This window comes from Tiliqua scincoides, chromosome 4 (genome assembly GCF_035046505.1).
Source record: "Tiliqua scincoides isolate rTilSci1 chromosome 4, rTilSci1.hap2, whole genome shotgun sequence".
Lineage (NCBI taxonomy): Eukaryota > Metazoa > Chordata > Lepidosauria > Squamata > Scincidae > Tiliqua > Tiliqua scincoides.
The window spans coordinates 215727828-215788653 of NC_089824.1; the positions used below are offsets into that span (position 1 = coordinate 215727828).

At 44.3% G+C, this 60826-nt stretch overlaps 1 protein-coding gene across 1 annotated transcript; it reads right to left on the reverse strand.

The window, feature by feature from the left end:
• Positions 1–3201: 3201 nt before the first annotated feature.
• On the reverse strand, positions 3202–57667 carry CABLES2 (Cdk5 and Abl enzyme substrate 2). The gene is made up of 9 exons (XM_066623850.1): positions 57047–57667; positions 24805–24897; positions 23137–23214; positions 17735–17843; positions 15093–15258; positions 11783–11886; positions 9716–9822; positions 8281–8485; positions 3202–6665 (listed from the first exon to the last, which is right to left on the reverse strand). Exons 1-9 carry the CDS (start codon positions 57619–57621, stop codon positions 6525–6527), a joined length of 1578 nt encoding a protein of 525 aa, XP_066479947.1. The 5' UTR covers positions 57622–57667; the 3' UTR covers positions 3202–6524.
• Positions 57668–60826: the final 3159 nt, after the last annotated feature.

Genomic DNA, 60826 nt, shown 5'->3' on the forward strand with positions numbered 1-60826 from the left:
ACGGAACTGTTCATTAAAAAACTAATTCAAATTCAAGGAGCATGGCCCAAAACACAACTAGAGGGAGAGAGCTTGGTAAATTAACCCATTTTTTAAAATAAATTAACACCAGTCCAGCCCATAAATTAACACCAGCCCAGAGGTGTACACATTTGGTCCCTGTTGCATATATGCAATGTTGGGCAGAAATGGCTTAACAAGGTCTACATTCCATGTCAGAAAGACAACAGGGGGGAGTCAGTTCTAGTAGGAGGGTGTTCCAGAATCCTTGTGCTGTGATGGAGGACCTTCCCTTGTTACTGCCAACCTTGCTCCCAATAGAGCAGCACATGCAAGAAGGTCCCACCAGATAACTTCAGGCCAATTCATGTAAGAGAAGGTGGTCCTTCAGGTACCCTGGACCCAAACTGTAAAGGGGTTGAAAGGTCATCACCAGCATCTCAAATTGTGCCTGAAATGAACTGGCAGCAAGTGCAACTGTAGAAGTAACAATTTGACTGACAGCCCAATCCTAATCTGTGCTGGACCAGGCAGGCCACCTGAAGAGGTGGTGCAGATCTGAGCAGCCCAGCACTAGGCTGAGCCTCAAGGGGGTATAGGATCCAGCCTAAGTTCCAGATCCTGGCACCCCCTACCCCATGCTGACCTGAGTTGGCCAGCACAAACTCACTGGGCCCAGGGCTTGCTCTGGCACAGGGAGACCAGCGCACGTCCTTGAGCTGGCCTCCCGACTCATCAGACATGCTTTATGGCATATTTGTGGCACTCCTTGACCAGCACAAGTGACTTATGCCAGTTGATACAGCTCTTGGGATAGTGCTCTGAGTCAAACCCCCAAGCCACGCAGGCTGCTGTATTCTGCACCAATTGCAGTTTCTGGACAGTTTTCAAAAGGGCAGCCCTGTGTAGCCATAATCCAGGCTGGATGTCACTAACATAAGGACTACTGTGGTCAGGTCTACCTCATTAAGGTAAGGCCAAAGTTGGTGCACCAGCTTAAGTTCAGCAAACGTCCCCGTTCACCACTGCTACTACTTGACTATCTGATGAGTCCAGTAGGATAAACAGAGTGTATAACTTTTCCTGCAGAGGGAGTGCAACCCTGTTGAGAACAGGCCAATAGTTCAATGCCTGCATTGCAGTTTTCCAGACCAAGAGGGCATCTGTCTTATTTGGATTTAATCAGTTTGCCAACTCTCCATCCAGTCCTCAACCACCTCTAGGCAGTGCTCTAGGATGTCAATCACCTACCTGGGACAGGATGACAAAAAGACAGAGATGGGCATTGTGAGTACACTGTTAACACCAACTCCAGAATCCCAAATGATCTCTCCCAGCAGTTTCATGTAGATGTTAAAAGCATGGGGGACAAGATAGAACCCAGCAGCACCCCACATGACAAAGGCCAGAGTGCTGAACGGTAGACTCCAGGACCACCTTCTGGAATTGGTTGGTAAGGGACGACCAATATCTGCTTGCACTGCAGATTGAAACTATGCAGCAAATACTATTCATTTTGGATGAGTTGATCAGCTTTTGACCAACACACACACACACACACACACACACACACACACACAATCTTGCACCTTGAAAGAAAAAAAGTGAACCTTCAAGTACCATTTGTGCAGAGCAGAGTTTCTTTAAGTGGGTCATCTAACTGGGGAGCTCTTTGAGATCTGTTTTGGCTGAGACAAATTCAGGAAGCAGAAGTCAGTTGCACATCCTGTTTCCCACTCTTTTGTTGCATCTCTTGAAACAGCTTCTGGAATAAAAAGGAGGCTGAAAAAAGACTTCAGGAAATGCTGATTTAATGCAGTAATATTTCCCAAAAAATACTGTTAACTCAACCTTAACCTTTACCATGTAAAGCTGCCCCCCCCAACAAGCTCAAATGGCAGAACTGTGCTTGGTGAATGAATACAGGGTGCAACTTCTAGATAGTTCTTAGTCTAGAAGATTACACTAAAGCTGGTTGATTCTGCAACCTTATTTTGATTGTGATATTTAACTCCCAACACTTTGATACCTAAAAATATCTCTGATCAACTGGTATTAAAAGAAAAACAAAAAAGGCAGGCAGCGAAACAGATGTCCTGTTTGTACTTATAATTGGAACATTCGTAAGGGGCTATTTGTGGATTTTTTTCTATTTGTGCAACAGATGAGAAGGGTCAACTTGCCACCAGCTCAATCTCCAAGGGTGGCAATGTGCAATTTAGTCAGATGATTTGTGCAAGTGGTAAATAGCTGCTTATTTTCTCCCAGTCTGTCAAAACTGCTAGGCACTTTATGGAGTTGGTTTTAAACAGCATGCTCAGCTGTTTAAACCTAATGCTCAGCATTTTAGGTTTTCAGATTTACTTTTATATAATGCTGCAAAAATAAATTCAGAATAGGCTTCAGTGACAATTTTGTCTCAAAGTGATCTGACTTAAAACAGAAGTAGTAGAACAGTGTTAAAATTGTCCTTAAGTGACATTTGCAAGAAAAAAGTCATACTAACGCACAGTCCTTGGCAAAGAGCAGGGCCATATGCAGTGTCTCACCAGCACAATGTCACAGAGCACAAGACTCTGGTACCTTAGATCAAGTACACCAGCACAAGTGTTAAAGACTGGGTGCCAACTTCCAACATTCCTGAAATGCATATGATAAAATGGCATTTGTCTTCCAATTCTTTGTAGAGCGTCATGCACTCAATGGTATAATACAGTACTAGTAATAAATATAATTTTGTAAGCTAATTCTTTATAATGAAAAGTAGGCTATAAATATGTAACCTCTCTTTAAAAACAAACAAAAAAACCACCAAAACAAATGTAACCTCTCTTTACAAAATATTATTTTAAGCCATATTTAGATGGGATTTTCAAATTTGTAAGTAACAGTATTTTGAACATAATACTGTACTAACTAATGAAAATTATATGTATTTCATCTTTGTGAGAATAATAAAAATAATAATAGTAACTTTATTTATACCCCGCCCTTCTCCCCAAAGGGACCCAGGGCGGCTCCAGATCTCCAGATCTGGGTGTTTTGAATTGCAGTCATCCTCTATCCCTAACCTCTTGTCCCCCCCCCCCCCAAAATGCCTCATATCCAATAATTTTTATAGTCAAGTGTTTCAGTGATGGGCAGGGAAAAGAAAGAAAAAAACCAACAATTTTTTTTAAAGGAATATTTATGACACAAATCTGAAATATTTTCAGATGTGCTTGGTTATAAAATATGTATCAAAACATTCAATTACACAGCACCTTATTAACAAATTCATTCATTTCATTGGAAGAACGGAATTGGACAATTTACAAAGCAGGGGCTTAAGTTTACGACTACACATACACACACAATACTATTTACACAATTGTACAGACTCCTACCTGGAGTGTTTCTTGGACTGAAGGTGAACAAGCACCATTATTTACATAGGTTAATTACACAATTTAAACCAGGGACAATTTAGAACAGGACCTCTCTCTTTAAGAAAGCCATCTGGGATGTTACAATGGGTCTAGTTTTGGCTGTAATAATAATTTTTACCACACAGTGGCAGCTTTTGCATGAACAAGTAACTAAAATGAGGCTTAGCCAAGACAGAAACCAAAAATTAAGGTAAGAGAATGCAAGCAAGCTCACACACTCCTTAATCACTACATATTTCAACAGTTGAACTGTTAATATGTACCATGTTAAGTCACAGAAATGAGATCAACATGTAACTCAAAGAAAAAAAAAGACAATTTGAAACTCAATTCCTTATCTTCAGTTCTTGTGTAACAATATTTCCCTGGGTTAGGCTATGCAGGATTAATCATTGAACACTTTTAATAATGTTAATACAACACACACTGAAAATGAATAGGACTTCAAAAAGTCCTCTGTCTGTATATGGAGCACCTCAGATCTGCGAGTATGTTTGTACAGAAATGAAACAAGAGCATCAAAACTCTGGTTTAGAGGCTTAGATTCTTCATCCTCAGACTGATTTTTACCCCACTAGGAAAACTTATAAATCCAGTTTAATCACTGAAGAGGATGAACCCATGTTACTGTCATTATGCATTCAAAATAATGCAGATGTTTTGACTAAAGAACAGGCCTTGGAAGTAATACAAAAGAATGAGCATTTTATACTTTTCCCAAAGATAAAATTTGTAAGATTTTGTACTATTGTAACTGGTACAACTACAATAGCTATTGTAATTCTTATAGCTTTCACCAGCTCAAATGCTCCCAAGCGGAGGTTTCTGCTTAAACAATGTCACTGCTTCTAGCGGGAAAAGGCGAAACTGGCAACTCTTTTTCATTTTGGCAGATGGAAAATTTTACAGCATCCTGCAGTTCATGTGAAAAATGAAATAGTTTATTGTTCCATGAAACTGTTCCTAGTCTTAGAAAAAGTTAGACTGCCATCCTGAAAGTTTGCTCAGAAACATATTCTGACAAGCAATCATTGTTAAACTGCATAATATCCCTGTACTACAATGATATAAAAAGGTGCTATAAGTATGACTTGATAGTTATTACTACAGGTGGATGCATTAACATTAGATGCTAGGTTAAAAAGGCATTCTTAACTACATTTGCTGCAATTTCAATGAAGTCAAATGGGCCTTACCTCAAATGGTCTATCCAAATAGTTTTATAGCCATGCATAGATGCCAGAGATCTATGGAGGAACCAAAGGCTGAAACTTCCTTACTTTAAAAAATCCCACCGGAGTAATGCACTAACGTGTTGCATGCTCCATTTCAAATGTTTCTAGAACTTATTTGTGATCCTTCCCTCATTTTTTTATGGCTATTGAATACTTAACTAGTTAGGATTCATGGCACTCTAGAGTTAGAAGGCATAAAACCCTCTATTCTAACAAGAAGCTTGGTTTCTATGAGCTAAACTACTGGTTAAAATAGAATGAGGCAGTAAAGTTCACAGCCGTGCCACTTCAGCTGGACCAGTGACCAGAGTAGTTTTGGATGCCCCCCTATGTGAAAAATTCCCCAGCATGTAGTGAACTAGCACAACAGGGGGAAAAAAGGCTTAGTTGAGCCTACTCCTGAATTGTTGATTATCCCCCCTTTTTAAAAATAAGGCCCCATATCTGCAGTGGCACAATCTAGAACCCTAGCACCTCATTCTGCACATATACACAGAACTGGCCAAAGTCACAGTAAAAAATGAATATGAACGTCTCAATCACAACACCCAAATAGCAGTTTTGTTCCCTGGAAAATATCATACACACACACATACCAAATACTTGAATCACAATATTGCTTAGAAAAGAAACCCGACAACCACCAACTCTTCTGCTACAGGTTCAAGAAGTTGTACAGTTCATCTTTAACAACTGGATGTTTAAGCCAAAAATGTCTGGCTAACAGTGGAAGGAGCTGTTATCTGTATAAACATCACTGTGCATTAACCTCTACAAGGAGTGGTGGTTTGATGTGCAACAAAGATCAGGTTCATGAGAGTCATCACAGTGGCAAAAAGCTTGGAAGAACCAAGTTTCAAAAAGAAAGGAGCATTTCTGAAGTCAGACCTGCTTGTTTCATTGGCTTAATTTAGATAATGACAGCTGTACTGACTGAAACATGTGTGCGTCAAGAGCACACAGGAAAGACAATACATGAAATACACTGTTATAAATAAAACAGTTCTTTGCTTCAAGCTACAGTAAGCAGCGACAAAAGATACCAACCCCAGGAGCTACAAAGACCAAATTACCACTGTATATCAGCAGCCTTTAGTCACTCACTGAAGGACAAGTTAAAATGGGAATTGTTTTGCTATAGCTGCCTTGTTCAACAAGTGCAACATTTGAGAAACATGTTTCAATTAAAAAAAGAAAAAACTCTCATTTGTGAACTATGACAAACAAATCTTATTCTAAAATATACGTCCCTTCTGGAATTGATAGTGCAGACACAATGAAACTGTTTTGCTTATAGCTCAAGGTAAACAGAGACAGAAGAATAAATTGCTATTTAAGTTTCAGAATTTGATACTAACAAACATAAAAAAAAAGACTGGTAGCAGCCCAGCCCAGTCTTAGGCACATCTTATTCTTTTCCCCCCTCAAGTAGTAGTACATGTTTTCATGGTTTAAAATGTAAGAATTCTCAGTAATACTAGTTGTATGATTTTTGGAATGGAAGCAGTGCTCTTGTTTAGATTAAAGGAAGAGGAAAAAAGAAAGAAAGGTTTTCAAGAAAAACAGCAACACCTGGAGGGAAGAACGGGTCGTTTCCAAGTTAAAAATGCAAACAGGCAAATATCAGTTCTGGTGGCAACTGGCTGTGAATCGTTTGTGCTTGAAAGTTCAAAGCCCAACATTTATTCTGCCACTTTCCACATGTGGAATCTGGACTGTCCACCTGTAACTTGGTAGCTCCATAAAATTCCACTGAAGTCTTCATGTTAGGTCTAGTTCATGATGTGGTTCAATATGGTGGCACGGAATCAACCTACACCAAAATTCAACATGCAAGTACTGGCACTTTGCTAGAATGGAGCTAGGATTGCTGTGTGAGACGCCGGAAATGAGGTAACACTTGGTTGTCAGGAAGGTAAAGGGCGAGTTCCAATGCCACAAGGACAGTAAGTTCAAATCCAATGAGATCTCGTCTGTTGAATCTGAATCTCTCTTCTAACTTCTGTAATGGAATAAAATGAGAAAAAATTGAGTAGGATGCCATGTCATCTACCTTGAGAAGGACTAGCAGATTGCTAATGGCTTTACATATAGTGTCAATGTTATTTAGCATTCCCTTAAAATAGCTTAAAAGAACAGTGTTATCCTAGATCTACATCAGCAGCAAGATCTACAAGCAGCAAGAGTTCTGAGTCTCCGATAAAGAACTCAAAGGTCACTTGACTGATTAGTATCAAAAAGGACCTACTCCTCATTGACTTAGCAGAGCTGTAGCAATTCACACTGCAAGAGGGATTTCATATGCTTGGAATGTTCCTCCAGTAGAAAAGAATGCTGGTACATAACTAGCATCTCAGGGAGAAGAGTTCTAGCCTAGCTGCCTTCCTGATGCACGAAGCCTCTACATGCAGGGGACTTTTTTGCATAGAGGTGCATTCCATCAAACATGTGCCCACTTGCTGTATATAGTGTACATGATACAGCTGCACCACTGTATGCAAAGTTCACCATCTCAGTGAGAACAAGGGCCAGAGTGTCACATCTTGAGATGGAAGATCCCACATCTTTAAATTTTGGAGAAGAGCAAACATATTTTTGTGGAAATTAGTTGTAATGCATTGCTTTGATGATGTGTTGCATATAAGCAGTGGCATTGCGAGAGGGGGTGCAAAGCACTAAGTTTTGCAGGGAGCCTCACCACAGTGTACAAGCAGCCCCTCCCCTTCAGAACCATTCCAGGCAAAGGGAGCAAAACGGAAGCATTCACCTCCTCTTTGCACCCCCCTACCTGGAATGGCTCCAAAGAGGAGAGGAAGGCGCTGCTTGCACATTGTGGTGAGGCTCCCTGCAAAACCTAGTGCTTTGCACCCTCTCTCGCTACACCACTGCAGATAAGACTGGAATGTAGTTCATTAGCCAAGCAGATTTGTATGCCAACTTTCTGCTAGGCTTGCTTAGATTGTTATATTTGGTCAGTGGTGAAAGGATTCATGTAAGACATGCGGAACGAAGAAAATAAATTGAAAGGTGGTAAGCAATTCTGAAGGGGCCATTTTATGTACACTTATTTCTAAGTCTCACAGACAGTAGGGGAACTTGTTTCCAAGTTTACATGGATAGGGTGTGCTATGCGAGGCCACTCCAAAGCAAAGCTTTTCAGAGGAAAGAGAACGGGGAAAACCTGTTATCAGGAGAGAAGCTGACAACAGCATGTGAAAGCTAAAAATAAGAAGAGGAAAAGGAGTCCTTCTGAAGATCTGCCCAGAGATCTTAAATTGTTTTAGAGATGATGAAGAAGTGCTGGTCCCAATGCAGTTGGAATGACAAGTCTATTTCCAACTAATTGTAATTGTAATACTAATTGTAAGCAGACAGGATTTGCCCCAAAGAACTGCAGAGATGGCACAATTCTGTCTATCTACATCGATTAATGGAATCATTCCACGGAGAGAGGGATCATCCCATCCAAATGGTAGCTTTCAAGTTGGTAGTGGGGATTAGGCTGCATGTCTCAGCTTTATAGTGACCACTGAGCTAAGAGTACTCTAATCAAAATAACTCCAACCAGCATTCGCAGTGGTCTGGGGATTCTATAAAGTTGCACTGGTTGTACTTACATCAATAAGATGTTTGACTTCGTGTTTCCTGAGATCACTGCTAATCTTCGCCGCGAGCAGCACACAAGCACCAGCGCACAGTTTTCGGTTCTGTTTGTTGAGTTTGCCTTGGAGAACAAGCTTCTCGAAATAAACATAAGCCAGGGACACAGTCACCGGTTCTAGGTTGCATTCCATACTCAGGTTCCGCATCTCCCTCTTTAAACTGTAGGATGGGGGGGAGAAGGGGGAAGAGAGAGACAGAACAAATCTTTTTAAAATCAATCCAGTTGTCATGCACTTAAGCTCCCAGAAATCTAGCTTTTGCTTACTTTTTCATGGTCTCCATCATTCCCCTTAGTAAGGAGAAAGGTGTGCTTTAGAAGGACACCTTTTTACTCCTCCACTGTGACAGGGATCTGACTCAAGTCACAGTGCAATATGGGCTGGGATGCTAGTGGAACATAAATATGAGATGAACCAATAGATAATTCATGTGCATAGCCCCTGGACTGGATTAGTTGTCTGCATGTGAAAGAGAACTCTTCTGGGTTCAGGATGAAGCAGGATAGGTCACAGCTAGATTTCTACAGGTGTGAGAGGCTTGGAACGTCTGGCAGCACTTTTTTGTGTAGAGGTAACAGTGTCTGTTCTTGTAAAGATGACCCATCATCTCGGGCTTTCAAAGAGGAAGGGGGTATAAGAGCACAGTCAGCTCTATCAGCAGAGAGGGAGGAATCTGACAGGAGGGGCTTAGACATGTTTCAAAGGCTGGCACAAGTGGGAAGCGTAGAAAATGAATAATTTTGTGATTGGAAAAGCAGAAGGCAAACCCCCATATATGCTGAACAATAACTTTATTAAAATACTCCATTAAAGAAACTTGATGGGGATGATAACATATGACAAGGGAGAGAGGACACAGGAATTAGCTGGGTAGGGGACAGGAAATACATCAACCTGAGTAAGAGCCTAGGAAAGGAGAGAGGCTCTCTCCATTACTATGTTGCCTCCAGTGAAAAACGGAAAGAATCTGAGGCCTACAATAATTACAGAAAGCAAAGCCTGCATCCTTAAGTGACTGCTTGGACGCATGAATGGCTTTTGCTGAGGGAAGCCTTTAACACCTCAAATCCCAGCATCTCACTGTTGCTTTCAAATGGAGACACTTAACACATTCAGCTGCAAGCCACCTGGCAGAGTTCTTGTACATATGAACTGGACCCAAGTTCATAAGTGAGGTCAAGGTTGCAATTTTATGTAGACTTCCTTGGGAGAAAGTCCTATTTTGCTTATTGGGATACACTTTTGCATGAACATGCATAAGACTGGGCTGTTTATTCTTATACTGTTTGGTCCAGATTTAGAAGGAAGACAGCTTGTTCAAAGCTAGCTAAGAAACAGTGATGCTCACTACTCACTTTTTCCCCCTTTATCATCTCTTCACCTTTCTTACCTTCTGATTTTGCTCAGCGTCAGCTTGATGTGAGGAAATTTCTCTTTAAATGTTTCATTCATGTCCTTTTTAAGGTCAGAGGGTTTCACGTACTCTATTACTGTGGTCTGAAATAAAAAGAAAGGGGGGTTTATTCACAGATCTATTGACCACTCTTACTGAGATAAAGTAATTGCAGCAATCCAAAATGCACAAATGAGAAACTCATCTTTCTGAAGGATCTAACTAGGCGCAAGACACATGTGGTGGACAAGGGAAGCTTCCCTGCCCCTCCTCAATAACCATGTGTAAGAGACGGCTTGCGGCATGACATCACTGTATTGTTACCCTGCCCCCTACAAGAGGCAGCCAACGAGGCGGAGCAGGGCTGGAGAAATTGGGCATGACAACACTTTGTCTTTTGACTAGACATGACTGGAGAGGAGAAGCAAGACCCCTGCTTTTAGCAGTAAACAGAGGTTCCTTGTATCATCTAGTCAGGCCCTATGTGGATTTAAATCTGCAGCAAGCTGTGCTGCCTTTTTATATTCTCTCCCCTCAGGTTTCTACTTCTATCTACCATCAGTTTCCCAGGTTCTTTTACTGGGTTCCATACATTTTTATCAGCTCTCAAGAGCTAATCTGATACCACTCCCAGCACAAACACTCTGCTTCTTGGGAGCACAGGGTAGTGAACTTTGTGGTATTCTGAGATAGGTGTCAAATCCAGCCTCCCAAATCCAATGTAGGGAGGCCATCCTAACCAGCATTATGGTGATGTTCTGTTCAAGATTTGTCATGCCATGCCAAGTTTCTGCTACCAACCACCATTTGCCCTTGTACAGGATTACAGTCAAGTCTTTCTGTATCTAGGCCATCACTGTAGATCCTAGATGAGAAAAAGTTTAATCTCTTTGAGGACAGAAGGTTTTTCAAAGCTCTTTGATAATCTCATAAGCTTGTAATACTTGGCACTTCCAAGTACAGTCCAGAACTGTGAATTTGCATCAGTTCCATTTCTGACAGTGTACCCCAGGGAATGCCAGCAAATACCTTGGGGTATTCTGCACATAGATGGTGGAATGCTAGGGGTCAGTGAACGAAGGAGGTAACACTGCTCCAGCTGTGGGACTTGATGCTTCAAGCAAGTGCCACAGAGTAACTACATTGTAAAAACTTGAGTCTGAGTTTATTAAGGTTCCCTTGCTGGATCAGCCCAAAGGCCTGCCTAGTCCAGTACTCAGTCTCCAGCAGTGGCCAGTCAGATGCTCTTGGAAAGCTCTTAAGTAACCACCCACCTATTTGGTTCCCAGGAAGTGCAAACACCACCTACGACACAAATGCTCAAGTGCCTTACATATGTTGCCACAGAAATCTTTACATTATATAAGTTAGGTAGGAGTTATCCCTATATTTTGGGGTGCCCATATGAAGCTGAGAAATGGCATCCAGGGCACTTAGTGAATTCATGGTCAAGGCGACATCTAAATCAGAGACGTCTCAATTCACAGTTCAGTCACTATGCTAGCTTTAAGCAGCATACTCTTGCATTGGGAGGCGAAATCCTTAGGCCATGTGTGGAGGTACATAGCTTGAGCAGTGAGTCTGATATGAATCCACATCTGCTACTTTTGGGAGACATTTTGTCACTTTTATGTCTGTAGCTAACAGCAACTTGGGGGGGGCAGAGAGGGGATTTTATGATAGGGAGATGGTGCAGTGAATGTGCATGGGGGGAGAATTAATGCCTCCCATCATCAGTGCCACAATCCCTTGCCCCAACTTCTCCTTATGCAGATAAAAGAATCCCCATGTTTTTAATTAAAATGGATACTGACAGATTTTTATTAGTTTATTCCTTGGGGTCAAACTATATGTCACATGGGCGACCTATAATTTATTGATTTTTTTAAAAAATAAATCACAAGTCTCGCATGTTACATACAGTTTGACCCCAAGGCATAAACTAATAAAAATCTGAGAGTATTCATTTTAATAAAAAACATGGAGATTCTTTTACCAGCATAAGGAGTAGTTCTTCCTCTAATGCATTATTTGCTGATGAACTGCACTATATCACCGTCTTACCATGTATGATGCAAAGATGAGGACACGCTTGTGCTTCCCACAGGGCCACTGAGGGTCATCAAGGAGATTGGGGTTGTACTCTGCTAACTCCCCAATTTCATTTCCTAGGAATAATAAAAGCAGCATTGGAAGCTCATATGAGCATCACATTTTAACAGGACATCAGGAAATCTTTATGTTTAGAACTAATTTAAGCAAGAAAAAAAACGAACACCTTCTTGAATATTTCTAACATTTATACCATGCCCTGTCCTGGTCCTGCAGGGACAACCAGAGCTGCTTATAACACTGTTAATTCAGGTGAAATTGCACCATGCACACAAAAGGAGCACAATATTCATCAGGCTTTGAATGTTACTGCCAAAGGCAGAAGCAAGAAATACTTACATTTGTGCCCATCCATCCTATCTGCTTTGCTCATCTCTTCCTTTGCTCCTTCTGTTGCCTCCTTTACTGTTGGAATTTAGATTGCTAGCTCCTCAGGGTGGAGACCCTACCTTTCCATTTTACCTTTATAAAATATCATGTGCATTGATACTATGCTAGCAGGACTGAACACATCTCAAAAGCAGAAAGCATTTGGTAGGAATCCAGATGCTCTTGCCTAAAACTACCAAAATGTGTAGCAGTTCTGCTACATTTTGGACAGGCTCAAGAACTTGTAACTCTCTTGGGGTAGGAACCCATTCCATTTTGTAAAGTACCATGCACACTGATGGTACTGTGTGAACACCACAGAATTATTTTGAGTAACAGTAATAAGCTGTCAACTGCAATGAAGCTCAAGTCCACAAGACAGCTGATGTATATATTGCTTCTTTACTACCATTGCCTCTCTCATGCCTGCTTCCCTGCTGTTCTCCCACACACTGCAAATGTCTCTGGCGACAGCTGGAGATGAAAGGAGGGCAACTGGCTCTGCCCATATGGTTGATTCATATTCTTTCCCACTCATGTACCAGTAACATGGGATTGTACCACACGGAAGTGGGTACCACACTGCTGCAGATTCATGTGACTGGCTTAGTGCTCTTAAGCTAGCACAGTAGATCCTACTGGGCTAGATGGCCTAACTCCCAGCAATACAACTTACAGTCATGACTCTGAAAGTCAAATTGGTGCTTTATGACTTCTGCACTATGAGGAACAATAAACCTTCTATATTTAGAAGCTCTGATGCATGAACAAAAAAACAAATGAATCTTTACATGGCAGTGTTATTGCTGATTCTACAGAACACAGGAAAATAGTTATTGGTTTTGTAATGGGAGCCCTGAGCTAACAGGTCTGCAAAGTACCCTGGCATTTTTACATAACTGTGTCAACACAGCAACTCTTGTCAGCCAGCCAGTCTGACTGGCTAGAAGGTTATTTGGAGCATTTTATCTATGGTGTATACATGTGAAACTGTTGCACTTTGTGAAATTTAGGGAGGGCATAGAAAAGGCAGATACATACATTTAACGGGGCTGGATTGGTTTTATTATACTATTGGAATAGAAGCTTGCTACAGAATGCATCTCAGGCAATGGTGATATTATGAGAAACAATTAGATTAACCAAGTTTTAAACATGAAGGGGAACCTAGTTGATATATAAAACAATTTATTTATTCCATATAAAAATACATCAAGCAAGTTCCCAAGACACATCAGAGGAAATAGATGTCCTGGTCTCAAATTCAGACTGGGGGGTATTGAGAAATTAGGGTTATTGAAACTGGGGTATTCAGAAATTAGACAGTGTTTGCGAAAGCCAATGCTAGTTAGACAGAATATTCATTCAGCATCAGCAATAAATGATGTATTTATTATTTTAAAGCTGATTGTCCTTTGCTCAAATTTTCATAAAGAAGTTCTTTAGGCTTCTGCGTTCACAGACATCACTTTGATTTTCAAAGAATGCCTTGACTGTGTCTCTTTTGCCTAGCCAGGATTACAAGACCCAAAGGCAGAATTTATCCCTATAACAACCAATTTCAGTGTCTCAATGCACAATGATTCAATGCTGAATCTAAGCATTGCATAGGTTAAATTCTCCCACTCAGCTGCAGGAGAATCTGATTAAATTGGTAGCAATTAAGAAAGGGCTGTGTGTAATTCTGGAGGCTTACAATTTTGCTGCAAGAGTATGGAAGCTAGTGCCTGGGACAATGTTCTGCCTTCTGAAAACCTCACCTTTTAAATTATAAGAAACTATCAGTAAGTTTCTAGCACTATTTGCTGGGTAGGAAAAGATTTCTGGTAAGAGTCTGAGAAGCAGAGGGGTATGGGAAGAGGGAAGGTTTCAATACACTGCAAAACTCCCTGTCTTTTCTATGACTCTCTTTCCCTGGCTCACTATAACCAATTATTATTAAGACTTTCTTTCTACATTTTCCTCCTTCTATTGCTAACAGCCCATATTCAAAAGCTGAAAAGCTAGGACATGGAGTGCTACAAAGCAGATAGACATAATCATGCTTCATGTAGAGCAGGGGTGCCCAAACCCCCACATGTGGCCCTCGAGGCCTCCCAATGTGACCCTCAGGGAGACCACAGTCTCCAATGAGCCTCTGGCCCTCTGGAGATTTGTTGGAGCCCACACTGGCCCAACGCAACTGCTCTCAGCGGGAGGGCGACTGTTTGAGCTGTGGGATGAGGTCTCTGTCCACTGCTTGCTGTTTCACATCTATAATACAGTAGCAGCAGCAAAGGAAAGGCCAGCCTTGCTTTATGCAAGGCCTTTTATAGGCCCTGAGCTATTGCAAGACCTTCATTCATATAAGTTCATCTTTAATATATTCATTTATGTAAACTTATGTAAACGTATTCAAATTTTAAATGTAAATTAATTCTTTTCCCCCCCCGGCCCCCAACACAGTGTCAGACAGATGATGTGGCCCTCCCGCCAAAAACTCTGGACACCCCTGATGTAGAGATATCAATCAGCTACAGAGGAATTTAGGCTTCTGTAGCCAAGAGTCCAAAAGAAGGCATTCTCCGCCTGATTTGGAGAAAAACCACCATTGGCTGACCTTCCTTATAGCAACACAACACCTGCTGAAAATGTGGACAAACCTGGCAGGGAGAAGAACAGGGAGCCTGAACAGTGCTTGGCCATGTATGCAAAATGCATCATATAATTGGGAGAGCCTGTTCTGCTGGATTAGAGTTAGCCTACAAACTCTTTGAAGCAGGGCCTCTTCTGTGCTCAAACTGTCCCCTTCTTGAGATTTCTCACTTCAAAAAACATTTGCTTGTGCCTACTTGAAAGTAAGACAATCTAGGAGGACAAGTTGGAGAGCAGGCAGCAGTTGTACAGTACTTACCGATGTCTGTCGCAGCAGATATTGTTTTGGCTGTTGCAGTTTTGTATCTTGATCCACCAGCACTCCGGGGAACACTGGCTCGACACACAGGGATAGCACTGTGAATTTCAGTTTTGCGGCCAACGAGCGCATTGGTTGGATACAAGAACTTTGCATAGGATACAACCTGGAAGATAGCAGAGTAGCACCCTATGACCATTCTTCCCCAGGCATTTCCGATGTGGATTTTCTAGAACAGCTGTCGCCAAACTGTGGTGGCCCAGATTCCACCAACATAATCATCTGGGGTGCAGTGCAGCAAAACCTTATCATTCTGCTCCTTATTGTTCTGCCAGCTTTCGTTGTGCTGGTCTGTCGTAGAGTCTCATGCCGGGGAGCTGCTTCTGCTGCATACCAAGCCCAGAAGGTTCTGCACACCATTTCTTGGGGAAGCAGCTCTCCGGCATGCGGCACTGCAACAAGCCAAAGTGAAAAGGTGACTGTGGAGCGGAACGATAAGGCTTTTCCATTGCTGCGTCAAGAATGCTTAAGCCGGCACACTGGATCCAGCACATGGGAGTTTGGAGGCCCTATAGTGCATACCATATAAATACTGTATCTGAAAAGTTTCTCAATTGTCAAAGTATCTGAACAGAAAAATTTGATTAGGAAAAAAAATAAAGCACTCTCAGAGTGCAGTGGTAAGCGTGCCTGTTAAGACACAAACCCCACTGTGTTCCATGGAGCTTACTTTCTAATGAACTGCCCAATCCTATCCCCCATCTGCACCAGAACATGTGTTCTGGCAGTGCAGCATGGTTTGCGGAGTAGCAAAATGTGACACACTGTCACATGCCACTGGGCCACTGCTGTAAATGGTAAGCAGTGTCAGTCATACAATACTGCAGCCATTTTCAACCCATAAATTTGTGCCACAAATGATCTGCAGGTGTGCCGCAGGAGTTTGGGGGAGGCTCATTTATTAGTAGGCCCATTGGGGGACGTGAGCCCCCGCCAGCAGAACGGTGTGCCTTGCCAATTGTCAAAAAGCTGATGGTGTGCCTTGGCAATTTTAGTACCTTGTCAGTATGCCTTGAGACAAAAAAAACTGCAATAGTGAAAATCACTTAAAATCACTGCAATAGTGGCTTGTCTGGTTCCCCTGGTGCCAGTAATCTGGCTTGGGGGGGATAGGCCATGCATTTTCATCCAGGGTGGGTATCAGCCTCCCGTCGCACAATACTCCCTTGCCACATGACACTCCCCCTTACTCATCATGCCAAACAATGGGTGCTGCTGGCTGTTGGCAGGCCTGGGTTCGCTGGTGCCTGGTAGGCAGGCGTGCCACCCAGAAGTAGTTTGGTGGTGATGGGATGATGTTGGCACATCGTCATGCCGCCACCAATCGCTTCCGGAGGGGGATGATTTGTGGTCAACTGGACACAAGGGCAGGTGAGGGCCTTCCGCCACCAAACGTGGCATGGAGCTCTGCTTGGTGGGGGCTCAGGCAGCACTCCTGTCACCCCCTGCCCCATCTCCAGATACCAGCTTTATCCCAACTCCCTTTGATTTTCCACCATTTCTCCCCAACGCTGCATATATGCAACAGGGACCAAATGTATACACCTGTGGGCCGAGCTTAAGCATCTGATTTACTCTGGTTTGTAAAAACTAAAGTTTGCTAGAGGAGCACTTTGTGGCTCTAGTTCAGAATTAAACATAAACAAGAAAGGGGAGGTGAAGCAAAATTCAATTAATTTAGCCTTTCTGGTGCTCCCTGGCAAGTTTATTTCTGAATATTAAATTCAGATCAAGTTAACACTTTTTACACTACTCAAAATCTTGCCTTTGAAAAGGCAAGAAATATGTCATTGCACTGAACAAACATTATAGGAACAGGAAAAAACCAATTTGGCCATTTATTTATTTAGCTATGCAGACCACTTTGTGTCAACAAGCGGTACATAAATATTCTTAATAATGTCATAATTGCATACTGTTCATGTGAGATTATTTTCTATTTTGGCTTTTGTTTAGTTAACAGCCAAAGATGCTTCCTCAATGGGATCAGAGGGCAACAAGATACTTGATTAGATTGTCATTGATGGGTGCCATTGATTAAACACATCACACTGGCACAGACGAGGGCTAGGGAAAAATTGTCTGGCAGTTTGAAGGTAGCCAACAAGAGAGTTTAAATATTTACAATTAACTGGAAAGGAGCTACCTTATTGTGTTCCAAGTATGTGCTGTTTGGTTTGGAAGGGGATTGATGCTGCTTGAGAGATTAGCATTGGGATCTTGTCCCCCATGCTCAAGTTATATATTTTGTCACAAGGGAATTGCTACTATAAAAGACTTTCCATGCAACTTCCTACCATGCAGAGAAGTAGAGGACAGGAAACACTATCAGCCTTATCAAACAGAAGCAGCATAACTCTAAACAGCATCAAAGCTCCAAGTAGGATTAGACTAAAGGTGACTATCAAAAAACATGAGGGGTCGATGTGATTCGCCTGTGAGTGGCATACACACATTTAAATAACCAGGTTACCTCCCATTCTGTACCAAAACTGATCGCACCCCAACACTTCCCAGAATAAGCACAGAACTGGAATTAAAGCAGGGATTCCCCAACACCCATGCAGGTCGGGTCTCCTTACCTTGCCGTCAGCTCCCAGCTCGACTCCTTCCAGCCCCAGCACCATCTCCGAAGAGACTGAAACTCCACCCGAAGGATGTCTCTGTTTCTGCCCTTCTATTTTCAGCTCACTGTTAAGGACACAATTGGCAAGACAAGAATTAAATGCTGCTTCTTCTCATGCTAGCCTGAACCGTCTCCACTGCGAGAAAACCAAACCCACACAGTTGGAGATTAGAAGGGCAGTTCCCATGTCTTCCTTGCTCCCATAAACATTTCTTTTAATGACTTGAGATATAAAAACAAATCACTGAAGTAGGAAAGAGGATGCAAGCAATGGCCAGAGTTTCTCCTATTTTTAAAATCATTTCACTCAGGGATAATTCATACATTAGCTGTGGGCACACACAACTCCCACAAGCAATTCCCATGATTAGATACAATTGCCAACTACATTTCTGCTTGTGTGTGATGTGATCCTTGAACTGCAGCCTGAGGATCGTGGGATTCCCAGGGAGTAAATAGTGGAGACTAAGCCACTGCAGAACACACACACACACAAGCATGCAGATTTAGCTGTGGCAATCTACTCACAAGAAACACTATTTCTGCAAACAGCATCTGGGAAATCTCTTTGCAGTGGTGTAGCTAGAGGGGGTGCAAAGTGCTAACTTTGCAGGGGCCTCACTGTGAATGCCTCCATTTTGCTCCCACCACCCAGAATGGCTCCAAAGGGGAGAGGGAGAGGCCGCTTGCATGCTGCAGTGAGGCCCCTGCAAAGTTAGCGCTTTGCACCCTCTAGCTAAGCCACTGTCTCGTTAGTCTTTTCTGCTTTAAATCTGGACAAAAATAAATTTCTGTACTTAGTAGCGTGTCTAGGAATGTTAAATCCAGTATGGGATGTACACGTTGACCAAAACCAGGGGTGCCCAAAGTTTTTGGCAGGAGGGCTACATCATCTCTCTGACACTGTGTCGGGAGCCGGGGGGGGGGGAATTAATTTACATTTAAAATTTGAATAAATTTACATAAATGAATACATTAAAGATGAACTTATATGAATGAATGAAGGTCTTGCAATAGCTCAAGGCCTATAAAAGGTCTTGCATAAAGCAAGGCTGGCCTTTCCTTTGCTGCCGCTACTGCATCACAGACATGAAACAAGAAGCAGTGGAGGGAGCCTTCATCCCACAACTCACATGAGAGGTCAAACAGTCACACTCATGCTGAGAGCAGTTGCATTGGGTCAGTGTGGGCTCCAACAAATCTCCAGAGGGCCAGAGGCTCATTGGAGACTGTGGGCTCCCTGAGGGCCGCATTGAGAGGCCTCGAGGGCTGCAAGTGGCCCCAGGGCCGGGGTTTGGGCGCCCCTGACCAAAACTGTAAATGTTCACAATTAAATAGTGCCACCAGGGGCTTTCAGTTGAAACGTCCAGCCAATATCATCCCATGATTCTAAAAGATGCCAAAACATGACAGCCTTTGATGTCAGCACAGAACTGTCAACCAGTGCAGCAGCTTGCCTGTTAACAGGTGTGGGCTGAGGTTCATATATCTTACCTGAAAGTTGTGATGTATCTGCACTGGCTGCCAGTCGTGTGTCCCGTCCCCCCGAGCCCAAATGAAAGAGCTGCTTTTTACTTTTAAATCCTAAGGCACAGCTTAGGTCCCGTTTGTCTCAGGAAACTTATCCTGTAAGAGCCTGACCGTCATCATTTGAAGGTCTTCTGATGAGGCCCTGCTTGGAATTCCAGCTTGTGAACAAACCAGGCTTGCCTCTCTTAGGAATAGGCTCTTCCCTGTTGCAGCCCCAATGTCGTGGAACTCCACCGCAAGAGTTCCTGCAAACTGCAAACTACAGCCTGCTTCCTGCAAACTTTTTCAAAACTTGGCAAAGATCTTTCTTGGTTGGCCTTTGAAAATTAACTGCTTTTCGCCCTTGCCCTTATGGATGTCAGTTGCTGTGCCGTTTCTTCAAGATCTATAATGTTGTTTGGTTTATTTAAATTATATCATTTTATTATCAGCTAAGTTCATGAAACACATCTGATATGTGCAAGAAAGGGGAATATATCAAGCCCCCAAGATATGTACCAGCTCTGTTTTGGAAGTCAAATATAAAAGAAACAACTGGCTCTTGCCAGCCTAGTGCTTTTGTGCCTGTGCAAAAGCATCATGACAGACTGCACTTTCACAAAGGCACCAGTGTGGCTGTTTATAACTCTGATACCCGTAATTTGGCAACCCAGTAAATAGATGTTTTAAAATAACTATAAGCAAATACCACCTTAACACACAGAACCAAGCACCTTGGCTGTATGGACTATGTCTTTGATATATGGAATACCTAAACATTTAAATACATTTCCTGCCAAACTCCCAAAGTTGTTCATCAGTAGGTGCTCCAAGTGATTTGGACATCCATCTGGGATTTCCAGCAGAGGTCATCGTTCACTTCTGCACCATGCAATGCCGCCACCACCCCCACTCCAGAACAGCCCCCTCCCCTTTAAATCAGTAATTTAGTTTTCAGCAAAGCCATGCTCTTTTGGGTGACCTTGCAGCTTTCCCATCGAGCAAGAAAGCTGTTTCCCATAGTCTATTTATAGAGGGCACATCTGTACGTGGATTTTTGGCAAGAAAATATCCATTTCCTTCTTCACTATGCTGGGCAAAGAAGCTTGAGCAAGAATATACATTATTTTTGTCAAAACAGATTGATATATATATTTTTTACACACACACAGTATTTTCATACAGGCCTAAGCAGGAAATGTTATAAGGGACTAGTAAGTGAATCTCTCCTTTCCCTTGTTCCCAGTTTTGTATCTTACTAAATACAATTGTAACTAACTGTAAGATTAACATTCTTGTGCATGTTTTGCATGCAAAAGGCCCCAAGATCTATACTTTGGATCTCCAGCTAGGGTTGGGAAGACCCTTCTCTGTATAAAACCCTGGACAGCCACTGCAGGACAGCACAGGCAATACTGAACAGGATGGACCAGGGGTCTGACTTGGTAAATGCAGCTTCTTATTTATATTTTAAAATCTCTGTATAAAATTATACAGATTTTTCTGTTTTGTTGGGCAATTCCCCAGTTCCCAGTCAAATTATCATAATGAATTTTATTCTGCATGCACATTTTAGAGAGGCAAACCTCTAGAAAATAGCTTATACATAAAATGGTGGATCATTTTAAAGAATAATTCTAATGTCAGAAAGTTATCCATTGATTCAGAATGGGAATGAGAAGAAAACACCATTTCCCAAGTCCATGTACTACTGTATATGACCCTTGACACTTAGTAGTGCCCACAGTCCAAATGCAGTGCTTTGTTTCTCAAGAGCTCTGGGACAAGACTACCAAACTGACTCAGAAGCATGCCCCAGCAGCACAAATCCCAGACCACAGTAGTGTAGTTCGGGGGGTAAAGAAGGTAAGTACTGTGTATGTAGGTGTTGCAACGCACCATAAAAGCAGCCCCCCCCAACTCGCCATTGCAGACATTCTGGGTAGCGACAGCACTGCACAGGCATGTGTGCCTTTAAAGTACCTTTAGAAGGCATTCTGAGGGCTGGGGAGGTCATGTGTGGAGGCTTCTGTGGGGGCCGTGTGTGGAGCCCAGCTCCGGTTGTGTCCAGAGGGCAACAGGTCCAGCCGATCCATGGGTTCAGAAACCCATGGTTAGATAAAATTGTGGGTCCAGAATCAGCTGATAATCTGAACCTGTACTTACTGTTTTGCCTCCCTCTAGCTACGCTACTGCCAGACCAAACCAGTTCTCCATTGTTGGAACTTCATGTTATGGACTATATGGGGAATGCAAGGTGGGATGTTCTCCTTTTCTTAATGGCACCCTCGGATATCTGATCTTCCATTACGAACTTATTTCCCCACTATGAAATAACTGGTTTCCCTTAGTCAAGTACACATCTACCCAGGAAAGCATTTTACAAGAAGAAACCTAAACCAGGAAGTTTTATTGATCAGTTTGGGAAAAGCTCTAAACACCTTCATTTAAGGAGTAGCTTTTTGGAGGCGTGTTTTATTTCCCTTCCAGTGTGCACTGTTAAGTTAGCCTTGCACTTAGAGAGGATCATAACTATGTGAATTAAAACTGCATTTGCTTGTGGATTGGAAAAAACAGTAAGTTGGATCTGCAAGTTTGTACCCCAAACAAGTCTAAATTCAGACTCATGGAAAACTAATGCCAATACCACTTATGCAGATTAGTGAACTTGCACATTTCTACAACTTAAATCATAAGAACATAAGAAGAGCCCTGCTGGATCAGGCCAAAGGCCCATCTAGTCCAGCTTCCTGTATGTTACAGTGGCCCACCAAATGCCCCAGGGAGCATACAAGACAATAGGCACAACCTGCATCCTGGTGCCCTCCCCTGCATTTGGAAATCAGAGGCAGCTGCCTCTAAAACCAAGAGCTTGCACATACCTACTATGACTTGTAACCCGTAATGAATTTCTCCTCATAAGAACATAAGATCAGCCCCACTGGATCAGGCCATAGGCCCATCTAGTCCAGCTTCCTGTATCTCACAGCAGCCCACCAAATGCCCCAGGGAGCACAACAGATAACAAGAGACCTCATCCTGGTGCCCTCCCTTGCATCTGGCCTTCTGACATAGCCATTTCAAAAATCAGGAGGTTGCGCATACACATCATGGCATGTACCCCGTAATGGATTTTTCCTCCAGAAACTTGTCTAATCCCCTTTTAAAAGCGTCCAGGCCAGTCGCCATCACCACATCCTGTGGCAAGGAGTTCCACAGACCAACCACACGCTGAGTAAAGAAATATTTTCTTTTGTCTGTTCTAACTCTCCCAACACTCAATTTTAGTGGATGTCCCCTGGTTCTGGTGTTATGTGAGAGTGTAAAGAGCATCTCCCTATCCACTCTGTCCATCCCCTGCATAATTTTGTATGTCTCAATCATGTCCCCCCTCAGGCGTCTCTTTTCTAGGCTGAAGAGGCCCAAACGCCGTAGCTTTCCTCATAAGGAAGGTGCCCCAGCCCTGTAATCATCTTAGTCGCTCTGTTTTGCACCTTTTCCATTTCCACTATATCTTTTTTGAGATGCGACGACCAGAACTGGACACAATACTCCAGGTGTGGCCTTACCATCGATTTGTACAACAGCATTATAATATTAGCTGTTTTGTTCTCAATACCTTTCCTAATGATCCCAAGCATAGAATTGGCCTTACTGCCGCCGCACATTGGCCGCACATTTCCTCCAGAAATTTGTCCAATCCCCTCTTAAAGGCATCCAGGCAAGATGCCATAATCCTACTGCAATTTGGTTCATTTAGAAACGCGTGCCGTTTTGCATCTGCAGCTACAGAAGTAAGTACAGACTTGCAAGTTTTCAGTGAAGCCAAACAGAGATGAATCTACTCACCTGATCCGTAAGCTCTCTCCATATGGCAGGATAGAAAAAGCCACACACAATGTCCGTTTAGCACAGATTAATACTATCCTAAAGGAAGATACAGAAATCAGTTAATACGCATAAGAATTCAGGTACTTTTGAGTTGCTGAAGTGCTTCACATACAGCATCATGCAGGGTTACAACCACCACCACTATGTAAGGTAAGTCAGTATTATTACGCCAGTTGGCACCAAATATGCCAGTTGCAGGAGAGAGGTGTAGACTGATGGCCTTAGGCAAACGGTTCATAACAGAGGTACTATTTGAACTGGGGACTTCTTCACCCATAGCTCAATCTTAAGCACTTCACCAATGTTTTTTATTCCTATCTAAACTCCATGTTTGCTTTTAAAGCTTATATATGCCTCACTACATATTATTCTCCCTCCAAACTGGATGGTGTGCTCCTGCCAGTCACTTGTGCTGCACCGACTCCTATGGGGAGGCTTTACCTACAGGAGGCCACAAATTCCGCCTTCCCCCATATGATTCTGCCTGTCCCCTGTGGTTATCAGAGGGGTCCCATCTCAGAATATTACTGCCATCTGAAGCCAGAGGGATTGCAACAAGATGCAGGGTCTTCTCAGTTGTGGCACCACACTACTGGAACCAGCTGCCAGAAGACCAGAGGACACCCTCCTTGTTATATGGGGTACCCCTTGTTATATGGGGTACTTGATATATTGAATACCCATTCGTTTTGCCTGGCCTTTGCGAAGGGACCCTTAGGGACCCCTTCTTAACTGCTACGGCTACTTTTACAGCTATGTTACATGCTAATCTGCTCTCTTATTGCTGTCATTAAAAAAAAATTTTTTTTACTTTAACGTTCTATTCTGATGTTTTTCTCCTTTGTATGCTTATTTCTTGTTGGATGCCGCTTTGGGTTTTAGAAAATCAGTGTAGAAATCTTTTAATTAAGTGAATAAATAATAAATAAACATTCAGCCCCCAAATTGTCTGTCTTTCAAGTAGTAGGCCAGCAAGAAAAGACTTTTAGATCAGGAAGATTCAGAAACAGAATCAACATTCTGACTTGATACCAGAGTGCCCCACATTTGCAAAAACTACTGCAGGCGTTTCTCCTCTGCACAGAGATTTTCCCATGTAGGAATGAAGACATTATGAAACTACCCTGAAAGTTTAAGTTTGTTTTTCCCCCCTTTGAAGCTATTGCCAGGCATGTTTTAATCCAATTTTCTCATTAGTCATGATAACTAATGTATTCTGAAGTTCCAAATGCAATTGCTGCAGTGGGGTTAAAGGAAGCTTTGCACATTGTGGGGGAGTGGGAAATGAGAGGGTCCCTCTTTCAGATGCATTCCCCCCCCCACTATTCAGAGCAAGGCCTATAAGGGGCTTTGCTTACCCTCAGTGACACTGCATTACTATGCAATATTTGACATCAACATGTTGGATACAGGATGCCTGACAGACGACATCACACAATTTGCATGCAGCTGTGGCAGCCACTGAAAACAACTGTCTGTTTACGTCCAAACATGGACACACCACAAAAGGTGAACAAAGGATTCCCCCTGCCAACCCTCAAAGTAACTTCTCTGCATGCAAAACTTTCATTTTGCCAGAATTAACTGCAAGGCTTCCAGGGAATCCTTCAGTTGACGAGAGGTTACCTGCTGTTCCTAGTATCATACTGTCTCATGTTCTTGATGAAGTGTATCTTCTTCAGTCCTTTGTGTCTTGGTGATCCAGACATGTGCTTGGTTCTACAAATTAAGGGGAAAAAAACAAAGCAACTCAGAGCAGAAACCTCCCCAATGACGGATAATAAAAAAGGATGCAGAAGTTACAATTGGAATGCAGCCTGCATGCAGGACCTCAGGTATTCAGCTTGGAGGAGGGTGCAGGGAAAAAGGACTTGCAAAACATGCAACGAGAAAAGGTTAATGCTGCTTTTTGAACAAGTACCTTCGTACACTGGCACATTCCACTATGTCTTCTAAAAACTCTAGAGAGCAGCGTTGGGAGATAAAACGCCTTCTGCAAAAATGCACAACACCACGAAGAGCGAACAGTATTAGTTCATGGCCTCCGAGATCAGCAAGCTGTCAGCTTAATTTTCCCCTCAAGCCTATCAGGACAGTAGTTCGCAAACGTTCTGAGAACCCGTTGTACAATGGCTTGTTTCTTCTGAAGAGCCTAACAAGATTGGTTGTGAAAGCCCTGCACGTTGCAAGAGATTCTGGGACAGGTTCTCTGAAGCATGCGTTTCACCCAGGGATGCTAGCGTTCACCATCACCCCAGTGGAATTGAGGGCACCCTAAAGCAGTCGCTCACTTTCTTGCAGCTAGACATCAACGGAAGATTGGCGACAGTAGTCAAGCTGCCTTTCAGGAATGGTTTCCCAGCATCACCCACCTTCTCACTGAGGAGCCCCCGATAAATTTTCAAGTGGCCCTTGAGTTCCTCAGAACACAGTCTGAAAACCAGTAGTCCAGAGCCATCTGTTCAGTATCAGGATTACTACATGTCTACTAATCATGTGCAGCTTGCTTTCTCTGACAATTTACTGAGCTTTCCATTCTGGCTGCAGGAGTTCTAATAGAGAAGACTGCATGTTTGTTTTTAAACCAGAAACTGGTTGAACATAAATCATCATCAACTAACATTTAGTACATCACCTCCATGTGTGTGCAAAATAATTTGCACAAATACTAATAAGAGTTTGACCTGCAAATCTTGATGCCTGCAAATGACATACAAGAACACTCTGTGCTTGATAAAAAGGAGTGGGGGACGGGGGCGGGAAAGGAAATTATTCTCCCAGGAAGCAAAGTCTACTGCAAGAAAAGCTAAATTTCACAATCTGTGTAGCATAAATTGAACCGTTTTGCATAATATAGTCTGGTTTTGCTTGTCAGAAGGAGGGACAAGGAGCAACATTCAACATCAGAGCCCTGTCCCCAACCAACCAAACAGCTCTATGGCATTCAGGATTTCAGCAGGTATTGTCAACACTTTCAAGCCTAACTTCTCAGCGACAGAAGCCAGGAACCTGTGGCTTTTAAGAAGAAAATGAGGAGGTTCTGAGGAAGTTGAGTTCTGTGCCCAGTACCACATTCTGCATTCCTGTGGGATCACAACACACACACAAGCCACTGTGAATAATCCCATGGCTGTGCCTTCCTGGACTTCTGAGCAAACAAATAAGGCAGCAGAGTTTGGGTTCCCAATCCGTAGATGTGATATAAATAACATCACATTCAGGAAGTGGAGAATACTGAATTCTTGTTTAGAGACCGCAGATAGAAAAGAGAAGGAGTGTGGGTGTGAACATAACTAGGAGCTCTTTCTCCACACAGATTAACAGTCCTTGTACTCAAGGGACAGTAGGGGAACATTACTGGCAATGATCTCTTCTATGGAGAACTAGTGCAAGGAAAGCGCCCTACAGGTAGACCACAGCTGCGATACAAGGACATCTGCAAGAGGGATCTGAAGGCCTTAGGAGTGGATCTCAACAGGTTGGAAACCCTGGCCTCTGAGCGGCCCGCTTGGAGGCAGGCTGTGCAGCATGGCCTTTCCCAGTTTGAAGAGACACTTGGCCAACAGGCTGAGGCAAAGAGGCAAAGAAGGAAGGCCCACAGCCAGGGAGACAGACCAGGGACAGACTGCACTTGCTCCCTGTGTGGATGGGATTGTCACTCCCGAATTGGCCTTTTCAGCCACACTAGACGCTGTTCCAGAACCACCATTCAGAGCGCGATACCAGAGTCTTTCGAGACTGAAGATTGCCAACTACCTATTGTGACATTTCTGCTTGGAGAACTATGTGACACGGGTATTCTCAGCTTCCAACAAGACTAAATCTTTTTAAGATAACTTTTATGGTACTTTTGCTTTCTTCATTGCCAGAACTGCTAGCAGCACTGCTGCACTGAGAGTTGAGAATTTTCTTCAGACACAGCGCAAGAAAGATTTGTTAAGAGAACCACAGTGCTGGTGAAGTGCTCAGTAGAACATGGAAATTTGCTTGTTTCTTCACATCTTCCAATTGTTCCGAAGAAACAAGCAGAAGACAAACAAGGGAGTGAAAAATTAGGAAAGGAGGAAAATCAGCAGGAGGAGCAACAGGACGAAGAAGAGGCGCTGATGGAGATTAAGAAAGATAAGATGGACAGAGTAACAGGAGTGCACAAATCACAAAATTTGTTGGAACAAGAAGGAGAAAATATATCCCAGTTAACTGGAAGAATGAACACACGCTATATAAGAAAGTGTGGATTTATCAGATTCTGTTATAGAGATAAATTATTAAAGATATTACAGGAGAAAAAATGGAAAGTAAGAAAGAAAAAGAACCCTGAGGGGTAATCTGAGGGTTAAAGAAAATTGGAGGATTTATTCAGCTAACAACAATGGTCCAAATTTATTTGAAGAAAAAAAAAGAATACATATGAGATTGATAAATATGAATTAGAATGTATAAAAATTATAGCTGGAAATGTAAATGTGTGGAAGAATTGTTTTATATGTGGTTATGTGAAAGAAAAAAGTGTAATTAGATTGGAGAATTAGATTGGAGTTGAAATAGCTGAGGTGATAATTTTGGTAATTAGATTATTTTGTTTTAATATTAATGAGCAATTGAAGTTCGTTTACGCTTGGTAGAAAGTGAATATTTAGAAAATATAGTATAGGGCATTAGGGAAAATTTATTGTATATTATATAAATAAATGGATAAATCAATAAGGGGTAGAAATAGATGAGTAAGTAGATTAGGAGATATAGTATGATTAATTAGTAATGGTATATGGTATTTAGCACTCCTAAATGTATGTTATATGTTTGCACGTTTGTGTGTGTTAATAAAATAAATAAATAAAAAAAGAACACAGAAATTTGCATGGTCTAAATACATTGGGTTGAAATTGGTCTGATATAGGTTGGCCCTCAGTATCCGTGAGGGATCTGTCCCTGAACCCTCCTGCAGATATTGAAACCCACATATAATCAAATATGCAGGTGGGGGACATTAGAGGGCCTCTGGATGTGGCTGGAAGTGCCTTGTGGTTGTGTCTGGAGATGTTGTAAGGTGCACAGAGGTTGTGTCCGACCTCTGCACCTCTCAGAAGGCCTCCCAGAAGTTTCTGATAAGCCTTCTGAGGCCACAAACGACCTCCCCATGCCTTGGAACATCTCCCAGGCACGACCAGAAGACACTTCAGGGTTTTCGTCTGGGAGGTCTGGCAAGGCCCTCCAGGCATGGGTCAGGACCTGTGTCAAGCCAAATATGTGGGTCCTTAATCCACAGATAAGAAGGGCCCACCTGTACCCAGGTGCAGTTATCTTGTGTGCTCCTGGAGGTAACTGGTGGGCCACTGTGAGATACAGTAAGATGGACTAGAGGGGTCTTTGGCCTGATCCAGTAGGGCTCTTCTTATGTTCTCATCCACTAAAATAACTGGCAGAAGAGTTGAGGCAGATTTCTTTACCTGTGAAAATCCTTGTCTCAGGATGTTATGATAGCACCTGGCCTAGATGCCTTTCAGATTTATGACAGATTTATGGAGGAAAGTCCATCATCGATTACAAGCCGTGATGACTACATGCAGCATTTGGGTTTTAGAGATAGCTTAGCTCTGAGTACAGATGCAAGGGAGTGGCACCAGGATGCAGGTATCTTGTTATCTTATGTGCTCCCAGAGGCATCTGGTGGGCCACTGTGAGATATAGCTGGACTAGAAGGGCCCCTGGCCTAACCCAGCAACGCTCTTCTCACATTTTTATGTCCTAGCCTGACATTCTAACAACAATACACGGAGGAAACTCCTTCTGCTTCTATAATGTTCCCCAGCAAAGTGTCTCTCCTCAAGAGAATGCCTCTCATCTGGTTCACAGTCTGCTTTGTATTCTGGTGTGACCTAGTTGGTTTCTTTGAACTCCATCCATCCTCCAGTGCCCTGGCTCTCAGAGCTCATTAGAGTCAGCGACATCTATTGCTTCACTGACTGTATTAATTTCTATAGCCTTGCCTGTAACCTTGCTGGATAATTATTCCAACAAACTAGCAAAGTTGCTTTGGCTTGAGACACTGTGGATTTGTTCAAGGTCACAGCAAGCTTTAGGCCAAGCCGGGACTGCAGGAATTTTTCAAAACATCAATTATATTACCCATGTTTGTCTACAGCTTTTGACCAAGCAAAAGGCACAAAATTAACTCTGATCCACTAATTAAACAACTAATTGACTGATTAAAATGTATAGCCTCTTCTATAAGACAGTTACACCAGTTTAAAAAGAAAATCACAGTAAGTGTGGGTGTCATTTTGAGGGAAAAAAGCTTATTTTGTTCAAGACCAGACAGTTTACTTACGCCAGCTAAGAGAGAGCGTTTCACAACCACGATACTGCTCGTTATCATCCCAGCTTCCTGGTTAGTAATCATAATCCTCTTGTTATTGACTAATGGAATTATCCCAAGAATAGGCCACATAAGGTCAGTGGTAGATAGTGGATTAGTGGCTGGTTTACAGTTCATTAGACCATGTCTGTTTACTTCTATCCAGTTCTCCAAGGGGTTCCACAGATTAAAACACAAACCTAAAAAGGATATAAGCACTGTGCCTCATTCACTGATTAGGAGTAAAAGGAGAACTGCTAAAGCTCGTTAAGGAGGTTGAACAAGATCAGCTAGTGATGTTGGTCCATCCGCTCCATTGCTGTTGAAATGGATCTGAATTATGGGTTTCCTAGTGAGTGGAATGTCTTTAGAAGGGTTTGCTTTTCTACCTGTATCACCACACCCCAGGTCTGTTTATACTATCAGTTGCAATGCAAAAGGAGAGTGAATTTGGCCTGGTTGATTTCCACCATAGAAGTTTAGGGCATATCACAACCATTAGCTTCCTCTACTCTTGGTTTCCCATTTGCACTGTAAGCTAGCAGAGAAAGGTCCTTCAAAAAGGACAGTGTGTCCCCTTTCTGTGTGCAATCTCAATGCGATTCCCATCAGACAGAACAGACAGCCCCACAACTACCATCCTCTATCATGCATATGGGATCATGCATATACCACTTTTCCAAGTGGTGAAGACCAGAAGTGATTGTGAGGAGCACCAGAAGGATCTCACCAAACTGGCAGAATGGGCAGCAAAATGGCAGAGGCGTTTCAATGTAAGTAAGTGTAAAGTCATGCACACTGAAGCAAAAAATCAAAACTTCACATATAGGCTAATGGGTTCTGAGCTGTCTGTGACAGATCAGGAGAGAGATCTTGGGGTGGTGGTGGACAGGTCGATGACAGTGTCGACCCAATGTGAGGTGGCAGTTAAGAAGGCCAATTCTATGCTCGGGATCATTAGAAAAGGTACTGAGAACAAAACAGCTAATATTATAATGCCGTTGTACAAATAGATGGTAAGGCCACACCTGGAGTATTGTGTCCAGTTCTGGTCACCACATCTCAAAAAGGACATAGTGGAAATGGAAAAGGTGCAAAAGAGAGTGACTAAGATGATTACTGGGCTGGGGCTGAGGAAAGGCTATGGCGTTTGGGCCTCTTCAGCCTAGAAAAGAGACGCCTGAGGGGGGACATGATTGAGACATAATTATGAGACAAAATTATGCATGGGAAGGATAAAGTGGATAGAAAGATGCTCTTTACACTCTCACATAACACCAGAACCAGGGGACATCCACTAAAATTGAGTGTTGGGAGGGTTAGGACAGACAAAAGAAAATATTTCTTTACTCAGCGTGTGGTCAGTCTGTGGAACTCCTTGCCGCAGGATGCGGTGACGGCATCTGGCCTGGATGCCTTTAAAAGGGGATTGGACAAGTTTCTGGAGGAAAAATCCAATATGGGTTACAAGCCATGATGTGCATGTGCAACCTCCTGATTATAGAAATGGGCTATGTCAGAATGCCAGATGCAAGGGAGGGCACCAGGATGCAGGTCTCTTGTTACCTGGTGTGCTCCCTGGGGCATTTGGTGGGCCGCTGTGAGATACAGGAAGCTGGACCAGATGGGCCTATGGTCTGATCCAGTGGGGCTGTTCTTATGGGGGTAGGAGCTGAATAAACAAAAAACCAGCATGTGATTCACTATCAGTGTGAGAGAATGTGAACTGATGCATGTGAGGCTGGTGGTAGATGAGAACATGATCCACATTTCCCTTCTCACTGCCCTCAGCACAATTTTAAATCCCACAACCTACCATCTAAATGTAACCCATTACAGGTCTTTTAAAAATTCTTTTGTCTTCACCCACACAGAAAAATAATCTTCTGAGTAAAGAAAAGACTGCCTACCCCACTAAGAACAGATGATGGAGGGAGAAGAGATGCTAAAGGTTTATAAAATTAGGATCCAGTTGGTCACCATGGGAAACTGGATGGACCTTTGGTCTGACCTCCCAGGGTGGAGAGTGTCTCAGAATGTTCAGATCTGCAAAGAACTGGCATTAGTGAGAACACCGATGGCCCTGACAAATGAACATGGTCCAGAACAAATGGGCAGGTGGGCGGAATGCCAAAACCGGTAGATGCAAATTGCAGGAACATGATCTCCTTTCCTATGCAATAGCAGCAGCAAAAATATTCAGCACTCTGAATACTCAATCCTCTCCAGGCAGATGGATAAAAAATCCTCATTGGCTCTTGGCAACAGGGGACATTCTCTAATTCAATTTAACAACTGGGGGAGACTGACACCATATACATGCCCAAACGAACCCTCAGAGCACACAACTCTGAATTTGCCGTGGTGCAGCACACATTTTGGGAATCAATGCTTAAGTTAAAAGCATTATCTATTCATATTTTTTCCTTTATAAACTAATAAGTCAACTGTTCCTTTAGTAGATTCTGCCATTTATTCTAACACAAGAGTCAGGTCCCAACTTCACAAGAGGAATACATCAAGATCAATGCAGAAATGCAAGAACGAGTGCTCTACAGAATTCCACCAGACTGCTGTAGTGTGGGACAAAATCCACTGTGGTCATCCCACAAGACTAAAGGGTTTGATCATCATTATTTGTGGCCAGATCTGCTATGTCAGCATGGCAGGTGCCTACAAACGCAATCCAAAGGTCTTCAGCCAGCCCTTGCGCCGACCCAGGAGTGTTGTGAATGTGCTGTAAAGCATGTTCGCGCCTACTTTCAAGCAGGCTTGGCCAGCGCAAGGATGTGCGCTGGCTTCCCCACACCAGATCTGAACTGGGAAGGGGTATGTTTGTGCTGGCCCGGGCAGAAGAGGTTGGAGGGAGGGTGGGACAGAGGCAGGGAGGTGGACCGGGAGCCAGATCAGGCCCATTATGGGACAAGATAGATCACAGCAGAGCAGGGCAAATTCTAACACCCATCCCTGCTCGATTAGCCTTACAAGGGCCACTCAGATTTGTAGCAGCAAAATTGCTAGCACAGGTGTGGTTGCTATGTGACACAGGGTAAGGGGGGCAAATACCCCCCCATCTCAAGTTGTGCTCTAGCCAGCACCTACTTTGTGCTGGATACAGCACAGACCACATTGACTGTTCCAGCTAATGTTAGGATTGGGCTGCCTTTCTGTAATATGCAACTTGACTTTAAGCTCCTATAGGTTTTTAACAGTAGTATACCCACAGTCTGTAGAGCACTGGCAGTATTCTTAGTCTATGTGCTCACCCTTCTTGTTTCAACATATTTAAGTGGCCTGCCTACCCTGATTGGAAGATGTATTCTCTCTCCAAGAGGCCTGAGACCTTTCATAAGATCACTGGCAGTGCAATCCTACACATATCTACTCAGAAGTAAGTTCCACTGAGTTCAGTGGGGCTTACTCCCACAAAAGTGCACATAGGATTGCAGCCTACATATTGTAACTTCCTTATAGCGATGTACTACCAACCTCCCAGAATCAATCATCAATAAATCTCAGTCCTCTAACATCTAACATCTAACAGTATTTATATACCGCTTTTCAACTAAAAGTTCACAAAGCGGTTTACAGAGAAAAATCAAATAACTAAATGGCTCCCTGTCCCAAAAGGGCTCACAATCTAAAAAGATGCAAAAGAGCAGACAGCCACTAGAACAAACACTGCTGGGGTGAGATGGGCCAGTTACTCTCCCCCTGCTAAAAAAAAGAGGAGAACCCACTTGAAAAAGTGCCTCTTACCCAATTAGCAGGGGTTAGCACCTGCTATCTTTGTAGCACCATTCCTTTCTCTAGGCAAATATGTACAACCTTCTTATGCTTTACATCAAAAAAGTATACACTAAAATAATAAAACTTGAACGAGCATATTAAAATAAGAATGAAACAATCCCTTTTTAAAGTGACTGATGTTTCAAAATGCATGCCCTACTTAATTTAAATCAGTCCCACTTACTGGCCCCGTAGAGGACAATGTAACCTGGCATTTACACTATGCCAGCACATTGGACGTGCAAGATGAAGACACATAGGGCCTTGTTAGTGGGTGGAACCCGAGACTTCCGCCAGCTGTGGCACGTACAGCAGATCAGATCATCTTCCTGGCCTCAACACCATGCGATCAGCAGGTTAAGATCAAGCTGCAGCCATGAGCAGTGACAAAATTTGTATTTGTGGGATTTAAAGAATCTTCTTAACAGTAGTTATTTAGACACCACAACATGGATACTGAGGCCAGCTGCTTGGAATCTTGTGCTTTGTAGGGGTGGTGGTGGAAGAAGAGGAAGTAAGAAAAGTGTTGGGGGAGGGACTGTAGCTCAGTGGCGGATCATCAGCTTTGAACGCAGTACAGAGCCACTACTTTTCTTGCACTTCTAATATAGGTGTGTGTCTGTGGTGGATTTGCATGGAAGAATCAATGACTGAGGGTCCAATCCTACCCAGTTTTCCAGTGCTGGTGCTGCTGTGCCTATGGGGTACGCACTGCTTTCTGTGTTGGGGAGGCAGTCACAGAGGCCTCCTCAAAGTACGGGAACATTTGTTCCCTTAGCTCAGGCCTGCGTTGCAGCTGCACTGGTGCTGGAAAGCTGGGTCGGATTGGGCCCTGAGGTTTCGCTCCCCACCAAGTGACCTGGAGCAATTTAATTTTTTTTTTGTATATAAGCTCCATAACCAGAACTGTGCATGTCTGCTGTGTGGGAAACACCCTTATCCCTGCAGTCTTCCTACCACAGCAAATACACAGTTGGTGGGACACCTGTAAAGCTTGCCGACCATGGCCAACTGGCCCCTAATTCTAAAGAATTATTTGAACTACAGACAAAACAAAAACCTTGTAAGCTTATGGATGACAGAAGAACAAGAGTTCTGGGTGCCATAGTCCAAGTTCTGCAAGCAATCTGTCTGGTGTGCAATAAACTACTATGACCGAGTTTGGGACTGCTTCTTCCAGCGCACAGGCTGAATCGCAGTGAGCAGGGTTGGGAAGGCCAAGGTGCCCAAGGTTTGATGCCAGGACTGAGGAATGTGAAGATTTTTCTTCCCTAGTAGAACTAGCAAGACTATTGGCAAAGGCCTGAGGCAATCTATTTGAAGACATGCAGCCACAAGCTCTTCTTTGTGCAAGAAAAGATGTTTCAGAACTTTTTCCCATGTTATGGTTTAAAAAAAAGACACACACAAGTGGAATTTAGATGTATGTATTCTCAAATATTCAGGAGAGACATGGACTCCAGATGTCAGGGATGACCTTTGATAAACCCTTTTAAACCAGGATACAACTTCAAAATCAAAAGCTGCAACATGGAGCTCACTTCTATATGTCCCAGGGTAAATACAGGCTCAGAGGGACAGGCACTTGCTTGGAATAAAGGATCAGCAGCATGTGCTCAGTGCTGAAATTTGTTTCAACACTATTACCATATTCAGTCATTTCCCACAAAAATCCACTCCTGGTTTCTTCTCTACCACAAATTCTCTTGTCAGCAGCCCAATTTTTTGGGGGGGAGGGGGGCAGACCAGTGGTGTAGGGTTAAGGTAGGGCAAGCACACAGGTGCTTCTCTGTTATGAACAGAATTCTCCATAGGCAGAAATTTAAGAGACACTGATCTAGAATACCAGCACACTTAGGGGCAGCTGTGACGATATCTGCAGTTAAATGAACTTCCTGATTAATGACAGATTGGTTCATGTTCTCAGCTCTAAGAAAGATCGTAAAAGAATAAGTTATGGTAACCAAAATAAAGGAGATCCATTATACTCAACGGAATTGGGATATACTGCAATGTTGTCGCCCCCCTGTTCCCCACAGACAGCCCTGCAATGCTAGATGTGCTGGTTGCAAGAGCAAGAAAACCTATTTGCAACAAGAAAAATACCCCTTCTGGAATTTTGTTACAGTAGATACATGGCCCATCTAGTTTTTACAAGTGTATTTTGAAGGGATGGAGTAAAAAGAGAGGAGGAAGAGTGGGAGGTATATATTAACTAACTACCAAACAATAGTGCCAATATATCATGGTTATGACTTTGCAGTCTGGCAAGTGAAGCATTAAAAGCAACAGGGATTTTATTTCAAGACTTGGAAACCCATCTCTGTAACGAAGCCTTCGCTCATCAAGTTTAATGGCTTACTGTACATTAGATATAAATGTCAGGCCTTCATGAAGAATAAGACTTTGGTGGCAGACGAATATTGGCAAAAGTTGGCTGGGCCAGGCACTAAAACAGGCTCCTCTAATCAAGGACGACAGATCCAGCCTTGCTTTATAAGATCCTCCATCGACACTCCGACCCTCAGTTATATTGCTGGGACTATTCAGAGCAAGGGTAAGAGATGAACCCAATCTCAAATTTATTAACTGCAGCAGAAATGTATCATGGCAAAATACGGATGTTCCCTGTAGTAAAAGGGCAGTTACAGTCTGGTATATAGCTGAAGTGTCAAAGCTCACAGAGATTATAAAACTCATAGGAAGGTCAGCATAAAAAGTAAGTCCTGCGGGATCAGCTGACAGGTCTATCAAGCCTAGCATGCTGCTTCCGACAGACCAATGGCCAACAAGACGCTTCTGGGAAAACCATAAGCAGTGATGAAAGCAACAGACCACTCCTGCTGCGGCCCCACCCCAGCAATGGGTATACAGCCACTGCAATGTACCAGTTAGACTTATAGATTGGGAGTGATTCAAATCCCCACTCAGCCACACAGCTCATTGGATGACTTTGACCAATCACTATCTCTCCGTCTGACTATATGGTCATTGTGAAAGGGGAAGAGAACCTTGTATGCTACCCTAAACTCCTTGGAGGCAAGGCAAGTTAGAATCAAAATACAGAGGCATATTGCCCCTGAACATAGAGGTTCTTTGCAGCCATCATTACTGGTAAGCCAATGATAACCTCTACTTCTTCCTCTGCCTGTCCTGAATCTTCTGTCAGTCAACAAAGTTTTAAAGACAGGTAGCCATCTTCCACTGAATTTTCAAAGTTGAAGTTCAGCAATGACCAGGTGTGTTTATTTTTGAAGACTGTAAGATACTGTGTATTTGAATACAACATATCCACTCCCCCCCCCCCTTCTGTTTCTGTGTGGCATCTTCCTGGAGCTTTTTACTCATGGAAGAGGTCCGCACTCCTTTCATTCATGGAAGAAATTTCTGCTTGCAGGGTGAGCTCTCAATAGCAGAAGCACTAGTCAGGACGCCACCCCTCTGCAAAATTCCCTGTGCATTAAAACATACAACCACCCGAAATTTCTATCTAGGAGAAAAGGTTTAATTTAACCTTTCACCCCAACATGCAAGTTCTGATTATGCAGCAATGATCTCCCATTTTGGTAAGCATTTAACCACAGTGCTGTTTCTTACCATAAGTCTGCAGTGGTGCAGTCCAAAAATAGTTGAAACTCCATCTTTCAGTGATTTTCAACCAGTGTACCACAGCACATTGGTGTGCCACAAAAGGTCCACAAGCATGCTGTAGGAGTTTGGAGCACAGCAGTTGAAAATATCTAAAAAACTCTTGGGTTCTGTGGCTCTGTTTCTAGGGCGACTGTCTGTAGTAATGAATAGTCTGTTCCTCTTGCTCCACCGGGCCCTGCCAAATCAGGGCAGGTCATTTGTTACTACAGAGAGTAGCCCTGGAAACAGAGCTGCAGAACCTCAAAGAGCCTCCTGGAAGTGACATCACAAGAGACAAAGACCATAGAGGTCAGCATGCCATGAAAAGAACAATGTTGAAAATCACACCATATCTGATGCGCATACTAGACCTTGCTGGGTGCCAGCAAATTGAAAGGGCTCTGCCTTCCCTGGCCTATCTTAGTCATCCAGCATGTGGAGGTCAGGGCAAGCAGCCGAGGACAAAGGGCACGATGGTCTGGCAAGGAAGGCACTGGCACTAGAAAATCCAACAGCAGCAGCCCTGGTGGCTCAGGGCTGGGTTAAAGTGCATGTCAGCTCCAGTGCAGTCCCTCCAGGTTGGCTGTAGTGCAGAGACCTTTTCCCAGGCTTTTAATAACCATTTGATTGAATTATTCGTTGACATGATTTTACGCTGCTATTTTTATCCGCACTTGTTAAGTGACTGAAATTATTTTATGATGCCTTTCTAGGTTGTTATCTTCTTCTTTTACATGAACTGTCCAATAATTTTGACTGAAGAATGGTGCAAAAATGAAGCTATTAATCTCAAAGAGTTGAGGCTCTTAGAGGAGGGTCTCCAAAAGTGATCTCCACAAAGGGGCAGATTCAAAAGAAAGCCAAGAGGCAAAATAGGCGCTTGCTTCAATTCCTCCCAGGCCACACTACTTCCTGCTCCCCAGTTCAGTAGGTTACCAGCAAACCCAAAGGCTCAAGAGAGGCGAATGAGAGCATGGAGATGGGCATAAGGGGTGTATATGCGTTGCAGCGTGCACTAGGATGTCACCTGCATACACACTGGACATTGCTTGTGGCAGTCTTGTCTAGACATCTGTGGCCACTTAACTATAGAACCTCTTTAGTGAAGTGCTTAGGGTAAAATCACATCTCACAAGGTGCTACTTCTCAGAATACCAGCCAACCCCCTACCCTGGCCCCCGTAGTGTCTTATAAAGAAGTAAATCTTGGCATTAGGGTGCTCAGAATTAAGCGCCAGCCCACAAAGCGAAGCAGGGTGAGAAAAATGGAGAACATCATATCAGCATTCTGAGTCTTCCTTTACAGGAGAGATTTGATGATGCACACTCAATGGCACCCATGCATCTCTCGTAACGTCTGATTCGGCTCTAAAGAAACCATAACTCGCCAGTTTAGAAAGTACCAATCAGATGAGATGGCTGGGAAATAACTAGGAATGTACAGGCACATCCACATTCAGGACACATATTTTTAACATTTTAACTAGGGGACTAAAAATGCCAGAGTCTGACCCTGTCAGGGTCAGGAGAAGCTGTTGGCTAACCAGTGAGATAAGGTCAATGCAGCACAAAAAAAGCTCAGCTTCATAAGGACAGGCAGTTTTGCCCCCAAGGATACAATCCTTTTGATACAATCATCCCTCCTCCACTAGTTAAATTCACAGTTCCAGCTTGCACACCATTCTTATCTGTTTCTCACAAAAATCCTCTTCTGGTCTTCCCCTCAAGTTTTCTTCTTTTTAGTGTGAGTGCGAATGGGGAGGGGAGGTCTTTTCATTATTGCTAAATAACTGGGAGTTAGAAACCCTTGTGGGGCTACTGCAAGTCACCCAGCAGTCTTCCACTGGTTCCTGCACTACTTTCTGACTTCCGGCCCAATGCCCAAACATGAGCATTATGCCAGCAGAGATTTTCAACATTTTTCATCTTGTGGCACACTGAAAAGGCACTAAAATAGTCAAGGCATACCATCAGTTTTTCAACAATTGACAAGGCACACCAGGCTACTGGTGGGAGGCTCACATCCCCCAACGGCCCTACAAATGAATGACCCTCCCCAAACTCCCACGGCATACCTGCAGACTGTTTGTGACACACCAAAGTGCCATGGCACACTGGCTGAAAATCATTGTGCTAGCATTATCAGAAAGGAGGGACCGAGTTCAGTCTTGCATGGTCTCCTTAAAAAAAAAGGTTAGAATCCCCATTGCACACTGATGCGTTTGACAATGTGCAAGGCAAGAGCGCATGCTCGGAATCTTTCAACCGTCAAAGCGTAACAAACTGGTGCTAAGCAATTTTTGGGACTTTTTTTTGCTAGGAGGACCTGCCTTGCTGTATTGGGCCAAAGCCCCCTTGGTCCAGGAGGACCTCTGCAACCTGCAGTCAGAAAGCAGTCTGCTGGACATTGGCGAGTGTCCAACACGATCCATCTTCTGCACTCTGCTGCTATAAAAGATTTGAAGTGGGAGGTAAACCATGTAGCTGTATAACATGCCAACCTAAAGTTTCACTGAAAACACCAGCAAGGTCATGTCAGCAAGAGTTCAGTTTATTTTCCCTAAATATAGTGCTAATTACCTAGAGCTAATCAGCAATTCATGTCACTGAACAGCATTTAAAACACCCGCTTTTGATGTGGCAACTTATGCTGCTCCAGCTGTCTACAGTTTCTCCTTTGCAAACTTCCTTGATCATTGGCTGAGTCATTGTACCAGTGTCACCACCCAATTAAACAGAAGTTATTTTTATCTTGGTTCTGCTTCATTACAGATTACTAGCAGTTTCCCCCCTCTCCGTCTGTATGATTCAAGGGCTATGATATAGGACTGGGTACCTTGGCTGAGACCCACGGGGAGAACGGCCAATGCTCATGGAAGGGACTTGCGTTAGTCTAGCAGAATATTTGGTCCTTCTCTTTGAACAGCTGCCTCCCGTAATGCGAATAACGTCTGGTATTTATACAGGGCTTTCAAGTGTTCAAAGGCCATCCTGTTGGAATAATTAAATATTGATGCTAGTATTACTACTCCCATATTGCAGATGGAGAAAGCCCAACAGGGTTTGCCTATGGCCACTCAGAGCAGTGTTCCTCAACCTTTCATTCCCCACTCCAGTAAACAAACAGTATGAAGCTGGGGATGCACCACTGATCTCACTCTCCTCCTGGGACCTGATCTGCCTGGATGCTGACAAGTGAAGCAATGGGGCAATAATCCAAAGATTTACCAAGTTCAATGACAAATGCAGACATATTGACTTTTAATGTTTCATTCTATCCCATTCCTAGGGCAGGTCTTTGTTATCTGCACCCCAGACCAGAGACAGTCCGAAAGCTGCACTTAGTGCAAAATGTGGCTGCTTGTGTGGTTAAATGGTAGTTTGATTCTGTTGGATCACACTTTGGCAATCCCACTGGCTGCTGGCTTTGCCCTTTACAGTTCAGGATCAGAGTACTTGAGAGAGACTGCCTCTTTCCATATAGGGCCCTTTTGGATGTACTGTCACTGAGTGAGGTTAGGGTGGTGGTGGCCAGTAACAGGGCCTTCTCGACAGTGGAACCTGTTCTACGAATTCCCTTCCATTTGAGTCAAGAATGGCCCGTCAATAGAAGCCTTTCAGTGAGACCTGAAGACCTTATTTCAAAAAGTCTTCAAAACCCAGTAGGGTTTTTAAGGATATGCTAGCTCAGGGGTGCTCAAAAGGTGGATCACGATCTACCGGTAGATCGCGAGGCAAAATGAGTAGATCGCGGAGTGCCTCCGCGGAGTAGATCGCGGAGTAGACCCCCTTCAGGTGCCTCTGGGAGGAAACGCCGGGAGTAAGCCCCATTGTACTCAATGGGGCTTACTCCCAGGTAAGTGTGGCTAGGATTGCAGCCTCACAGCCTAATCCTAGGCATGTCTACTCAGGAGTAAGTCCTGTTATACTCAGTGGGGCTCAAGGTACACCAACATACATTGTACACATAAATGTTATATGTTATGATGGCGTGAACATTGTAAAAAAAAAACTCTGGTAGATCTCCGGGCCTTGCTGAGTTTCAAAGTAGCTCTCGAGCCAAAAAAAGTGTGAGCACCCCTGAGCTAGCTGGTTGCAGACTGGTGCTCATTAATTTCTATTTAATGCTTTTACAACGTATGGTTTTTATTGCTGCTGTCTGCCGGTGGTTCGTTTTTATATGATGTTTTCATGTATTTTATAGTTTTATTTTATTATGTATTTTTAATGTACTGTACCTGTATTTCAAATGTGTTGTGAGCAGCCTTGGGTGCCTTTTGCAGAGAAAGGGTGGGATAAAAATCAAGTAAATAAATAAAATTAGATGGCAATTGCCCTCCAAGGATAGAATTCCTTCTTCTCTTTCATACAGAGGAAGGAATGCTTTCATGATTATATCTGCTATAATCTTGCATGACACCCAAAAGCAAAGTACGCTTTCTTATTCAAAACTATTGTTTTTACTCCTACGTAAATTCATTCTTATACATACAACAAATTGACCAAGGTTTTAATTGGGCAACGGTCTTAATAAAATACCCAATTATACAGTGCAATTCTATTGTTGTTGGCAACCTTCAGTCCCAAAAGACTCTGGTATCGCGCTCTGGATGGTGGTTCTGGCACAGCGTCTAGTGTGGCTGAAAAGGCCAATTCGGGAGTGACAATCCCTTCCACACTGGGAGCAAGTGCAGTCTGTCCCTGGTCTGTCTCCCTGGCTATGGGCCTTCCTTCTTTGCTTCTTTGCCTCAGTCTGTTGGCCAAGTGTCTCTACAAACTGGGAGAAGCCATGTTGCACAGCCTGCCTCCGAGCGGGCCGCTCAGAGGCCAGGGTTTCCAAATTAATCTTCATCAAAAATGGCCCAAAGAGGGAATTTTTACAGCTCTTTTAGAAGCCATGAAAAGTTTGGACCTGGAAGGAAGTAAGGAAAGGAGCTCCATAACTGTGGAGCAGCCACAGCCACACTATAAAATGACTGCTTAGAAGTTATTTTCAAGAGTTGATGGGCATGACCACATTGCCACTAGTGGCAAAGGACTGGTGTAAAAGAAATAGGGCAATATTTTCAGAAAAGCTCATTATCATTTTCAACAATACAGGTTCAGCCATGTTATACACGGATTTTTTACACATGGATTTGACTCAACATGAATGGCCACTGCAAATGAGAAGGAATGTGCTAATCCCTGGAGAAGGGGAAAAATGCATCCCTTTAAAATCAGTTTAAAAAACTGAACAGAACAATAGCCTTGTTAATGAGGGGGGGGGGGCAGCTGGCTGACAATCCATCAATCCTTCTCTCTCTCTCCAGGCAACACCTCCCTTCCTTCCTTCCTAGCAAGTGAAAGAGAGGTGATCACTTTGCATTGGTGAAGGGAGGGACTGAGTGAAGCACCTTTCTAAGCGCTTGGAGGAGGACTGATTGATGGATTGTCTTCTTAAGGACTCTTATCTTACATCACAAGGTCAGCAAGCCTGTTTTTAAAACATTGGAGCAAGGGAACTTTTTTTAAAAAACGTGATTTGCTATAGTGTGTTTTTTGCCATCCACGCGAGTTCTGGGAACGGAACCCACGCAAATAATGAGGCTTAACCTTTTCCTGCTAGGTGCTTATTTTTGTCAAAAAGTTGACAATCTGCTTGTACCCTATACCTCCCCCGTCCACAGCACTTAATCTATTCTATCCTCAGTTTTACAAAATTATATTTACAGTACAGTTCTACCTTGTTTATTTGAAAGCAAGTCCCACTACTGAATATGCCCAGGATTTCAGGCACACATCCCAAGCCTATGCAGGTTTACCCAGTAATACAGTAAGTCTTCACCAGGTTTACACACAGGATTATAGCCTGAGGCACGATTTCCATAGAGTTGCATTAGCTTGCTCAATATCCATGCTTTTTCAGAGAACCTCATATTTCTCTTTCCTCCCAAATGAAAGTTTCTACCAAGAATGCTCTAGATCAGTGGTTTCCAAACTTTTTAGCACAAGGACCCACTTTTTAGTACAACACTCTATTCGGACTCACTTAGCTCTGAGACTAAAAAAAGTGTCATTTTACCAGTTGCTCAAGCTTCTGTTTTTATCCTTTTAACTATGGGGGGTGGGGGTTATCTTCTAGAGCAGCCATTTTCAACCTTTTTCAGCTCACAGCACACTGACTAGGCAGTAAAGTTGTCAAGGCACACTACTAGTTTTTAATTACATTATTATGTTACAATTAATTTAATTAGTATAACTAAGGGCACAAGCCCAACCAGGTCTACGCAGAAGTAAGTCCTATTTTGTTCAATGGGGTTTACTCTCAGGAAAGTGCGGTTAGGATTGCAGCCTTAGATCATGACAATCAAAGAAATTCCCAAGAAGCTTGGAGAGGGAGATGTATGCGGTTTCTGGAAAGGACGAACAATGTTTTGAAGCAGGTCTGTTCAAACTTATCAACTGATGTGCTTTGATATGCCAGGAGGTGTTGGCAAAGAGATGAGTCTGAGCATACTGGAGGGACAGTGAGGAGATGTGGCTGAAACAAGTGCAGGATTCACTGGAGTGGGGGAGGGAGGGAGAGAGAGAGAAAGAGAATGGGAGGCAACTGGTTTTGAACTTTGGAAGGTGGGGAAGAGGGAAGGGAGGGGCAGAAAGAGAGGGGTTAACTGCAATTACGATGGGGGGATGTGTGTGCAGAAGGGGAAGAGGTGGGGGAAGAAAAGCATCACTTGCCTGCTCATGTATTCAAGAAAGAGTGCGACCAAGCCTCTGTATGTCTACTCAGAAGTAAGCCCCATTATTGTCAATGGGCTTACTCCTAGGTAAGTGTGGATTGGATTGTGGCCCAGCATCCTTCCTGCCAAAGCCTTGCCAGGGGAGGCAACGCAGGCAGGGTCACTTTGGGGCATCGCTGGCAAGGAAGAGGGTCTCTCCAGGATCCTTTCCAGCCAGCTGCTTCTGGCTCCTACCTGCTTCCACCTTCAGGCTCGCTCTCACTCCCTCCTCTCTCTCGCTGCTCGCCCTCACTCCCTCTGCGTTCCTGCCTGCCGAGAGCTCTTCCAGGTTCCTCTGGCTGGCTGCCCAATCAGTGCGTGGGGCAGGCAAAAGCAACAGCAGGAGCGTCCAAGCCCCTGTGCGGCTGCCCCTTTTTCTCCTGTTGCCACGCAAGGCTCCAAGCAGCTGCTTCTCCCGCGCACACAGCTGTTGTTGCTGCTGCCACCGCCGCCTGACTCCTTGGCCCCGCAGCACACCTGAGGCAGCCTCACGGCACACCAGTGTGCCACAGCACAGTGGTTGAAAACTGCTGTTCTAGAGTATTGTTCAGCCCCATGTTCATTGGATCAGGACATTTATGGTGGCCTAATGTTTCCCCTTTGCCTGGCCCTTGATAAGAGCTGGGGCACAGTCACCTATTTGTGAGTAAACATGCATGTGTGGCTTAGTTTCAGTTTCCATAGGGCTCAATACATTTTCCTCATCAGATTTGTGACTCACCGTAAATCGGGTCCCAAACCACAGTTCAAGCAGATCAAGAAGAAAAGGATGTCACTGTGAGGGGGGTGGAGGGATGCAAACACAAGTGTAACTCAACAGGTAGCAAAATCTGACATGGCAACTGCGTTCTCCCAACATTGGAGCCTTTGTAAGAAAGCACATCCTTCAATTTAATTGCCACAGTCTTGAATCCTATAGGTGATGGGTTCTCAAATTGGTGGGTTATGACCACCTTAAGGGGTGGGGCAGAAGATGACAGCACAGCAATTGCCAGGATCACATCAGTGCCAGGATGAAAAGGTTTTTTCACACTTACCTAAAGCCAGCACCAGCCTCTGGGGGGGGGAGGTGCAGGGCTCCCCAAGCATCCACAAAGCTAAAACTAGCAATCAGAACCCCCTTTTCATTTGTGATTGCAAAACTGGAAGTGGATTCCAATCACTATTTTTAGCTTTTCACTATTTTTAGTTTTATCTGTGAGCATCTGTGAGGCTCCCCACACCCCCCAGAGGCTGGCGCTGGTTTTAGGCAAGTATGAAAAACACTTTTTGCCCCATGATCACTTTGCTGCCTTCGCTCCTCTCCCACATGCACCTACCTCAAACTCCCAGAGAAACCACTGCTATAGCTTGTATGGTGAGTATTTTAAAAACACACAATTTATAGTGATCTGAGCCCAGTTGCTTTTCAGCTGAAACCAATAATATTGCAATCAAGACACCTGCCCATCAGGTTCTACCCCATTTCCTGTGCAGTTTTCCTACCAGCAACAGTCAAATCACTAATTGTACAACTCACTTATTAAAAAAGAAAGAAAGAAGGGGATAGGACCTATGCTCATCCATCCCACAGATGCTTAAATTAGGAAGAGGGTGGGATAGTATCTTGGTGTGAGAGCGCCTGATTTGCATGCAAAATGACCCACCACATCCAAACCCAGGCAGGGCAGGTGAAGACTTCTACAGAAACCTTCCCAATGAGCTATGGCAACTTCCCAAAGTTGACCTGATCAATCCCAACCAACTCAGCCATTTCAAGTTTACCAAGCAAGTTGGTAACAAGTCCACTTTAGCCTGCGACCCTCATTTGAAACCACAGCCCGCAGCTGTTTCCGCAATGGAGGACGGGGTCTGCCACAGTCAGACGGGGACTGTTTGTTTACACCACGCAGCAACATCTCTTGCCTGGCAAGTCCTGCTGCTGCATCACTTCACTGCACCAACACTTCACAAGAACATAACCAGACACTGCCCAGTTAGACAAGAACCCTCTCCCTCCCATCTTACATGCCTTCACAACCTGCCAAGTTTACAGAGCCTCCAGCTAGCTCGGATGCAGGTGACAATCCTTCCAGTTGGAGGCCCAGGTGCAGAAACTCATTAAAATCAGGCTGTGCTGCAGAATACCAGCCAACTCAGCTCCTCTCCACACCTTCCCTCTTCTTTGCGAGAACAAAAGGAGAGGGCAGGATCAGAAAAACCAATCTAAGCAAGCTATATTCAAGAAGAGAGAAAAGCTGCCACCAGTGTTCTTATTTTAGGAATTGCAGCAATTGGTTGTACAAGTACTCAAAGAAAAGCCATCCAATGTTTATTTTCACCAGCAAACATTTGAAAGGGGCGTTGTTTTTGGATCAGTGACAAACTCTGTTAGGAAACCTGCATATTGCCTAGGATGCTCACATTCTGAAAGGCTGGCTCCCAAATTTCGTCACGCTTTGTTCAAGCCCACTCACCTTCCCGCATCCAGAAATTATGTTTTCCCTTCCTGCTCAGTGGCAACTCTTTATATAAGTGTCCCACAAGATTCACATCTTATCCTATGTGAGGAATTCAATACTGCTAAAAGAACTAGCTAGTTGTGCTGCTGGCCTGCAACAGTCAGGGCCTTAAAGATCTGGGCTGTGTGTCCTATTTAAAAGCTTGTATACACTCCTTTTTGAATAAAAGATCCAAAATGCTTTGCAATAAGAAACACAAGATTCAAAAAGACTTGAGGGATTTATTAGTAGTCTAACAATGGATATGTATATTGATATGTCTGATGGGTTAAGTTGTACGTAGTTATGTACAGTACTTTGATTTCAGTGGTAGATCATTTGTAGACAGTATTTTTTTTGTACTGCGACTAAAATAAAAATAATTTTAAACACAGTCAACAACAAGTTGAAGTCTAAAAATGAAATATGAAATGAAACAAACACAGCAGTAGCCATGTCACACATTAAAAGTTCCAGAAAATAAATAGGTCTTTGTCATCTGAATGATTAAGAAGGTGGTGCTAGCTGAAGCTGCCTGGGAAAGGCAGAAAATAAATCCTTGAACAAACAAAATAGATTTCACAATTGCCAACACTGAAAGACCCACTCTTGAGTCAGCACCTACCTGACCTTTGAAAGCAGGGGACCTCCAACTTAAGTTCTTCCACACCCCAGGCATACCTCAGTAGTTTCATTCCATTCCTTCAAGTTACAGCTGGTGCATCATTCAAAACTACCACCACTATGGCAAGCTTTCAGCCTCCGTGGTCTCAGGTGAGATTTTTAACAGACATGATCAGTGCAAGGTGAGGGCCCAAAACTGTTATCTAATGTTGGTTTTAAAACACAAAGTGCTGTACTCATGGGGTCATGACAAGCAATGGCTATACTACACATGCCCATTAGAGAAGAGTTAGGCACTCAATGAGGTTCACATTTCTGCAAGGGGCCTCCTAGCCCCTGCTGCTGCTGTTGATCACCATTGCTACCCACTTGCTTGCCCTTTCCCTTTGCCTCAAAGGGAACAAACAATAACAGTGAGAAAGAAGAGTAGCAGCTGCCACTGAGCACTCAATTGCTTGCCTGCCAGTTCGCACTCTCTCTCTCCCTGGCAAGCAACAGTGGAAAAGAGAACAGCAGCAGAAGATGGCCCCAACTCTGGTGAGGATGCCTTGACCAAGGGTATCCAAAATGTGGAGCTGGTAATGGAGAGGACAACAGATCACCTGTTCCAAAACTGCTTCCAGATTCCTGCAAGTCTCCCTCTAAGAGAGGCACAGAAGCACAGCCTGATTCTCAGGAGCAGTGCTAGCTTTAAAAATAACATGGAAACTGCAGAAATTTCAGTGAGGGTTTCCCATGCTCAGGGGATCATGGGCTGCTACGCCCCAATCATACTTTTGTATAATTGCTGTTGTCTCTGCTCCTGACACAGGCATCCATACACCCTAACAAATCCCATGGCAGAATATCAAGCTTAGCTGTACTTGATTTCTATTCCATTCTGCTCCCTAAGTGAAAATGGCAGGTCACAATTGTTCGCTGTCAAACACTCAAATATGTACCAAGAACTCAAAGAGTTTAAGAAAGGATGTCTCTCCCCCCCCCCCCTACCAGTTTAGTTCCAGGTTTTTTGACAACAGCACAGTGTGCACCTAAGGAAGTGTGCAGAAATAGGGAACTGCTTTCTAGGTACAACAAATGGCATTTATTTTGACTGCAGACTCTGGATTTGCTTGGTACAGAACTGGAGAGTTGTTTCACATTGTAAGGCAATTGCATGCAGGTGAGCTATTTTATTGAGTATGGAATAAAGAATCCTCTTTTCTTCCATGGTGAAACTTGGTGGCAACTGAGCAATAATCTCACACTGACCAGAACTGACCAGAAAGGTAACCACATCATGTGCTCTCAGATCGTGCCCTTGGACCACTGAGCCTCCTGCCATGGACACTTGCACGATATTAAATTAATACAGGTGTGCACTACTTAAGGACAAGGATATATTCCCCAATCCCCATAGTTATGCGATTAGGTTGTTAAGCGAACATTCAGTACAATTTAGTGCCTTTGTTGTGTAAACAGACACTCCTTGCCAGAAACTAGCTGGCTGCACAGGCTACTGGAGATAGATGGCCTCTTCTTTGCATTAAGAGGCTCTTCGCTGTGTAAACAGACACTCTGCTGCAGGCTATGGGAGTCCTGAATCATTAAGAGCCCTTTTGTTGTGCTTTGACCACCACCATATAAGCCATCAGTCATTAAGAGGAAGGTTGTTAAGTGGTACGCACCTGTACTCTATGTTTTTAAGTGCACCTATCAAACTATTTTCACATCAAAAATGAGAAGCAATTATAATTTGAAACAAACTAGCAGAGTACATGAGGCTTTACAGAGTAATGTAAGAAAGGAGGTCTGTGCCCTCTGGAGCATAAAATCTAAACTTAGATTCAAGCAAAAGATGGAAACAAACAGCTCCAAATTTTAGCATTTAGAACAGATGCCTTGTTCAAATAATAATCTGCCCATTTTCTATAACTACTGTCGTTGTCGTCTTCCTCCTCCTTTCTAGTCTGATTTAAAAGTACCCTTATTCTCAAAAATGCTAGAAATATAACTGCCATCTTTTGGCCTTGTAGCTAAACAATTCTTGGAGCACAAACAAGCAAGCCCACCAATCCATTCTCCTTGAGATAACTGCTTATGGGTTTTTTGTTTCAAAACAGCAACAGCAAAATCACAGCTCTGCTATCTCCTTTTTTACAAACTTGTAATTGATTCTCCTAAATCTAGACATGCCATTTGAAATCTGGATATTTGCTCTCAAAAGAAATGCAAACATCACATACTTAAAAAAGCTACCCTGACCTCTTATGTAAGAGCAGTCCAAGTCAATATCATGTCAACCCCATAAGTCATTAATTCTGAACCCTGCAGGGGCAAGATTTTAATGTGCTTTTCCTTATTTGATGCTGAACAAAGATATCCGCCAACTCATCTCTCCCAGAGGGGCTCAGACACAAATTATGTGTTCGTTCTGAGGTCATTTCCCATACTATTGAATGTTCGTGCTCAGAAATGCTAGGGGCATTCTTCAGCATCACAAACCAATAGCAACTCTACAGAATTTCACCCTGCCCCAAGGAGCTTACAATCTAAATTTAGCTTCTTCTCTGAAGGGCAGAGCTGTTCCTATGTCCCTGCTGAACTGCAGGCATTGTTGCTTGGAGGTGACTATCCCCAGATTTCCTTGCTATACGCATCTCATTAATGAGGTACAAATTAACCTCCACTTTCCATTCTATGCAAGTCTGTTGAGATTCTGTACTCTGCTGTGGTCCTCCACCTGGATTATAAAAGTGAGATTAGGCGGACAAGTTTTGTCAGCTGAGCTGAGTTCAGGGAAGTAGCCTGCAACTAATCCATGACCAAGGGCTGTGGCACAGGCTGTGGGCTGGCAAGCTTCCTCCAATCGCCACATTCCTCAAACACTTTCCATGCTTCATCCTGTGATGTTTACAGTATATAGACAGAAACTCTTATGCTGTACCTGGAGATACCAGGGATTGAACCTGGGACCTTCTGCATGCAAAGCATGTGCTCCACTACTGTGCTATCCCTGCAAGCATGAATTCTGTCCATGGCCAGAGATAGGACCTTCTTGGCACTGATACCTGCCTACAGGGGTCAACCTTAAAGTTCTGGTTAAAAAGAGAATTTTGTTTTCTTGAACATTTAGAATCGTAGTGTTCTGTTGATTTTGACAGATACGCCTGACAAACTTCTTGTTTGAGAAAAACTTATCTAACTCATAAAGAAAGATCTGACAACAACAGGAAGGGAAACCTCGCATATTGAAGAAGGTCAAAAGGAGGGTGTTTCATCACAAGTATATTTCAATAGTTCCTTCTGAATGAGGCTTGGCACAGGAGGAGAGTGGGAGGTGGTGTGTCAGCATGAATAGCTACTGTGATTTATATGGTGCCTGTCTAGCTTGGATTTGTTACAGCTTGCGTAGTCTAGGAGGGTGGCAAAATATTGGAGTAGTAGTGTTTTTTGGTGGGAGGGCAGGTATAAAACAGGACACCAGAGAGGGTGGATTGCTAGCACAAGCCACAAAAGTGGTCACTATGGGAAGAGTGGAGCCTTAATTCTATGTCAATGCTACAAGCCCATCAGAAGGGGGCTACAGAGGGATTTTAAAAAGCAAAGGTTGAGAAAGAGGGTAGAAAGGCTTACACTTGCACCAGTGCAACAAAGAGGTGCATCACCTGCAGCACAGTACAATGTCACAACATACAAGACTATGTTGCCACCCTATATTCCATCCCAATTGTACGTCAGTTACACAAAATAACTGCACATTAACATACATAATTTTCTGCTAGTCATGGTGAAGAAGTATGCAGAGCACTGAACACCCACACTGAAAACCAGTCATTCTGACTTATTTCAAAAAGCAGTGCCTACAACACTTGCAGGTATATCACTGAAGCAATGAGGGCAAACAAAGAAACATAATATTCCCATAATCCCATAAAGTTTCATTCTGCTCTGCCACATTTTGCCCTCTTTCAGCTCCCATGAAATCACAGCATACAGTCAACCCTGCTTACGCCAATCCAGAATAAGCCATCTATGCTAGTACTAGCAAGCCAGCTACAGTTTGTCCCGATTCCAGCTCTTTAGGACACCCCTCCTGATCAGAACACCCACCTTCTGCTCAGTCAATGTATGGAGGGGAACAGGATGATGCCTGCCTGACCTCCATGCACTGGGTAGAATGCAAGAATGGATGCTTTGCACAAGTAAGCACCAGGGTTCATAAAATCCCTATTCAGCCAGTGCATGGATGTCAGGGAGCAGGGCCTGTTGCTGCAATTCAACTCCTCTCCATGCGTTGATTCATTGTAGCATGGGCAGTGAGTTAGGGTCTCATGAAAAGATTCTTCCTTGTTTTGCTTCCAAAATCTTTAGACCGCAATTCTGGGATTGGTGCTCAGTCATGCAAAGTGTATTCTTTACTCACTGGAGTGCAACTCTCTCCATTACCTGATGTTTGTGGTAAAGACAGATGTACCAGCATTAAATATTAAAGGCCAATCAAGGTGTCACTAGAAAAGTTATTCAGGAAGATTGTTCCTTCACACAGAAACAGCATAATTAGGTTTTCAGTCAGCATGAGCTTTGGACTACCACAGGCTCACAGATGAAAAGTCCTCATTTCAGAACACGACAGCCTCCTTTTCATTTTTAAAACCCCACCAATTCTTATTGCTTCCCTAAAGTACATCATGTTCTTCCTCTCCCTAGTGTTAGAGGCTCAGCCTTGACATCCTGCAGTACATAAGCAGCCTATTATTGTCAGGGCTCATGAAGAGCCAGGGCAAACATATAAAGCCAGGCGACTGAAGCTGAAGCAAACATACAAGGGAAATGAGTTTTGTTGGGACAAGATGAGTTTTTGCAGCCCTACAATGCTTTATGTTCCAATCAAGAACACATGCACCTGTTTACTCCCTCCGGGTTGGGAAATGACAGATTAAAAAAAGCTTGATTAACTGACCCATTAAAAATTTAAAGCGCTCGTTTATTTAAAAAATGTTTTCTGGGTTCATTTTTACTACAAGTGCTTTCTAGAAGTCTTCAGTCCCTCCAGAAGCATTACAGAACACCATACCATATCTTATTGGAGGTTCTCCCTCCTCGCAGCAAATGCAATGGATTCAGTGGTAGCCCCAGCACTTTATGATCTGCACCACTGCAACAACCATTAGTATGGACTGACCTTACGCGCTGGCCTACTGAATCTCTCCCTCCAATTACAGAACATGGTCACGTGGCTTAATTGGGAGGGGGCATCCAAGAAAGTACAAGGTCACCTGCTTCTAAATGAAGAGAGCATGTATCCAAATCCTGTAAGGTTAGGCAACAAAGAGCCCTCACCATAGATTGTCATTAGATTACCCTTTGATGCAATTAAACAAAACTGTTACCTACAAATACAAGGGCATTTAATTAGAGCGAAAACCGGACCGTGGTCAAATATATTTTCAACTGGCCGGAATACTACCCCCATACTTCTTCCCAACTGCAGTGGAACATTAAGGAAACACTAGCACCTTAACTGTTGGGCACCTGCTGTTATCTCAGCATTTGAATAGCAGAAAGGTGCTGAATGACAGCAGATACCAAGGTGTGGAACCACCTGGCAGGTCTGTAGGTGATCCAGAAAGAATATAGCAGACATTCTATAGCAAGCATCCTCGATGCAGGTGCTGGATTATCGGCTTGCTCTGAATGGGGTTGCACTCCCTCTGAAGGAGCAGGTCCGCAGCTTGGGGGTCCACCTGGACTCGCAGCTGCTCCTGGATTCCCAGGAGGTGGTTGTGGCTAGGGGGGCCTTCGCTCAGCTTCGGCTGGTGCGCCAGCTGCGGCCGTACTTGGATCGTGCAGAACCTGGCCACGGTGATCCATGCCACGGTGACATCGAGGCTAGATTATTGTAACGCGCTCTATGTGGGGCTGCCTCTGAAGACGGTTCGGAAACTGCAATTAGTGCAGAATGTGGCAGCCCGTGTGGTCACTGGAGCTAGGCGGTTTGACTCTGTCAGTCCGCTTCTCCGGGGGCTACATTGGCTGCCCATTCGTTTCTGGGCCCAATTCAAGGTGCTGGCTTTGACCTTTAAAGCCCTATACTGCTCTGGGCCAGGGTATCTTAGAGATCGCCTACTCCTGTACAATCCGGCTCGTCCTCTCAGGTCATCAGAGAAGGCCTTTTTACAAGTGCCGCCGCCTAAGGAGGTACGTGGGGCGGCGGCAAGAAACAGGGCCTTCTCAGTAGTGGCACCAACGTTATGGAACTCCCTTCCCCTTGACTTGAGAATGGCTCCCTCAATTGAGACTTTTCGGCGAGGCCTGAAGATTCTGCTGTTTAAACAAGCCTTCTGACTTCATGGCCTTTTTAACATCTTTTATACATCTTTTTTATGTTTTTTACATGTTTTATGTCTTTTATACATGTTTTTTACAGGCCCGATTCCTCTAAGAACTGCTGTTTTATGCTCTTTTTATTCTGACTTTTATCTGACTACTGTTTTTATGGTTTCTGTTAATGTGTTTTTAATATGTTTTTATCTGTTGTTAAATTATGTTTTAATCTGTTTTTAATATGTTGTAAGCCACCCTGGGTCCCTTTAGGGAGAAGGGCGGGATAGAAATAAAGTTTATTATTATTAATTATTAATTATTAATTATTAATTATTATTATTATTGGGAGGGTGGAAAGAGAGCAGTGCTATTAATTTTATCTTTCACATTTGCATCCTGCTATTGACCCTCCCCTACCTGGGGGTTCTCTCAATAACCTTCATGGTTTGTTCCAGTGCAGTGTTTTTCTGCGATGCAAGGACATCTCCAAGAGAGATCTGAAGGCCTTAGGAGTGGACCTCAACAAGTGGGAAACCCTGGCCTCTGAGCGGCCCGCTTGGAGGCAGGCTGTGTAGCATGGCCTTTCCCAGTTTGAAGAGACACTTGGCCAACAGTCTGAGGCTAAGAGGCAAAGAAGGAAGGCCCATAGCCCGGAAGACAGACCAGGGACAGACTGCACTTGATCCCGGTGTGGAAGGGATTGTCACTCCCGAATTGGCCTTTTCAGCCACACTAGACGCTGTTCCAGAACCACCATTCAGAGCGCGATACCGAGACGGAAGGTTGCCAACAAATTGTACAGGTACTATCAGTGGTACTTGGGGGGGGGGGTGTCTGGTGGTACTTGCAAGCCCCCTGGACCTCAACCACCTGGCAGCAAGACCAGGAACATGACACAACAAACAGCAGTAGGAGGCTCGGCAGGCAGAACTCCAAAGCATGCTTTTCTGCACTCAAAAAAGCCCTCTCACCCACCCTGAGCCTCTTACTGGTGTTTGTAACCCCAACCCACAAGTAACTGGTGATAATATAATTAGCAGTTACTTCCGGTGGTACTTCAAATAGATGGACCATGTGCAGTGGTATGACAAGCCTTGAGAAACACTGTTCTAGTGAGTTTCACTGCTGGGCAGAGATGTGAACACAGTCCAGGTCTAGTATTCTAGTATCTCTTCTACATCGTTCTGGGCTGGTGTTGCAAGCAGAAACAGCTACATCTATGGAAAACTTGAAGAAACAGGCTGTCCACTCAACCTGGTTTATTCAGAGCACTTTAACCCCACAGTTCTCACTCACAGAGACTCACAGACATCACAGATCAAATGTTTCTGTTGTAAACACACACTTGATCTGTACAACATTTTAGCTAATGCTTCTTCCAACAGCTGCCAGATTCATTCCTTGTTGCCTTCAGAGAGGCTCCTGTAGGTGGCTTTGAAAAGAGCTACCTGTTGGTTAGGACAGATGCTCCTGAGCCTTGTCAGCATATCAAGGTGACCGAGGGCCAGAATAAACTTAGCGCCCCTGGAGGGGGCTGTCCTGAACCTTCCAAAAGGAAACCCAATTGAACTATGGACCCCAACTCAAGAAGACTATTAGTCACAAAGTGGGCAACAGTTTAACAGAGCTTTGACTATTTGACCTCTCTCTAAACAAAACAGAACATTTCTATTGCTACTTAAACCATTCCTTGCATAACAAACCCACAATTCAACTTGCCCTTTGTGCAAATACCTAAAAAATAAAGGATTTTCAGGCAATCAATAGCAAGCTAAAATAACTGAAACAGCTGCTCAGTCAGAACTGGAAGAAGCATCCCAAGATGACTTCCATCAAGCACCAAAGGATGAAGCAGAACTCTGTAGCACCAGGAATTCTTGCTAGCATCCTCAAAGCACAAGTGTGGCAAGGTCAAGACTCCCAAGACAGGCAGAAGTAAATGGAATTGTCTCATGACATTTGAGAAGAAAAACAAGGAGGAGATTGGTTTGGCCTCAGCGCTTGCAGCTTCTCCAGAGTACACAGAGAGGCCCAAGAAAGGAGATGAAGAAAAAAAAAAAGAGGGGAAAAAAAAACTCTTGCTCCAGAGCAAGAAAAATATTAACAAGCAAAGTTGTCCATCAGCAACACTAACTCACTCCTCTTGACTTTTCCCAGATCCTATTTTAAGTCCCAGAAGTGAAAGGGGTTCACATAAAAGGTCTCCTTGAAAAAAGAAAGATTGAAACAAGACCAGGCATTTAAACAGGTATAGCACCAGGTGTTTGGGATGACCTCCCTCTGCAGGTGTTTTTCAGTTTTTCCTCTAATCTGGGAAGTGGGCAGAAATTTTGCTTTGCCAGTGATATTCCTTCTGGTGCTAAATCTAAACTGTGCATAGGATTGCAATCCTAGGCCCAATTCCATTAGAAATAAATTTGATTTACAGAGCAATCTTCTGGATGCTGCTTACTCAGGCATCTGTCCCACTATCCTCAATAGACCCTGTTCTCAGACAAGTGTACACAGGAGCAAGGCCTTTTCCTATTTAGCAATCCCAAACATGCAGAGGCAGGGTTTTTGAGACTGCAGTTTCACAGTCATATTTAAGGGTTACCTGTATGCTGCCTGGCGAGAACAGCAGTCCCATTTTAAGACACAAACACACAGGGAGACACACAAAGGAGAGCTCCAAGTAAGTAGCAGAGCTGTTAGTTCAGCCATCAATAACACCACACCGGTGGGCGTGAAGAATAAGTGTGGAGGAAGGTGTGACAGAACTGGGCAAATCTATGGCAAAGAAATGGACTCTCTAGAAGATCAGAGCCAAGGGGACCAGAACGAGGGTGACCAGATACTGGGGGGGGGGGGGAGAGGAGACGCAGAGTGCCTATACCTTTAACCAGTGTCTAGAAGAGGGAATGTTGGCAGGTGCAGCTCAAGATGGAAGGGTTTTAGAAGCTGCACCTGCCAACATTCCCTCTTCTAGACCAGTGGTTCTCAAACTTTAAACACTGGGACCCACTTTTTAGAATGAGAATCTGTCAGGACCCACTGGAAGTGATGTCATGACCGGAAGTGACATAATCAAGCAGAAAAATTTTAACTATCCTAGGCTGCAATCCTACCCAGACTTATCCAGGAGCAAGCCCCATTTACTATCATTGTTAAAAGCATATATATAGAAGCCTATTCAAAGTACAGATCTGTAGCATGTCCCCAAATGCAGTCAAGTACCAGGGTAGCATCAAGTCTAACCCATTAAAAATAAAATGGGGACCCACCTGAAATTGGCTCATGATCTAAACAGTGGGTCCTGACCCACAGTTTGAGAAACACTGACAATGGCTAAAGGTATAGGCACTCCGTCCCCTTTGTATCTGGTCACCCTGGATAAGCCCAGATCTGGCTTGACCACTCAAGGACTCACCTCCATCAGCTCTACTTGGCAGCAGGAGGCAAGCACAAGGAGGGTGACTAGACACAAGGGGACGGGGACAGAGTGCCTGTACCTTTAACCAATGTCATTAGGTGGGCCACTGTGAGATACAGGTGGCTGGACCAGATGGGCTTTTGGCCTGATCCAAGCTGGGTTTTTCTTACGTTGGCAGGTGCAGCTCAACATGGATGGGTTTTATAAGTTGCACCTGCCTCTCCTAGACAATGGTTAAAGAAGGTATAGGCACTCTGCCCCCTTAGTGGCTGCAATCACTTTCCTGGGAGTAAGCTCCACTGACTACAATGGGGCTTACTCCCGAGTAGACAAAGGTTGGTCTCTGTATCTGGCAAACCCTAACCAGACAGCCCTTTGCAGAGGGCAAGCCACTGCTGGAGAACCCTGGAGGGCAGCAGCTGCTCCTCCACATCCCCTCCTGCCCAGACCCCCATGCAGAGGGGACCCACCTGGGCACCCGGGGAAGCGCCCCAGCCAGCCCCGCTCACCTCTGCCTCTGGACCTCCAAGGGGAATCCTCCTCCTGCAGCGATGCTCTGGGTGGGGCTGAGCAACCCTTGAGGGCCGAGCGCGCCCGGCTTGGCGACCCCCGAGCTGACTGCGGAGGCAGGCGCGGGCGTCGCGGGGACCGGGCAGAGCGGGCTGCCCAGCAGCAGCTGGGGCAGGAGGGCGGCGGCGGCGGCCAGTCCCCGGGAAGGGTCCAGCTCGGCGGTAGCCACGGGGGGCAGCAGGAGCCCCGCGGGGGGCCCGTTGGGGGGCGGCAGCAGCAGGCGGGGGGCGGCCTCGGCGGGGGCGGCATCCTCCGGCGGCTGCTCGGAGGAGGAAGCGGGCGGCGGGGGCTGCTGCTTGCCCGGGGCCAGGCAGGGCGGCCGCCCGTCCAGGGAGATGTTGCTCAGGAAGAAGAGGGCGGCCTGCCTGCGCCGGGAGTCGCCTCCCCGCTTCCTCCCCGCAGGAAGGGCTGCTGCAGCCCCCGGGGCAGGAGGCGGCGGCGGCACTGGCTGCAGCTGCTGCTCCTTGGGTGGCCGGTTCGTGGGGGAGCCGCAGGCGGCGGCAGCCGCAGCCATTCTCTCAATAGGCTCCCACCGTAGCAGGGCAGCCGCCCGCACCCAGCCTGGCCGGGCGCAGCTGCTGCCTTTCCCTCTTCCTCGCTCTGCTCAGCCGCAGGCTGCTCGGGCTCGTCTGGCCGCCCATTGGTCGCGTCGCACCAGTATGCAAATATGGAACGTTCGGCGGCGGCTCTCATTGGTTCATCCTCCCCCATTGTCTATGTAGCCCCTTTGGCCACGCCCCTCCCTCTCCGCCCCCAGCCACAGGACGAGTCAGGCCCCTTTCCTCTCTTTCCAGAGATGCAGCGCGGTCCTAAAGACCGCGGGTTTCACACAACCACCGGGTGCACAAAAGAAAACTCGGTGTAGTGAGTGGAGATAGGAGGCTGGGTCCCAGTAGCATAGCTAGAGGGGGTGCACAGCTCGCAGTCTTGCAAGGGGCCTCACCCCAGCGTGCAAGGGGAGGGGTCCTCTTTTTTCGCCTCAAGTCCTGGAAAAGAACTTAAACGTCCTCCTTTTCCCTGTGAACGGCCCTTGGAGGCAGCACATAGCCTTCTTGTAATTAATAAATAGCATGTAATACATTCTATGTAATGTGGTTTTAAATTTAATAATAAGTAATCTAGTGTTTAAATTAAGCACATGAAATCCATATATGAGTGTTTTTAGCTTTTATTTTGTCATGTCCTAAATTTTTCTTGAATGTCCTACATTTTGGGGTAACTTGTCTGCCTTTACAGTTATGACATCTGGTAACCCTGCCCTCCCGCCTCACTGTCACATGTTTAAAAAGCCAATATTGCAGGCATTTTTCCAGGCCTCTGAACGTTTTGGATACTCTTTTCAGTTCCTTTTCTGAGCTTTATTGAGATGTGGTGACCTGTCACCTCATCCAGAATACGCATGATGGGCTGTGCTTATCACTTGTAAGGAAAATGCAAACTGCAAATACAGTACTCAGAAACATTCATATTTGTTACCACCTCATTTGTATAAGATTAAGCTCAGGCATTCAGAACAAGTTTTGATTCTGAACCCTGAACTCAGTTTATGATTTGAACATAACATGCACACAGACACTCCATAGTAAATAATCTACAGTGCAATCCAGTGCATATTTACTCAGTTCAGTTCAGTAAGACCTTTATTGTCATAAAAATATTTACTCAGAAATAAGTCTTGCTATATTATTGGAGCTTATTCCCTTGTAGCTGTATGTAGGATTGCAGCCCTAGAAATAACTCCTATTCCTAAGTTTGTTCCCACTAACACAGGGCCCAATCCTATCCAACCTTCCGGTGCAGCTGCAATGCAGCCCGAGAGGTAAGGGAACAAATGTTTCCTTACCTTGAGGAGGCCTCTGTGACTGCCTCCCCATCAAAGGATGCAGTGTACATCCCACTGACACCGCTGCACCGGCCCTGGAAAATTGGATAGGATTGGACCCACAGACCGCAATCTCCACTTATGAACCTTATCCTGACCAACTTTCCAGCACCATTGCACTCACAGTGCAGCCAAACGTTCCCTTACCTTGAAGAGGCCTCTGTGACTGTCCGTCCCCCCCACCACAGGATGCTGCACATGCCCCACTGCCCCAGTTGTACCAGTGCTGGAAAGTAAGTTAGGATTGGACTGTTAGTTAAGACCTCCAGGAGGCCTTAATCAGAGCCTCATGCAGCTGCCTTCACAGCACTCCGGAGCTTCCAGGAGTCTTTCTAATCCCCAGGAAGGTTGGTCGCATCCGGGAAGTACAGTGAGGCCCTCCTGATGTGGTCGGCACCTGTACTGAATCAAATCCGCAGAGCCAAAACCCGCGGATAAGAAGGGCACACTGTAATTCATATGGGAGTTGTTAAATTTGATTTTGTTATATAAAGTGGGTGTTAAACATTTTTGTGCTCCTGGATGCCAGGTGCCTTAACTACTCCACTGCCATGATTTCCTTAGTACGGAATCTGTGGTGAAAACTGGGCAAGGGGACTGCACCCCTGTTGGTTCTGCCATACCTCTGAGCAGCTTTCAGTACCATCAACCCTGGTATTCTTCTCAAATGCCTGACCAGGATGAGGCTGGGGAGAGAGCAGTGTTCTAAAAATGGCAGGGACTATGCACAACTCTTATCTTTGCTGCCTAGGGGCTGCTCCAGAGCACAAAGCAATGATGTCTTCATCATCACTGAGCTCCAGAGTGCTGTGAAGGCAGCTGCATGAGGCTCTGATTCAAACTGTGTGGCTGCACGGCCATGCAGCTTAAAGGGAGCAGTGCTGCTGGATACTATGTTGTAGTGGCTGCAGTCCTTCCTGGAGGGCTCGTCTCAAAAGGTGGTGCTGGGGGACTCCTGCTGTGTGATTTACGGTGTCCTGCAGGGTTCTATTATGTCCCCCATGCTGTTTACCATTTATGTCAATTCATTTCCTGCCTTTAAAAAAGGAAAAGAAAAAGGTACAAAGGTTGGAGAAAGCCCACTTCTGCTCTTTAATCTCAAGGAGATTGAAACCGCAATCCAATTTACAGTGACTAGGGAGGAAGCCCTTACACAGGGGTTTAGTCAAGGGGGAGTGGGAGAAAGTGGAGCTCCAGGACTTTTCCTACAGTGGTGTCATCAGCAGAAGCTCTCAGGTGCTGCCTTTGGAACTCCCCCCCCCCCCAAAAGGACCTTAGTTGAGAAGAAGTGTTAGGCTCAGTAGGGGGCAAACTGAGAATTTTGACAAAGGGCAAATTACTACTATTAATGTCTACTAGGGCCATTGTCTTTCTCAAGAGTTACCTGAGAGACAGTATGTAGCTCATATTACATTTATAACCCAATTCTATCTAAACCCATCCCCTGCTGATGCAGCTGCACCACTGGAGCGCACACTGCGGAGTGGGGGTGGTGGAGTCCTGGAGGTCTCTTGCAGGTAAGGGACCATTTGTTCTCTTTTTCTGGGGGTAAGTTTCTGCTGCTGCAGTGGATCTACCCAGACCTGTGCCAGGGATTGGCACAAGTCTGAGTGGACCCAGGGACATGGATCGGGCTAGGAAAGAGGCTAGAATACTAGCAGAGCTGATGCCACCCATACCACCTCCCTCCAGGTCTTTCTTTTCTTTTATTGAACATTTTCTTTTATTGAATTTTTCTTTTATTGAACTTCTAAGCCAGTGACCAACACCCAAACTTCCCACCAGCTTCACAGTAACTTCTGACTCCCACCTCCTATAGCCTGGCTGTTGTGATATT

Excerpts from the sequence above, each read along its gene's own strand:
- CABLES2 (XM_066623850.1), bottom strand. The coding sequence starts at position 57,621 with ATGGCTGCGGCTGCCGCCGCCTGCGGCTCCCCCACGAACCGGCCACCC. Across the intron at positions 15,259-17,734 it reads AGCTGGGAGCTGACGGCAAG|GTTGTATCCTATGCAAAGTT; the intron begins GTAAGGAGACCC and ends GCTATCTTCCAG. Across the intron at positions 8,486-9,715 it reads ACGCTGAGCAAAATCAGAAG|TTTAAAGAGGGAGATGCGGA; the intron begins GTAAGAAAGGTG and ends CCCATCCTACAG.